This window comes from Artibeus jamaicensis, unplaced genomic scaffold (genome assembly GCF_021234435.1).
Source record: "Artibeus jamaicensis isolate MK-2021 breed Jamaican fruit bat unplaced genomic scaffold, CSHL_Jam_final contig_525, whole genome shotgun sequence".
Classification (NCBI taxonomy): Eukaryota; Metazoa; Chordata; class Mammalia; order Chiroptera; family Phyllostomidae; genus Artibeus; species Artibeus jamaicensis.
The window spans coordinates 6,984,370-7,053,951 of NW_026521874.1; the positions used below are offsets into that span (position 1 = coordinate 6,984,370).

General features: G+C 53.6%; 1 protein-coding gene and 1 long non-coding RNA gene across 4 annotated transcripts; one reads left to right on the forward strand and one right to left on the reverse strand.

Annotated features, from left to right (window-relative positions):
- Positions 1-21,230: 21,230 nt before the first annotated feature.
- On the reverse strand, positions 21,231-34,233 carry TBX3 (T-box transcription factor 3). 2 transcript variants are annotated; one of them, XM_037156164.2, is made up of 8 exons: positions 32,570-34,233; positions 30,718-30,985; positions 29,706-29,765; positions 29,291-29,437; positions 27,175-27,251; positions 25,943-26,100; positions 23,827-24,518; positions 21,231-22,034 (listed from the first exon to the last, which is right to left on the reverse strand). In XM_037156164.2, the coding sequence occupies exons 1-8, from the start codon at positions 32,956-32,958 to the stop codon at positions 21,573-21,575; spliced, it is 2,253 nt and encodes a 750-aa protein (XP_037012059.2). In that variant the 5' UTR covers positions 32,959-34,233; the 3' UTR covers positions 21,231-21,572. The 2 variants fall into 2 exon arrangements, with proteins under 2 accessions (XP_037012059.2, XP_037012060.2); XM_037156165.2 differs by lacking the exon at positions 29,706-29,765 and having other exon boundaries at positions 32,570-34,230.
- A 719-nt stretch (positions 34,234-34,952) lies between these two features.
- On the forward strand, positions 34,953-56,742 carry LOC119057422 (uncharacterized). 2 transcript variants are annotated; one of them, XR_005084080.2, is made up of 5 exons: positions 34,953-35,297; positions 39,585-39,753; positions 52,475-52,542; positions 53,549-54,646; positions 55,754-56,742. It is a non-coding gene; the product is annotated as an uncharacterized LOC119057422 (long non-coding RNA). The 2 variants fall into 2 exon arrangements; XR_008392418.1 differs by lacking the exons at positions 52,475-52,542; positions 53,549-54,646; positions 55,754-56,742 and adding an exon at positions 41,257-42,146 and having other exon boundaries at positions 34,955-35,297.
- The last annotated feature ends 12,840 nt before the right edge of the window (positions 56,743-69,582 follow it).

Here is a 69,582-nt window from a genome sequence, read left to right on the forward strand (position 1 = left end):
TCGTGCTGCTTCAGCGTGTCTCTCATTGCCGGTATGTAATTGTTCTCGCAAGAAAATGAATTTGATTGTACACGTGATATTTCTACATAAATAGACAAAAGCGGGGGAATGGAGCCTGAGAAACAAAGCTTTTTATGGGCCTATCACGGAGGTACGCAGCTGCCATCCAATTACCCACCTGAGCATACACAGACGTCATTTCCAAGCGAAGCCTGGTTCCATGGCTCTCATCGCTAAGAAAAAACAGCAAAAACTAGAGGAAGAGAGATAACACCCACTAGAGCAGTCATGCGGTGCGATGGTCACCCCTTCCCAAATTGTCGACGGCGAGGACTTCAGCACAGCCCATGACACAGACAGCATTCTGGGTTTCTTCCTCCCCACGGGTGGGGAGAGGCTGCACTGACTTTCTGACAGGTCCTCCTCCAGGCCCCCAGCCCTAAAGCCCTGTGGTCAGAGAGGTTTGGAATGAGAAGAGCGGCTCTTTTTATTGACCCTGGTGCCCTGTTGCTTATCAAGGCCAGTCTGGCCATTGGGGACACCTTTCCTCAGACCACCCCAAGGGTGGGGACGGGGAGGTGGGGGTGGGGTAGGTGGGGTGGGGGGAGACGTGCCAAATTAAAATGAATGAATGCTTAAATGTCAACTGTAACTTTTTGTCAGCTTCCCAAAGCTACATAAGATTGCATGTATTATTTAACGTGGGTGAATTTTAAGATGTGGGGTGAAGGACCCCCAAAAAGCTAAAAAGGTCCCTATCCAAAGTTAAGGTCATTGTTGAAACTGGTTGGCTAGGCTGGGGAGTTCCTTCTATTTGACCATATTCCAACTTTTTCAAAACATACACTTTTTAAAAGGCCCCTGCCATTCCCCTAAATTCCATTTCTCCAACCAAGTCATCCCTCCCCAACAGCTTTCAGTGGGTGGAGTTTAAAGGGCACATTTCATCGATCTAAGGTGATCCCTCGGATCCCTCCGCCTTGAGGCGATTTGAGATCTCAGGAAACAAGCAGCATGAATAAACAAATGTTTGTTTTCCCCTCTTTGAAAATTCCTGAAGGCATGAGGCAGCCAATGGAGAAATTAGGAAATCCTCTGCAGGGCTGGGCCCCAGGGTCTGGCTGCAAGGGTCTCTCTCCTAGCTCTGTTTTTCTGAGGCCCTAGTACACCCATCCCCGGGCAGTTAAAAAGCCATCCTTCTCCCGTTTACAAAGAGAGGTGGTTGCATTTGAGAGGTGGTTGCATTTCAGTGTCCGGGAAGCGTCTTCCTCCCTGGGCTGGGCGTCCGACCTCAGTGGCGTCTAGGGCAGACCTCACAAAGACAAGAGATCATTAGCCCTAATTAAGCCCTCCCCAGCAGGCTGACTGGGACCCCCTGAGGAGTCTCCAACTCTCCCCTGCTGAGCAGGCAAAGGGGAAAAGAAGAGAAAGGTCCCTCTGGGCACTCTCCTCCTGGGAGAAATTGTACAGGTCAGGTGGGTGAAAAGTAGCTCAAGCCTTAAAAAATTTGTTTATCGCCGCCCACCATCCACTTCTCAGAACTCATCTCGGAGGAATGCATCTGCAAGCTGAAACTGCTAAGGTGAACATTGCAAGGATTTAAGGAGAAAAAAATTGCAAATTAAGTGGCAAATTAAATCTCTCTTCTTCTGCATGTCATGGAGGCATAGTGGGGAAACAGCACACAGGGCTCTGCCAGACTTTGCAAGTATGAAATCGATGAAGGGGGGGCGGGTGTGGTGGGCGTGGGTTTGAAAAAATGTTCTTCATAGTGTAAAGAAGTGGATTCAATGACAAAACCATAGCATTTTTATTAAAAAGAAAATATGCCAGGCTCATACAAAGGTCTTTTTGGCAGGTGATTTTATTAAATCTTTCATCTTTAGATTTTTTTAAAAAGGCAATGACGAGTCTTAATCACGGGTTAATGACCAAAGCGGCGGAGGTATTGGGAGCGGGGCAGATGGGGTTCTGAGGCCGCCTCCGGCTCCTCCCCTCGGGGTCTGAGACTGGGCCTCACGTGACCTCGTCACGTGGTCGTCAGAACCTTTTGGTGTCTCTGAGATGCCCTGGAAGAAGAGTTTCATTGGGACTCACATTAAATACACAAACAAATACACTAATCGTATGTATTTAACCCAATACACTAGTGAAAACTGATAAGCAAAAAAAAGGTTTTAGGTAAATGTATGATTTTGTGTAGGGCCACAGGCGGCCCGGAGGCCGAGGGTTGGGTGCCCCTGTTGGAGGCGAGGCTGCGGCGTTGTCCCCACCCCGTCCTCTCACGTCAGCCTGGTTTCTTTCTTCATCGCAGTTATCACCACCTGTATTTATCAAGTGCGTTTTTTCCCTGGATTTGGCCCTCCCCGCCCCCTCCAGAATCTGAGCAGTGGCTTTGACCATGTTATTCATGGCTGCCAGGCCCGAGCCCCCATGCATAACGTGTAAAAAGAGCAGTTTATTAAATACTGTAGAATGAACAAATCAGTGGACGGATATGCCAATGACTGAGTGTATGAGTGAGCGAATGAGGCAGTGAATGAGCACGTGAGTGACTGATTAGTGAATAAATGAGCGACTATATAAATGAGCGACTAATGATCACGTGGGTGAGTGAATGAATGAGTGAATGAATGAATGAATGAGTGAGTGAGCAAAGGAAATTTGACTTGAGTGGGAAGAACCGGGTCTGTGTGTGACTCCGCTGTGTGGGACTCTCCCAAACGTGGTCACCAAATACCGGGACCCTCAGAACGCGGAGAGCCACATGGGCTGGGCCTGCCCCAGCCCAGCCGCCGCTACCCTTTCGGCTGACCCTGCTCAGGGTTCCAGGAAGGTCAGTGTCGGTGGGTCTCTGTTCCCAGGGGAGCGCCTCCCCGACATTTATTTTTTTCAGGAGGGTTGTACACACAATTCCCTTTTGCCGTCACAGCACCCCTGGGGACCAGTGTCACGGTCCCTGTTTGAACTGGTGAGGAAACAGAGACTCGGAGGTGAGGGTTTTGTCCGGTTCACAGGACCGGCGAGCAGAGCACTTTGAGTCCAGGCGGAGAGAAGGAGCCGCTTGCCCGCAGCCTCTGTCTCATCTGGTTTTCGCGACAGGCTTTTTACGTTCCAGCCACACTTAGGAGGGCGAAGGGAACCCAGAGGGACAAGGAGGAGCCAAGAAAGAAAATCCTGAAGAGAGCGAGCCACAGGAACAGGCGTCGGTGATGGCGGTCTGTTCAGTCCTTGATACAGATTTGCTCCAAAGAAGGGAACGGACGGCCCTGGCCAGGTGGCTGTGTTACTTGGAGCAGCGTCCCAGTGCACTGACATTGCAAGTTCGATTCCTGGTCAGGGTACATACAGGAACCAACCAGTGAAGGCATAAATAGGTGGAACACAAAGGAAAAAAAAGAATGGATGGATGGATGAATGAATGAATGAATGAAAGAATGAATGAATGAATCAGACACAGGGAAGTGGTTAGAAGCAGACATTTAGGTCTTAGGCTCGGATTCAAACTTCATCTCTCCCACTCCCCTATTGTGTGACCCTAGACAAAGGGCTTTAATTCATTTGGGCCTCAGTTTCTCCATCTGCAGAATGGGAATAAAAGGGCTGCTGTGATCATGAGATACTGCAATGCCCACCAGTGCTCAGCATGATACTGGCACAATGGGGTGTCCAAAGCCTTGGGGTCTGTCTGCTGTGGGGCTCCAGGGCCTACCCTAGCTGCCCGCGGTCAGCAAAAGTGAGTCATTTGTCACATCTGTTATCCCACTTACCTCGGAGGCTCTGTCTAAAAGACAGTGTTCTGTAGAAAGCTTTGAAATCTGGGAAGTCTGGACTCAAATCTCGTTTGCTGGGACTAGCTGCGTGGCCACAGTGTGTCATATACGTGACAGAAAGTAGGGACGTTTACATGGGGAAATTTCTGAAGGGCTCAGCATGTAGTCTGCCCCTCGGAGAATGGAAAGTTCTGGTAGATTCTCATACAACTAAGAGCAGCTTCAGAGTTTTCCCAGAACCTGGGTTGGGAACATGGCAGAATTGCCTGAGGAGGAGGGTCCTCACAGGAAATCAACTGACAACGGACAGAACTGCAGGTTTCCAGGAAGGTCTTTCCAGAACCTTTTTTTAACAGGCATGAAGAACAATCATATCAGACTGGTAGCCTGTGGCACTCGAAGGCAGGTATTGTGTCCTTCTCCCGTTTAGGTCCCTGGGGCCCCACACTCCTGACCCTGAAACCGGACTTAACCAGTGGTCTAACCATTGCCTCCCTTAGTTGAGGACTGAGGATTGAGCTCCTGGGGTTGCTTCAAGGTTAGTGGGGCCAGCCAGGGTCATCTTACAGGCAAACCGAAGACAGAAAGCTGATTCTCCGCATTCCTCACGAGAAGGAAAACAAAGGGTGACCACACATGTTTGCTAAATGCCAGATGCCTTTCTAGTCGCTTTAGATGTGATAAGGATTTACGTGTAAGAACACTGAGCTCAGAGAGGTTAAGTGACCAGCCCAAGGACACACAGCTAGAAAGCAAAGAGGCTGACCGAGTCTGTGCACGCATGCTAAGCCAGTGTTTCTCAAACAGTCCACAGGGGAACCCCAGAAGGAACCTCTGCAGACCATCTTTCCCAAATGGCTCCACCCCGTGAAATGTTAACATCCCAGATTATCGTGACATTGACATTAAATATCTGTGTCTTTTCAAAGTTGTATTTATTGATTTTTTTTTTTAGAGAAAGTGAGGGGAAAGGAGACCAAGAGAAACATCGATCTGTTGTTCCCCTTAGTGATACATTCATTGGTTGCTTCTTGCAGGCACCCTGACTGGAGATCGAACCTTCAGCTTTGTCTTATCAGGATGACGCTTTAACCAACTGAGCTACTCAACCAGGGCTTGTTCTTTTTTCTTTTCTTTTCTTTCTTTTTTTTTTATATATTGGGGTAACATGAGTCGATCAATTATATAGGTCTACAATTCTATAATCCATTATCTGTATATTGTATTTATTCTGTGTCCACCACCACTTGGGTGATTTTATAAGTGTACTGTACGTGTGTCTGTGCTGGATACATAAACAGGTTAAGGTTTTTGCCCCCCACCGAGAACTCCTCCTCCAAACTGTCTCCCTCAGCAAGGGCCCTGCCTTCACTGCTGGTGTTCAGTCGGCTTAAAGGGGAGTGGAGTGAGGATACTGGGGTTCCGTGCCCCTGTAAAGATACCACATCTTGACCAGCACACTGAACCATTTCTGTTCAGAAAATGGCATTTGTCCCGGACACCAGCCATGTGTCCTTTCTGAGTCTGCTCCTTAGTTGAAACACCACGTGTCTTGAGATTTCAGTGGGATGGTGGGGGACCTTCCCAAAACAAAAAGAGGACATTTACCGGGAAGAGTGAACCATGGAGAAGCATCTGCCCACCCTGCACCGTAACCCCTCCCCCCATGGAGTGTGGGAGCGTTCGCCCACCTCCCGCTTGCTGTTCATTGATCCCTGGAGATGGGCTCTGTCTGAAGTGGTCTTCGAGGGCCTCCGGGGGTGGGTCGGCACAGGGGCCCGCTGGAGCCCCCCCAGCGAGGACAACGGCCCTGCATTCTTACCCCGTTTCCGCCAGGCCTCTCTTCTGCCTCTCAGACAACAGACTGCAAACAAGGCCCCCATTGCAGGCTCTGCCATTGTGATGCCAGCTTCTGGGGCCTCCCCCCCGCCCCAGCAGGATCTGCCCCCGCCCCTGCTCCTGGCACTTCCTCCCGCTCCTATTGACTGCAGGCACTTCCAGAAAGGACGGATTGTTCTCCAGCCGCCAGGCGGCCCAGAGCAGGGTCCCAGCCTGGGACAGAGAGGGTGTGGAGTCAAGGAAGCACCCACCACCCCGAAGATGGAAAACTCATTAAACCTCCTGCCAAAGACGCCCCGTGTGCAGGCGCCAACGCCGGCATCCAACAACAAAGGGGACCCTGGCATTCCTGCCGAGGGTGGGGACCTCCGAGCTCCTGTCTGCGCTCGTAAAGTGAACTCTGCCCCAGAGAGGAAATGGGACGGGGTGGTTTTGAAGTCCAGAGGAAAGAGCAGATGAGGTTATGGGGTTCCTATAAATGTGTGCCTTCCTTTCTTCCCCTCAGAAGTCTCATGGCCTTGGGCCAATTAGACACAGTAGCTCCAGTGGTTGGGCACAAAACATAAAGAAGCTTCTAGAAGAAGCTAAGCCAAGTGGGCAAGACACTCGCCCTTGAGTCTTCCTATGATACTGTTGCCCAGGGCCTTGGGAGTGCCCCCGATCCGATGTTCCCATTTCGCAGTGATGACGATTGAGCATCCAAGGAAGGGAAGGGACTTGCGTGATGCTCCCTCTGGGCACTCGACACACGGTACACTGTGGAGTCCTAACGGACAACACCTGTCCCTGCCAACAGGTCTCGTCTGCCGGAAGCTCTCCACACACTCACGCTTCCCGTGGAGAGCCCATGGGTCCTCTGGGGACACGCCGTGGGTGACGCAGGGGTGCAGAGTAGCCGGACGACTCCGGAACTTTCATCTACTTCTTACCTGTGTGGGTCTGGACAATCATTCCTACCCTTCCCATTGTCCGCCTCCCCACCTAGAATAGAGAACTGCTCAGCGTCGCTCACGGGCCTTGGGGAAGAAGGGATTGATCTTCTATGACAAGCACGCCCAGCCCTTAGCATGTTAGTTCTCTAGGGCTGTCAGAACGAAGGAGCACAGACCCAATGGCTTCAACAATAGAAGTGTGTTGTCTCATAGCTTTGAAAGTCCAAGGTCAGGGAGGTGGCAGGGTTGGTTTCTTCTGAGGCCTCTTTGCTTGGCTAGTAACCGTTCATCTTCTCCCAGCGCCTTCCCACAGCCGTTCCTCTGGGTGTGTCTGTGTCCCGATCCCCTCTTCTTCTAAGGACACCAGTCACCGTGGAACAAGGCCCACCCGAATGGCCTCATTCCAACTTAATCACCTCTTTAGAAGTCCTGTCTCCAGATGCAGTCACACGTAAGGTCCTTGGGTCGCGAGCTTCAACATAGGAATTGTAGGGGGACACAAGTTAGCCGAAAACATCCAGAAATAACCACAGTTGAATGATTCCTGAGATCCTGTCATACCGTGCTGTCTTCCGGAGGTGTGATAATGCTTCTGGAATGTTATCAGAAAAGGGCAAATCCCATCCTCAAAATGTGGTTCTTCTAGAACAAGAAATGACGGGCTACAGCCCGTGAGCCAAAAGCAGCCCATCGCCTGGTTTCTGTTCATCTATTTTTTGTGTGTTGTGGCCTATGAGCTCAGAGTGGTCCTTACCTTTTTTTTCCTTAATGGTTGGAAAAAATCAAAAGAAGAATAATATCTCATGACATGTAAAAATTATATGAAATTTTTAAAAATTTTATTTATTTATCTTTATAAGGGAAGGGAAGGAGAGAAGGAGAGAAATATCAATGTATGGTTGCTTCTGGTGCATCTCCTGCCGGGAACTGACCTGCAACCCAGGCATGTGCCCTGACCGGGAATGGAACTGATCTTTTGGTTCGCAGGCCCGTGCTCAATCCACTGAGCTACACCAGCCAGGTAAAATCACAATTTAAATTAGAGAGTCATTCATTTGAAAATTGAGATCCTGCCTTGGCTGGTGTGGCTCAGTGGATTGAATGCCAGCCTGCAAATGAAAGGGTCGCCAGTTTGATTCCCAGTCAGGGCACATGCCTGGGTTGTAGGCCAGGTCCCCAGCAGGGGGCGTATGAGAAGCAATTGAATGATATTTCTCTCAGACATCCATGTTTCTCTCCCTCTCTTTCTCCTTCCCTTCACCTCTCTCTAAAAGTAAACAAATAAAATCTTTAAAAAATTAAAGTAAAAAAAATAATCTGAGAAGGGATCCTTTAGCTTTCCCAGGGGGTTTATGGCTCAAAAAAGGTTAAGAACTCCCGGAGCGGGGTGGGGGGGGGTGTAATATTCCTTCCCTTAAACAGGAGCCGAGTGTACATGAACTCCATGAGTAGCAGAGCAAGGCATGCGGTACACTTGATAAATACAGATTGAATGAATGAATGAACCTCACCCCATCTTCCTGTAGCTATGGTAACGCCATCTATTAGGCTGCAGCCCATTTCTCCCGCTTGTTTTGGGCACATGTCTGATTTCTCGGGCCCCTTTCACAGGCCTGTACCTCTCCAGGATGCCTGGATGGGAGGGGTGACTCCTCCGTTTGTCCTGGGACTCTGCGGGCCAGCCGAGGACTTAGCCATAAACATGCACCTGCTCATCCCCAGGTCAACCCCAATTTGCCACTCATGCCCCAGCCCCAGTGACTCTTCCCTGGGGAACCCTTCCTACATCATCCTGAAATGTCCAAGTTACTCTCGGATTCCTGAGGGACACATTTGTCGCTGGCAGGTTTGTGAATCAGTGTCCAAGGCCGTCTTTTACCTGAAATTTCATTCTCTTCTGTCAGGGAAGTTCTCACAATCGGTGTGTGTATAGTCATGTGTGTGTATGTTCTTGCTTAGGGACTGTCTTTTCCTATAGAATGTAAATTCCATGAGAACAGAGATGTATCTGTTTTGGGTATCTCTGCACTCCTAACATATAGGATAATGCCTGACGCAGAGGAGAGGTTCAGGAGGTAGTTGTTAGGTGGACGGGTGGATGGCTGGGTGGATGAGTAGATGGAGGGATAGACAGACATCAGCCAATGATACAGAAAATGCAGAAGTGGAGATGCCCAGTTGTTGGTGGGGGCGGGGGGATGGAAAATGCACTCAGACCATCCTGCCTTTCAGGTGTGACTCAGATGTCTAGGTGGAGGTCCCCACTAGGGAGATCCATGGACCTGGAGCTCGCAAGATTTTCCCCAGGGAAGCAGCAAGTCTGAAATGGCCAACATGTTGATGATGAGGGAGGAAGCGAGTAGAACATGTTTATTGAAAAAAGAGGAAAACAAAAGATAGAAACCAAGAGACTGCATCCTATAAAGGATGGAGAGAGAGGAGGAACCGGCAAGTGCGAGGAGTCGGAAGATGGCCAGAGACGTAGGGGGAGGGCCAGAGGGCCACAGGGTCATGGGAACTGAGGAGAGAACGGGGCTCCAAGGAGGCCTGGTCCCCAGGGTCAGTGGAAGCCAGGAGACTCAGAGAAGATAAGGCCACGACCTTGGCCCAGGGTCGGACATGACAGCCGCGGACTTAGTGACAGGAGATTTGGTTGGAGCCCTCCACAGTCCCTTTCCTGGGATATGCTCAGTTTGACTGCGTCTTGGAGGAGTGACTTTTAAATTCTTGGTGAGAAGGGCAGACTCTCCACTGACTTTGGGGCTTTGGTGAAAACCACAGGCCACCACCCCCACCCCCCCAAAAGTACTTATCTGCACACCATCAGCAAATTCTACACATGGTCTCTGGGCAGCAGGAACCCACTGAAGCTGGATCCCAGGGAGGAAACCTGATCACCCAAACTTTAGGGCCAGGGGTTCATGCTCTTTCTAAAGCCTCTTTCGACTCACATGGAGAATATATTTGTTTTCTTTTTTCACTCCTAAACATGACTTACCAATGAGATTGCGAGTACCCTGTAGGGCCGGTCGATAGCTCCAAATGATTTCATTGTCTTTTAGAATTACATGGAAAGTTTAAAAAAAGAAAGAAAGAAAGGCTGGCCCTGGTTGGTGTAGCTCAGTGGATTGAGCGCCGGCCTGCGAACCTGAAGGTCGCAGGTTTGATTCCCAGTCAGGGCACATGCCTGGGTTGCTGGTCAGGTCATGTCCCCAGTAGGGGGCGCACGAGAGGCAACCACACATTGATGTTTCTCTCCCTCTTTCGCCCTCCCTTCCCTTGTCTAAAATAAATAAATAAAATCTTTAAAGTAAAAATAATAATAAATTAAAATTTTCAAAAATATTGAGGCCAGGACCCGTCTCCCACACTGATTCAACCGCTTTGGGGTGAAGCCCAGGTATGGCGAGAGTTTAAAAGCGCCCCAGGTGAAGCCAACGTGCAGTTTGGGTAGAGCACACCTATTTGACGTTTCCGGTCACGGGAAGGATTTTGACTTCTACTGCACGTTTTTACACTCCCTCTTGCTTGCTTCGCTGAGCTGGTTCTGTTTTTGCTGCACAGTGGATTCTCTGGCCCTGAAACGGCTTCAGGTCCTGGCATGAAACCTTGACCCTCCGGGGCCTCTATTTCCTTATCTCGGACCAGGACTAAAGCCTGCCCACCCCCCTGCTGCCCCGACTGGCGTGCGCAGGCGCAATAAATAAATAAGAACAGAGGCAAGAAGCTTATGTACTCGGGGCTCCTGGTTCTACTCGATGTCATTGGACACCCGTTGGCTTTCCCCCAGAGCCTGCTCCTTTTGAACCAGGCTACCGCAGTCTATAAAACTTTAATGCATGGATTTCCCATTGTTCGGGGGCCGGTGGGGCACCGGCCTTCCTGTTTGGCCCTGGTGCGTACCAACCAGGAAAGAAACTGGCTGGGAGGTCCAGGGCGAGTGGCCTTGTTTCTGGAAACGCCTGTGACGGCGTTGGTTTTAACAGATGGGGTCGCAGGCCCCGCGGATGACAATTATAGCAGGCGCGCGTCAGACTCGCGGGTGCCAGGGCCCGGGCTCTGTGCGGGGTCTCCGCACGCTCCCGACAACCCTGCAGAGTGCGGGTCGCCATCAGCCCAGTTTCCAAAGGAGGGAAGGGAAGGTTCCAGCAGCTGAACTCTCTCCAGATTCACAGGTTTTCCCAAGCAAACTGGAAGCATGGCTGTGCGGGGGAGGGGAGCAGAGGGAACACGGGTCTCTGACTGCAAAACTCACTCTTTCTGAGGGATTAGAGAAGACTTATTTTCCAGGTGTTTTTTTTTTAATTCTCCTTGATCTGCTTACTTTTCTTTTTGCACGCCTGCACGTGTGCAGGTACCTACAGGGGTGGGGAAAAGTAGGCTTACAGTTGTGAGCACACGGCACAGTGCATTCTCGTTTTAGTGTGTGAATGAGGGCATTATTTCTCTGTATTACAACTGTAAACCTACTTTTGCCCGCCCCTGCACACACACACACACACACACACACACACACACACTATTGAGACTTTGATGTTTCGCATGTTGGGACTAAGACCTGCGAGGGGTCGAGTGTGCCTCCCGGATGGGGTTTTGATGGCAACACAAAGGTTATTGACCTCAAACACAAAGTGGCCTGGCCCTCCCGAGTCTGCCCGGCTGCCTCTCTCCCTGGGGTTTTTGTTCGGGCCCTTTCTCCTTCACTCTGGGCCTTGTTCAGCCCGGACAAAACAAACAGGGGTTGTCAGGGGGAGAACGGCCTCTCCCGGCACATTGAGGAGGAGGAGTGGGAACAATTACTCCCAATAACTCAGACACGGATGTTAAAACACTCACAGCACAACCCGGACGTTTACCCAAATTATCTGGGTAATTGCCTCCACTTTCAGCTCCGACGGGGTTCCGTAAATCCTGGGGCCTCCAAAGGATAAATAAGGCGACTCTCACTTAGGCGTGGGACCAAGCCGAAAGAAAGGCAAGGCTTTGTTATGGAAAGGGCACAGACCGGGAGCCCCCGAGAGAGCTGTGTGATTAGGTCTTGCCCTGGATGCTGAACCCCGGGGGCCGATTGCTTCCCTTCTGCAAGCCTCTGTTTGCCCCCCTCGCCCTCGGAGTGAAGGTGTGCTCTGAGCTAGGAAAACAGAAAGAGAGAGAGAGAGAGAGAGAGATAGAGAGAGAGAGAGAGAGAGAGAGAAATTGCTGCTGCCTCCTTTGTGTGTGGAATTGCTACAAGCATTGGAGAGGAAGAAACATGACCTTCTGTCTCCCCCATTCAGCCCAAAGAAAAGCAAATCACGAAAAAAGTCATTCAGGGCCAGGCTCGGCCTTTGTCCTGCAGCTTCAGGCTTTGGCTCCTCCGCATTCAGAGTGGAACCGAGCACAAAGCTGGTTTCACCTTGGGTCTGCATCGGCCACCACCACGCACCCTGTTTTGACTCCGGCGATCTGTTCTTTTTGAACTTGGGTGGAGTCATTTTAACCTGGAACTACCTACATCTTACGTACCCTTTTCCTCCAGACTCCTGTGTTTCTGCCCTGGGGAGCTGGACTTCTGTGAATAAATGACCCACTAAGCTGGATGCTTTCATGTGCTGTAGCTCATTTCTATTCCAAAGCAACTTTTAAAATGATTATTTTGAGCCTCCTTTAACCCAGTAAGAGCCCAACCTTCAAGGGACTGGGCCCCTGGTCTGTCTTTTCTTTTCCCACCCCAACCCAATGAAGCAGGAACCAGACCCCAGATTTTCTTGGGATTGGTAACACAATTTTCCTTTTTTTTTAATGGGCCTAGTCACCATCCCTTCCTTTAGACATGGGGTCGGCAAACTTTTTCTGCAAAAGGCAATATAATAAATATTTACAATTGTGCAGGTCCCTCAGTTTTCATCAAAACAAGTCACTCTGACATTAGAGATTAAGATGCCCTACATAATGTGCCAGTGAATAGGTGTGACTGGATTCCAATAGGAACACTCCAATATGAATATCAAGTCATTTTCACATGTCATTTGATTTTCCCCCCCATTATTTAAAAATGCGAAGAAACTTCCTAGCTTACAGGCCACATAAAAACAGGTGGCAGGCTGGACAGGGCTCTTTCTTCTGACGCCTGCGTCTTCCATCCCTGACTTTCAGGGGACGGCCTTGAAGCCTGCTTCACTGGAATGCAAATCTCGGGAGAACAAGACCCATCTCAGCCCTGGCTGGTGTGGCTCAGTGGATTGAGCACGGGCCTGTGAAGCAAAGGGTCACCGGTTTGATTCCCAGTCAGGGCACATGCCCGGGTTGCAGGCCAGGTCCCCAGTAGGGGGCGTGTGAGAGGCAGCCACACATTGATGTTTCTCTCCCTCTCTTTCTCCTTCCCTTCCCCTCTCTCTAAAATAAATAAGTAAATAAATAATAATTTTTGAAAACACTTAAGTTTTAAAAAGACATATCTCAGAGATGATTATTTTCGCTGAATGAATGAGTGAATGAACGAATGATGGGTGGACGGATGGGTGGATGCATGGATGCGCGCACCAGTGAACCAGTCTTGAGACTCCCCAAGTCTTGGGAAAGCCCCCATGCACTTCCCCAGAGAACCAGCAGATGGCGGCAAAGGAACGCCAAGCAAACGCTGGGGAGCCGGGTGCTGTTAAACTGCTTTTTTATTCACGTCCCCTCCCGGAGCTCTGCAAAACAGGTAGCTTGATTTTTTTTTTTTTTTTAAACCAGGAGGAGCCAAGAGTTAATTTTAATCAACTGTAGTTCCCTCTTTCTGTTTGAGCTGTCTCACATGACTAGGTTTCTGCTCCAACTCAGAAACCAAGATATATCAAGAAATAAATAAGGCCTTTCATGTCAAATAAAACCAGCACAGAAATGGCCTGTGGATCAACAAACAGAGAAAAAGCACCATGTCCCGAGCTCCCTGAAGCAGACAGAGGCTGTCGCCACGCACAGGTCTCAGCACCCACACTTTGCTTGGACACCCCAAGCAAAGTGAGAGCCAGCCTTGGGGGAAAGTTCAGAATAGAGGCTGGTGGGGGGGGGTCGTCCCTGATTTGGGGAGGGGCGTCCCTGATTTGGGGAGGGGGAACTGTGAAGAGGAGTTAGCCCCAGCTCCCATGGTCGTATTTGGAATCAGTCTTGCCCTGACACCAGGAAGAAATCCATCCCAAAGTCGCTGAGTCCGGCCAAGAGGGATTTATGGAGGCCGGACTGGGGTGGTGAGGGGCTTCCCCTGGCATCCTGTTTTCTCGGAGAAAAGGAAGGAGGAACCGAGTCCCTCTCCCCAGAACATTCCACAGTGTCTGGGCTGTTCCTGTACGTGCTTCTGAGTTGCCATGTTTGCTTGAATAAAAAGTGAAAGAAACAAAAGAGGGAAGTCTGACAGAAATGCAGGCGACGTTTAAAATGCAAGCGCTATACCCTCCGCCTTCCCCGGCAGGGGGTCCCTGAGCCCCCTGGGGGGGGTTCAGGGGCTAGATCCATCCCCAGTACACATTTTGGGTAAGCGCCTACTTGCTTCTAGACTCTGCTGGGCGGTAAAGGTAAAGGGAATTAGCTGCGTTGAGTGGGGTCCCTGTTTGCCCCGTGCTCACTTTTGTCCAGTGGAAAAGGTTTAGTGGACACTCCCACCCCCAACTCTCCCCCTCCACCATGGACAGGTCTTCCTCCCGAAATTCAGACTCCCGACTCCACCAGGTGAGCCTTCAGCGACAACCAAAGCCCTTCCGAAGAACGACGATGAAATCCACCCACATCAGCAAGTCACCCTGACGTATGGAGAGGTGGCTCTGAGTGGGGACCCCAGTGAGGGACTCCTCTGCTCTGCGGCTCCTCTCACCCCAGATCTCGAGTCGGGAGGAGAGCAGTAAAAAGTAATTGTTTTGTGAAAAGTGGTTTCCTTTTATTGCCTGTGATTGTCCGGTGGGGTGGCTCCAACAACAGGAAATTAACACGGAATTCACTGGGGGTGATAATGACTGTTCCTAACCATTTGGTTAATAAGTTAATATCATTAATTAGTCGACTAATTAGACAGTGCCTGGGGCCTTTAGGGTCTGGAGGCTTAGATTCAAAATACATAAGGGATGGTGTTCTTTGAGCAGGTGAGGGAGATGGGGACCGAAGGAGCTAGTCCCTAAAGCTAAATTCGACCTGACTGAGATAAGAATCTCCAGGGACCCATTTCTCTGTGTCTCCAGAGCACTGAGTGGGTCTTACTTTGGTTGGGTTCACACAGGGCTGAGAATCTGAGGACAATTGTAGGTTCCCCCCACCCCAATCTACATATATGTACAGTAACAAACTTTTGTGTACGATTTCTGAGCGCCGGGGGGAAAGGCTGGGTGTGGATGGGGTGATGAGGGCACTACTGAGCGGGCACACTCGCAGCACACGCTCACACTTGGGCTCAGGGGGTCAGGGGGGTGGGGGAGACTAAAGTTAGGAGACTGCGGACCCTCCCCTGAGCTTACTACAGAAGTGAGGGGTGCCTGGTGCCGGCATTAAAAAAAAAGTTAGGTCCAAGATGCCGGCAGTGGGGACTGGGGTAGACCGCCATGGGCAGAAAGGGCAGGAAGGAGGAAGGAAGTTCACGCACGGGTGTCAGTTCCGTGCCCGGGGTGTCCTTGACGCCGTGGGGACCTGGGAGGGCAGGGGCCTGCCTTCTGGGCCCGCCGCGCTGCGGGAGGAGTGCCTCTGCGGGGGGTGGGCTGGCGTGGAGCTGGGGAAGCCGTCCTCTCCTCCAGGGACAATTCCCCACCCGAAACCAGAGCTCGGGTCATTAGCTGGAAACCCAAGTGGCATGGGGATCGCATTTCAAAGCTCAGATAGACTGGCTGACCGGAACCCGTGGACTAGGGGGTTGGGGTGGGAGCCCAACGTCTGGGACAGTCCTAGTGCCCCCTCACTAAGCTCCCACCATCCCCCCCATTCCAGGGACTGCACCCCAGCTGTGCAATCCAAGACACACAGGCCGCCTGACTTCTTCCCAGCGCGGGACAGACGCACCAAGCGTCCTGGGAGCAGCGAAGACGCTCCCTTCTCCCCACCCGAGCAATGTCTGTTTCACCCCTGCCCGGCCTGCAGCCTGACCTGGGCCTCGGGTCCCTGGGTACTCAGGGCCTACAATTGCATAGGCCAGGGGACCTGGGCCGCTGTGTCACAAACCAGGCACCTCATTCTGTACGGGGGCGGGGTGGGGGCTGCACCCTCCGCATCCCTTCTTCAGCGGATCAGCAGAACCTGTCTTCCCAGTACCTGAACTCTGGGCTCCCATCTGGGGCCAAAGAGCTGAAGGAAAGATGTAGGTGTGCTTAGGTTTCTGGAAGCTGGACAGGATGGAACCGGGAAAGAGACCCCACCTGCAGACCCCTCCTGGACTGTGGAGCACAGCAAATGCTAAGGACACAGGGAGCCTCCGAGGCCGGCGGAGAGAGGCCAGAGACACCCGCCGCCCGAGTGGTGCTGTGGGACCTGGGGGAGACGAAAACCCTGGAGTGGGTGCGGGCGCCCTGCTGCCCTGGAGCCCGCAGGCCGCTGTTGAAATGCCCAGCCCTTCAGGACACGGATACAGAGGAGCACTCGGGATCTGCTCCGGTCCAACCCCCCCCCCGCCCCCCGCCGCTGCAGGCATTTCGAAATGGGGTTTTGTCCCCAATCCGCCGCTCGTCTCATCTGCCTGGGACACACAAGCCCCGACGGGTCCTTTGCGGCACTGGGGAGAGAGGGCCCTGGAGTGGAACGCATTTTCACATCCCACGACAGACGCTGGAAGAAATTCCACTGTTTTCGTAGGAAGCCCGAGTGGGACACACACCGGAAGCCGGAGCACGCCCACAGGTTTCTCCACCTCTGAACTCAAGCGCTGCAGGGCCGCATATCTGCACCTGGGGTAGGGACAGTGAGGACAGTGGGCTCTGCGGCCCATGGCGGTTGGAACCCAGGCTCCGGTTTCTTGGGTAAGTGACCTGACTGTTCTGTGCCTCAGTTTCCTCCTTGACAGCACACGCCCCTTACGGGGTTCGTGGCGAGGATGAAAGGAGACCTCTTATGTGAGGTGCTTACCCCGGCGCCGGGCACGTGCCCACGGCCCTTCCATGCCAGCTGTTTTTATTATTGTTGTTATGTGGACTCGGAACGCCAACATCTGCAACATATATACTGCCTTGATTATACGCATCTTGATTATAAAACAACCAATGCATCTACATCCGGAACTGTCTTGGACATGAACTTCTAAATGCAAATCGGAAGAGACGTCTGCATATGAACCGGCACAAGTGCACGCCGCACACTCGTCTGCGCCTAACACCTGTATGACCTGGCCCTTGAACGCAGCCCCCCGAAGACCCTGCCCACAGGGCGCAGCTCGCCGCCTGGCATCTACACCCCGACAACAGCCACTCTCCTGGCTGGTTGCCGTGAGGTCAAATTTGGGAACCAGTGAGGCAGAAAGCGCGCGGATGCGAATCGTCTCATGCCACTCGGCAGCCCGAAGGCGGCTGCCTGTCTGCCGGCTGAGGGGAAAGGTCACAACGAGGGTTTTTCTTCTTGGATGGGATTTTTTTTTTTCTAACGGCCTACGCGCCGGGAACTCTCCCCACAAAGAACGGGTGGGTTTCAGGGCCGAAGCAGAGGGAGACTCTGCTCACGCTCACACTCGCGGGTGCCCGAGTGCACACACCCGGCTCCTTCGGGGTCGCCTGCACCCGGGAGGCGGCACGCAGGGTCGTGACCCCTGCCTCTGCCGGAGCACGCCCTTCGGCCTCTGCAATTAGCGCCGGGAGGTCAGCAGGAACCCGGACGCCTGCACCCGCAGCTCCAAGCGCAGCAAAAGGCGACCCCCTCCCTCCCCCCCACCCCGCGCCGCCAGTCTCAGACGCCTGGGCGCAACCAGGCTTGGAGCCGACCTTCCCAAGGGGCGGGGGCCGGAGGGCTCTGGCCGGCACCCGTATTTGTCACCTTAAATCTACAAATCACCAAGTCGCTCGGCCCTGCAGGCTGCGGTAGCTGACCCTCGCCCGTGCCCTTACGGATTGCCGCTCCCGCGAGCGGTGGTTTTTGACCCTGTAGATGCGGCCAGTGGAAAAACCGAAAGGAAAAAAAAATCCAGAGTTACAAAGTAAGATAAAGAGAGAGGGAACTTCGAGGCAAAGGCGTTGCACCCAAGGTAGAATGAGTTGTGTATGTTGGAGAAAGAAATCCTTTCTCTCTCCATCTACCCGGCAGGAACTCAGGTCGGCCCTTGACCCGCAGGGTCGGGGAGCGGCTGGAGACGTGCACACCGAGAAGCGAGGTACTTGGGGAGAAAATTAGGAGAAAGGGTCCCCTCACTGAATTTCCTTGCGCTCTTTGGAAACCCAGAGGCGGGAAGCGCTGTTTTTCTCATCTGAGGTCCCAACTGGAGTGAAAGGCGATATTCAGGAAAGAGACGGCTGCAGCTTCTTCCGACGGGGGTGGGGGCTGCGGGAAGAGGGAGAGCCGCGGAGCGCTGGCCGGGAGTGGCGAGAACGGGAAGGGGCAGAGGTGACCCGTCCGGGCTCCGGGACCCAGGAGGCGCTGGGGTGCGGAGCAAGCGGCGGCCACCGGGGCGCATTCGTGGGTCAGACAGGTAGGTGGCACTCGAAGCCCGGAAAAAAGGCGAAGGCGCCGGCTCCGAGTGGCCTCCGCGGCCGCCGCCGCCGCCACCACCATAAAGCCCGCGGCGAGATTGCGACCGGCGCCAGGTGAGTAATAGGCAACGAAATGCAGGGAGATTGCGAGCCATTCACCCCCGTCCATCAGCGCCACAAGAGTTACTCATTAACATCACTATATACAAATAAGATACAAAGGAGATTAAAAAAAAAAAAAACCCGGCCAGCTGTGGAGAAGCTGGACACACGCCTGAGCACTGTCCGAGAATTTTGGGGGTGGGGTGGGGAGGAGGTGAGCGGATCTGCAAATCTAGCGGGGGAAAGAAAAGCATGTCTTCCTTCTTTGAGGCCCAGGCTGTTTGCTCCCCACTCGGGAGAGCGCCTTTGGGCGCACCCGGTTGTGGAGCACATTCCCGGGGCCAACACCCGAGGTGCGCCCTGGAAATCAGCTGGCCCGCGGGGTCGCTAGCTTCCCACAAGTCCCCAGGCCCCGCACCGCCCAGTGCCCCTGTTGTTTTCCTTCCCAGCCCCGGAGACCGAACAGGAGGGTCTGTGAGGCAGCCCACGTGCCCGGCTGGAGAGGGAAGGGGCTCGGGGCCCCCCTCTCCAAAAGGTCCTGACCTCATCCTCTTCCAAGTACGGGATGAAGGAGGGGAGGGGATCCTCCTGGCCGGCCAGTCAAGAGGCTGGAAGGTGACAGGGACTTGGGGCCGGGCTGGCGGGCTCCAGGGAGGGGGGAGGAGGGTAGCAGCCGGACAGGCTCCGGCTGGGTCTTCACGTCACGGCCCTCAGGGCAAGGAAAGCCTGGAGAACCTTCTCGTACACCGCCCCCCCACCCCACCCCATCACACACACACAACTCCGAAATGAAGCTGCGGGTGCAGGACACCAAAAGACAGTCACGGCCTCCCATTTTTGATTGAATGTTTCAAAGATAAATTGAACTTCAAAAGGCAACTCCTCAAACAGCCTGGAGGCTGGTTAGAGGGGAGAACCGGAGGAGGGTGTGGGCCTGCTGGGTGACTTTCCCCTTGGAGGGGTTCAGATATGCGCCCTGGTATTACCTTTCCCATGCGGGGTGGGTGCGGGGCGGGAGGGGGCACTGGCCTCCTCCCTCGGCTGCTAGAGCCAAGTCTGCGCGGAGCGAGCGGAGCTTTGCATGCGCGACTTCGGGATGGGGCCTCGTTGGGGCGCCTTGGGTCGGCCTGGTTCAACCCGAGCCTCCAGGGACCGCGAAGGGGACGTTCAGCCTCTTACCACCTGGGATCTGGGCCCGGCCAGGCCAGGGCTGGCCGCGAGAAGACTCTGCTAGGTTTTGTTTTGTTTTGTTTTCTCCACACTGGTGCAGGGATATTTTTTGACTTGGATTTCCCAGATGGAGGTGAAACGAGAGAGGGACGCCGAAAGGAAAACGTCCGCAGCCCTCCAACGTATTTGTGGTCGGGTGCGTGTGGAAAGCACTGACTTAGGAGCATTCTTTTTCCATTAACACTGAAGTATCTGCAATTGCTATCCTATTCAGTTCTAATCAGCCCCCTTCCGTCTCTCGTCTTGCCCCCTAATTTAAAGGCAGAGTAATTTCAGATTGAAGCCGCGCTCCCTGCGCCGAGTAAGGGACTTTTGTTTTTAGCTTTGTAACTTGAGTGACATCTCATTTTGGTTCAGTGGGGGCGGTCTTAATTACTTAAAGGGGAAGGGAAGGGAGGAGAGGAAGTCAGGAGAGACTCCAAACGTTGCCTAAAAAAAAGCACTTCACTCAAGGCCCAAAGACATTTCAATAAAAATTTATTGAAATTTCAATGATGTTTCAAAGAGAGAGGGGGGAAAAATACAGAAAACCAAAGAACTCAACAATTATAACACAAAATATACCTTCATGAGTTTTTGTCTTTAAACCATCTCTCAGCACCTGACTTTTGAACTGTGAATATCTCGCTACAGGCACCAGCTCAAAACACCATCAATATTGAAGACAGTAGTCAATTCCACTTTGCTTTGAAGATATCAGAGACTAGCAAATACAAATACAAAAGGAAAATTAGAAAGTCAACCCGCAGCCTCTGCTGCCCCCACCCCTCTGTGCAACAAGCCATCTCAGAACCACTCACAGGGGGGGCTCCGCTTTAAGGAATTTAAGGTGGAGCGGGGAAGTGATACCACCTCTCCAATTTGGGGTAAAATAGGCAATAACACTTTTCCTCACTCTTGGACATTCAAAAAAAAAGTTTTTTTCCGGACAACTCTTTTGCAAGTGTGTGGGTGTTGGTGCAGAAAGTGTGTCTCCTAGTTTTAAAAGCGATCCTGTGACCTTGAACTCCAACTGACTACAGGGAAAATGGGAACACAGAGTCTGACAGCCACACTCCTATTTACACAGAGCTATGTACAATGTCAATAAATTAGAGTTTAATTTTCCGAGCATTCATATTCCACCTATGTACAGGAGTTATCAAATAATTACATAAATACTTTGCTAATAGTCTTGCTTCTTCTTTATTATTTTTTTAAACCTTGTTATTGCATATACAGGAAAGAGAGAGAACTGCCGGAGAGGGACATGAATCCTGCTACAGAGCTTAGATAAAATAAACTCATTTTTGTGTGTGTCTTCCCCCACCCCCTTCCCTTTAAATCCTCCCCCTTGGGGTTGCCAATGAGAATTGGGGAAAAAGGTGTGGGGTTATGTTCTTTTCTCTCTAAAAGCAAGCATTCAAACTGAAAAACCACAAATACATCACTTGTGGAACATGCAAGAAGAGACCTATAGTGGCTCTTAAAACATCACAAGAATATTAAAAAGACACAGATTTCCTTAAAAGAGACTAAACAAAGCTGGCAGCGACTCCCCCCCCAAAAAACAATGCTGCTCAGTAATTTATTTTAGAACTGATACGCAAGTCACTATAAAGTTTTTAATCTTCACAAACAGAATCATGTTAGTGTATTCATTTGCCCCCGGTATTTTTTTTAATTTTTATTTGTTTTTGTTTCCACTTGACACGGTGAAAGAAAAATATATATAAATCTGCACTGGGAGAGAAGCCTTTCAACACACGCCCCTCCCGGTGGGCCTGGCTATCTTTTTTTTTTTTCCTTCCCAGGCTCCCAGACCAACCTCGCCTGGGGGATGCTGTGGACAGACTCGTTTCAACTCCCGCCCCCAACGACTCAACGCAACTTAGGTTTCTGAGCCCCCAGAATCCGAGCCAGACCCCGGGTAAATAACCACGCCAAGAAGACAGGGCTTGTTTCTAGCACGTTCCCTCCAGGGGGTCAGCACCCCTCCCCAGACAGGACTGCCCGAAGCAGGGCTAACCAAACTGCACGCCCGTCGTTTATTTTATACCCAACAAAGTGCACTGCAGACGTGACTGGAATGAAGAGACTTCTCTGGGGAGGGTCTACGGGGACGCGCTGCGGGACCTGTCGGGCTTGGCTTCCAAGCCACTGACCAACCGCTGGATGCTCTGCAGTTCGCTGGTGGCCGCCTCTTTCTCGGGGCATAGTTTGGGCGACAAGGACACGGAGCTGGAGGAGAGGGTGGAGGAGCGGCTGTTGAGTTCCGAGCCGGAGTCCACGGCCACCGAGGCCGGGCTGGCGGCCAGGGCCGCGGCTTTGGCGTCCAGGGGCCCCGCGGCCGCCGCCATGGAGGGCAGGGCGGCGCTGAGCAGGCTGCTGCTGTCCGGGACCGGGACCGGGATGGAGTAGGGGCTGTAGCGCAGGCGTGGGCGCATGGTGTTCAGGTTGAGGAACGGGTGGCGGTGCACCGAGCTGGACGCCGCGGCGGAGGAGGCGGCGGCGGCGGCGGCCATGTAGGTGTAGGGGTAAGGGAACAGGCTTCCGAAAGGCGACATGGCCAGGCCCTGAGGGCGGGAGAGAAACGCACGCGGGGAGTCAGCCGAGGTGCGGCTGCCTGGTGACCGGGCAGGGGCCGCGCGGGGCGCAGGGGCCGACCTGGTCTATCCCCTCCAACCACCACCCCGACCACCTCGGAACTTGAGGAAGCCACTCTCCTCTCTGGGCGGGGGTGGGGGGGGCGGCGGGTGGCCGGTGGAGTTGGGGGGGGGTAAGGGAGGACTCTCAGACTTATTTCTCTAGATCCAAAACTTAGCTGTATCACCCTAAGCCGGGGCACTTCACTCCCTGTACCTCGGCTTTCTGATATGCAAAGAGAACAACAGGGAAATATTAAATAATTCATACACTATTGGGAACTCTGTGGACATTAAATGAGCTAATGCCTTCAATATGCTACGTGGGGCGCCTGGCCAAGCGGGCTGTCAGAGACCCTCCCGTCAGGGGCAGCCCCTGCACCTGTTCGAGGGGGCACAGTCAGTACGCCCTGCAGTGGTAGCTGCGTGGGCGCCAGAGGGCACGAATTATGAGACGTAATTATTTCTCATTCTCCAACCCCTCTCGAACCCTTCCACTCCAGCCCTAGAAGTTGCACAAAGATCTCAAGCAGAAGGACATTGTGGTGGGTGGGGTTGCAATAAAGAGAGACAAGTCTCAGAGCCTGACACGCTGGTGTTACAGGCGGAGAAACCGGGGGGGGGGGGGGGGGGGGTGCACTGCATAGGAAGTCAGCCAGCACGTGGCAGAAGCAGAAAGTAAAACCCGGGGACCCAGACCACTTCTCTGTCCCCTGCCCCGAGGTGCCATTTGGCCTTGTGTGCCCACGCAGCCCCTTGCCCACATGTCACCGGCCCACCTATGACTCCGTTCCAGGGGGAGCTAAAGGAGGGGATGGCAGGAACTGAGAAAGGCCAGACACCAACCCTTTTCTCAAGCCCCCAACTCCCCCCTGCCCCCCAGGAAGGCCAGTCCTGCCTCTTGGCTCCGGGAAGGGAGACGAATGTGTTCAGACAAAACAAGGCAAGGGCGTGTGGGAGTCCCCACAGATCCTGTCACTGGTTCAGTGTTTCCCAAGCACTGGAGACTTCTCCCAGGCCACCCCCAGCTGTCTGAACCACACAGACGCTGCCAGGCTGTCCCTCAAGCCTGACATTCCCCACGTGTGCCCAGACCATTAACCCTTTGGGAGACAGGCTAGCCGGCTTGGGGTGGGGGCAGGGGAGAGCTTCCAATTGGGAGAAAAGGCCTCAGCTGCCCTGCAAAGGGTCGGTGGCCCTCCCCTGGCAGGCCTCAGCCTCCCTCTTGTTTAATTCCTGAGGGAGGCCTGGCTGTGAGACCTTTAAGAGACATGTTAGCTCTGAAGCTAAAATCACAGACCCTAGAAAGGACTCTGGAGGGAGCTCCACCCACCTACTAGCTGTGTGACCTTGGATAAGTTACTCAACCTCTCTGGGCCTCGTCTACAGAGCGGAGGTGATACTAGTACCCTGAAGTCAGGATAGACCAGATACCCTGAAGAGTGTTTGGCACAACAGAAGTGCTATGCACAACTGTCATTATTACTACCTACCTATCCACTCTACTATAAACATCCCTTAACGTAAAAAATATTCTAAGATTTGGGATGGGGGGGTGTAAGGTTTTGATGAATCTAGAAGATAAACCCCACGCATAGGAATTACCATTATTCTTTGAAGTTACTGGGGGGGCGGGGGCTGGGTGTCTCCTATCAAAGGGAAGGAAAAGGAGAGGGCCTACCGCAGGGGCTGGAGAGGAGGCAGGAGGAAGGACAATACATACCTGAGAGGCCAGGACGTGCTGCTGGAGGTGGAAGGGCAGAGTGGCCGCAGACGCCCCCGACAGTCCCTGTGCCGCGGCGGCGGAGGCCATGGCTGTGGAGGCCATGGCCGTGGACTCCAGGCCCGAGACGCCAGTGGAGGCCCCGGACACCGTGGCAAGCAGGGGCCCCATGCCGGCTGCCATGCTGGAGAAGGCGCCCCCCATGGCGAACTGGCTGGGGTGCAGGAAGAGCGGGTGCCCATTGAAGAACTGCTGGCCAGCCAGGCCCGGGGCGAAGCCGAGGCCGGGCAGGGGGCCTTGGCCCAGGTGCGCGGTGGCCGCGTCCGTCTGCACCGTGAGCGGCGCGAAGGCTTCCTTGGCCGGCAGAGAGCGCGCCTCCTCGGCCTTGGATGTGGCCGCGCCCTCTCGACCTGGGCTCCGGCGCTCCTCCGCGCCCAGGCCGCGGGTGCTGGACGAGATGGTGGCCGGGCTGTGGCGCGAGTCAGGCGACGCCTTGTCCAGCCGCCCGCTGTCCCGGGGCCGGCCGCCGGGCTCCGCCGCGAAGAGGTGCGCCTTGACCGCGGGGCTGCCCTTGTCGCGGCTTGGCTCCTCCGACGTGGTGGTGGAGATCTTGGCCGCGTCGCAAGCCTCTGGCCCGTGTTCCTCTTTGCTCTCGGCCTCGGCGTCGCTCTCACCCTCGCTGGGACACAGGTCTGCCAAAAGAAAGGAACAAAGGCGAGGTGGAAGGGCTCCAACCCGGGCCAGCAGAAGCCAATTCCCTAGCAGGAATCTTGGCAGGGCCGAGTATTAGCTGGGTACCACCCGGCAAGCCCTTTAACCTCTCTTGTGCCTCAGTTTTCTCATCTGCAAAACGGGAGCAATGATACTTCATAACTTCAGTGGAAAAATTAAATCAGTTAACACTGAATTGAAAAGGATTTAGATAGATTGACCGGAACCCATCCCCCATGGCCACCTCGCCCCAAATCGGTAATCGATTTTACCCCCCCCTTTTTTTTTACAAGCACGGATTGAGCTCCTGCTGTGTCAGGCTATCTTTACTCACCTTTCGATGGCCAATCTACTGTTTAAAAAGGAAAACTAGCTCACACTAAAACTCACGGTGGGAACACCACCTCATTGCCACCTGGGCCTTCCTTCCGTGATGGCGACCTGCGCCTCCCGCAAGTCAGAAGGACCGTTTGAAGGGCACCCTGACAGCCGCACTGGATGGCAGTGACGGCGGTGAAGGCCCTGCCCAGAAGGCACACACTCAGGTGGGCCTGTGTCGCCCTGCCCTGTCCCCGCAGACGGAGACGGGTGCTGGGCAGCCCCCCTCTGCCCCCCAGACCGTCAGATTCTTTTTCCTCCCACCACACCCTCTGTGTGGGTGTCCTACCAGGAAAAAAGAAAAAGGGATCTTATTTTATGTATAAAGCTTCAATGGGTCAAAGAAGACATAAAGGACTTCCATTTTATTAAATGTAAAAAACAGGTTTCTTCCCCTTGCGGGAATGTGTGTGTCTTTCCAAATACATAGTGGGTTTTTTTGCTCTTTAAACACAGGAAACTGACTGGGGATGTGAACCACCTCCTCCTCTCCCAGCCCCCCTGCCCCCCTCCCGGATTGGGATCTCCCTTCTCACAGGCTGTGGCTCTACCACTGGATGTTTCCTTGGTCACCTTCCCTGTCTCCTTACTGTAAGTGGCAGAGAACCCCTGGCCTCCCACAGTGGCTGCCCCCAAAGCCCAACAATTTTACTCTTGAGTTCAAAGATGGCAAAAAGCCAGTAGTGGTTGGGAGACAGTTGGGCAGAGAGGGAGAGAGAGAGAGAGAGGGAGGGAGAGAGAGAGAGAAAGAAGTGCTTCAGGCAAGTTTTCTAAGCTGCCCTGCCAAGAAGACACTGCCTTTCCTGCCAGACTAAGGTTTGAGGGAAGGGGTTCTACGCCCTTCTTATACTAGCTCAGGACGGGGGACACACCTGACCACCCATTGGGAACAGTGGCTCCTCCTTACGGACTTCTAGAAGGGTCTGCAGCTTCTGAAGGGCAAGCTTCCTGGTGCCCACCCCACCCCCAACTCCTTGAGGCCTCCAAGCCCTGGAGTCCCGAAGGCAAGGTACCCAGGCTTACTTACCTTTGAGGTTGGATGTCCCAACGGTGGAGACAGCTGGGGAGGAGGACTGAGCAAAGCAGCTGAAGGCTGCCTGTTCGCTGGAGGACTCATCCGAGGTGCCATTGTCCTTCTTGTGTCTGTCCTCGAACACCCTCATGGACTGCAGGGTGAGCTGTTTTCTGCAGCAGAAGCCCACCCCCAGAGTCAGAGAATAGAACCTACATCCCCCCTGGCCCCCCCGCAACCCTGTGTGTCTCCCACGGTTCCAGGAGCACACACACCCCTCTCCCGCCTGCGCCCGCAGACTACACAATTGCGAAACATTCTAACTGGGCTGAAGACTGGCACCAGGGTGCTGGAAAGGAGAAAGCTTCGGTTGCATTTATTCAAGATCGGGGTTTCATTCGGGAAAGGGCAGGGGCTTGGGCTGTGAAGTTTTGTTGCAAAGCAGAAAACAAGAGGGGAGGTTGGAGCTGGCCAGAGGCTGTAGGACAGCCAGCCTGACTGAGGGAGGGGCACCGGGGGCCCAACGTGGGCCACAAAACAGCCCACTGCAAACCACCCCTGATTGCCGAAATGGGGAGGAAGCGGTTATTTCATGGTGCACTTCTCTGTGATCGGTTCACCAACACATTCATTGGAGGGGGAAAAATCTATTTAGATGTTAGCGATTATTTTTTTCATGCCTGCCCCCCTCTGGGAATAGGTGAAAAGTCTGGGTTGATTTGCTGGATTTCAGAAATTCTTTGAAAGCGGTGGGGGGAGGGATATGTTCCTTCCTATACTATCCAGCTGTCTGCTTGGTGCAAAATGACCCATGTGCCCAGGGAGGAGGGGCCACAGAGTTCTCCAGGGGCCTCAGCTCCGTCTGGTGGTATTTGCAAGACGAGACTGCAAAAATTCCAAAGCATTTTGTGAATGGCTTACTTCCTTCCTGGGACCTGCCTAGGAGGTAACTTCAATTAATGCGGAATTAATAAGCACCTGTATGTAATTGATTATCCCCGATGCTTTTCTTCCCGAGAGAACCATGGTGTGGCCTAGTGACTTTCCTCTAAGGGGACACAGAGGTGGACGCATAAAAGAAACACTGCCCCTGAAATCAGCAAGCACGTGGCAGAGGAGAGTCAACGAGCCCCCCTCTCCTCCCCTCCTCAATATAAGTGCCTGCATCCCACCTCCCAGTGGAGACCTGGGGCCTGGCAAAGTGGTTTTTCTTAAATTAATCAGAGAAATAACCATCTCAAGCTCACCTTTTTTCTCTCCTGCCATTTCCAGTGTCCCGGAATCCTTTCGCAAAAGGGTTGTTGTCTATTTTTAACTGAGTTATCTAGAAGGAGGACACACAAGCAAGAAAGACAGACACATTGGCATCCTTCTCTAGAATGTTCTGGGAGTGTCTCCCCCCACTTAGCAGTTGACTAGAAATCTGACTACCAACAGGAGACGTCACGGGGACGTGCCAGGGCACAAAGAAAGGGGGAGGAGGTGACAGCAGAAGTTTGGGGCCCCTCAGGGGGGCCCTGAGGTAAAAACCCAAGGAGACTGGGCCCCGGCCTTCACCTCCCATCGAAGCCAAACCAGGATTCCCGATGAAATGACCCCGCCTGGGACATGCCTCGTTCTTTTCTCTGGGCAGCCGGCAGCTCGGGCTTACATATGGAAAAGTCAGGACTGTCAAAAGGGACAACCTGGGGGCCTTAAAAGTATGCTTTCGGTTTGCATTTTTTTAATACTGTGCAATTAATCATGAAATACATTGTGGTACATTTCACTTCCCCTGACCCCAAACACAACACATAAACGAACACACAAACACACGCCAACCTTTCTCTGCGAATCTGATCATTTATGGGGTTTTTGACATCCCTGTGCTGGAGTGGGTTTCATTTATTTACTTATTATTAATTAATTAATTTATTTGTTTGGCTGGGTGAGGTGGGTGCTCGAGGATTTGTAGTCTTGACCAATTACAGCCGTGGAAGGACCGCATGACCATCGAAAACATTTGCATGTTTCTGCCACCACCATTAGGTAAAGGAGGCCTATGGCCGCACAGTCCAATCAAAAATCCTACAATGTATTATTTCAGCAACAACTTAAAAGATTCATGGGGTTCCAGGGTGAGAGGGAGCATGTGTTCCACAGGCTGAGGGGAACTGCTGTACTAGTACATCATCTTTCAAATCCCCTCCCTTTGGGGGCGGGTGGGAAATAATATCACAGAGGTCCCTACGAGGAAGAAAAGGCCCCCCCCCCAGCCGGATTCTTGTTCTTGGAATAAACCCCAGTGCGCTAGACTTGCAGGGAACGGGGGTCACAATGCCTTGTCTCCAGGCCTAGGAAACATACCTGAGACACCCCCATGCCCCAGCCACAGAGGACCCACCTATAGGGACAGTGAATTCAACACGAAGAGTGTTGTCCTGTCACTGGCAGTCACTGAGGTCTGGGGTTCCGAAGTTAAAGCACAGGGGTCCTCCGTTGCCAGCCCCTACCCCATCACTGCCTGCTAATGCTCATAGCCAAGCTGGTGACTTGGTGAATCAGCAGCAACCGTCACTGTGTGTCTCTGGGCTACGTGTCCATGACCTTCAGGCCACCATAACTTTACATACCAGGTGCTGCCTGCTGTTCCATTTGGGGACACTCCTAATCCCCCGCCTCAGGCCCAAGGGAGAGGGGGGAAAAAAAAAACAACTTCAAATGAAGTGGTGACTTCAGTCACCTCCTCTCAGAAGCCTCAGACAACTCAATTAGCATGACCCTGTGATCAGAGTAGGTTTTTCCAACCACACACACACACACCATAAAAAACACAACAGCATAAAAGGTAATAAAAACCAGACCAGCTAGCTACTCGCGATTCTGGCGAAGGGAGAGAAGCTGATCCCCACCGGGATTCTCCTCCCAGGATCTCCCGTGGCTTTTGCCTTAAATTGTTAGCTGGTTCCTCTTGGAACCTGATTTCTGGATCCTTCTTGCTAAAGGGGAAGAGAGTAAACCTTGACAGGACCGGGAGAAAGCCCCGAGGTCAGGGTGGGGGCAGGGCGGGCCGCCTCTGAGATAGTGGTTATTACAGGAGCTTTTCTCCCTGGCAAAGTTACTTTGCTGCTTTTTCGCTCAGCATTGAAATCCCAGCTGGCCAAGTTCTTTTTCTTTCTTTCTCTCTCTCTTTTTCCTTCTGCCTCTGCAATGTGCCAGCACCTCTTTTCCCCAAAGCTCGGCTGACGGTCAAATCACAGAAGAAAACTCAAGACCACCCCCCCAACACCAATCCCAGTTCTCTTGTGACTTTCTCACCCTCGTGTAAAGCAGCTTAAAGGACAAGAGACATTAAGGAAGGGGGAGGGGAACGTCTTTGATCACCTTATCATTCTGGTAGGCTGTCACGGCGATGAATTCAGTTTCAGGGAACAAGTATGTCCGAAATGTACTATATGGAAGTTTCAGGATGTCATTGGCTCTCACGATATGAAATCGGGGCTGGTATTTGTGCATGGAGTTCAGTATAGTCTGCAGAGGCAGGGGGAGGAGAGACACACAGGAAAAAGGGACTGAGCGGGAGGAACAGGATCTTGTGAGCCCTGCAAGGCTGACAGCTACCTCACCACGGGAGGGTACCGCGCCTGCACCAAGCCCACCTCCAGACAGCACCTCTCTGGGTACTTCGTCATTCCACCAACGGTATCGTCCGCAGAATCCAACATGGCTCGACCATTTCCAAAGGGTGCCCCCCGCCCTCACCAGCTCAGGTTCCTTGGAACCTTGAACCCTAGCCTACCTGAGTACCAAAACTATAATTCCCCTGCCACGCTGCGTGATCGCTTGGGAAGGCCAAAGTCTTAAAAGATAGAAAAAAACATGCATTTTAATTTACAAAATGATCCAGTCCTTAAAGCGTCCACTAATTGACGAGCCCAATCCACTTAAAGCCCCGAAAGGCTGAACTCTAGAGAGGAATATTTATGCCTTAATCAAATCAAGGACTTCAAATGCAATTCCTGCCCGTTGAAGAAATCTCTGCGCCCTTCGCCTCTTCCTGGGCCTAATCTTTCTGCTTATTCCTCGCTTATCACTGTTTATTTTATTGAAATGTTGGGGAGGGTAGGGGTTGGGGGCAAAAGGTCCTTTGCTAGACTTTTACAAGCAATCTAAGTCTCCCGAAAGTTTCTAAATATGCTTCCCCCTGAGTATATATACACATATCTATGCATTCCCAACACACACCATTTTTACACCGCAGATCTGTCTTGTTTCTAGTGAAGCCGACTTTCGCCTGAGCCTGATTTTTTGCGTAAAAGAAAAAAAAAACCAAACATGTTTCCCAAAATGGAATCACACCCTTTAATCAAATGTAGTGGAGGCTTTAAACCTTAACACTCTCCCGAGAAATACCACGGCTGATTTCAAGAGAGAAGACTATCGTAAAACCTGGATGAACACATCATTTGAAAATTGAGTTTGGAGCCTTCACGATGGGTTTTGAACTTCACTGTCAGGTCGGGCATTTTCCAAGACCCAGAACGGGCCCAGAACAGGAGCCCGGTCGGTACCTTTCTTTTAGAAAGGCCAGGCCTCCCGTTCTCGGAAGAGAACCTCCCCCCCCCCCCCCACTCCATGACTCTGACTCCCTTTTCCCTGTGGCTGATCACACAAATTCCTTAAGTTGGCCACCGGAAAAGAAGAGAGAAGCTTGAGCAGAAAACTCACGATTTTACAAGGCATGCAGAGAGCAGGGCCCTAACTAGAGTGAAGACAGAGAATATTTGACTGAAAGGAGCGGTGGAACTTACAAATCCATGCTTGTCCGAAATGTTGTTGGTGAGTTTCAGTTTGTGGAAAGTGACAACCTTGGACATCCACTGCTCCCCGGTGGCCGGGCTGTCGGGGTGAATATACATTCTCTTTGGCATTTCAGGGTCAGCCTTACCCGCCACCATCCACCGAGAATTGTGAAATTTATATCGACAGTCATCGGCAGCTATAATGTCCATCAACAAAATATATTTGGCTTTTTTATCCAGCCCGGAACATCTCACTTTAAATGGGGGAAACATTCGCCTGCAATAAGAGAGAAGGGAAAAGAAATAAAAAAATAACAAGTCACCTAGAATCTTGGGTTTGATATTCTGTTTGGCCTAAAAAAACTTAAATCGAATGTAAAATGTATGGATGAACATATTGGGTTCAGAGGACAGAGGCTGGGCGCAAAATTGTTTTCTCCCACGCACAAGTATTAAATAGACTACATTTCTTTTCAAATGCCCCAAGATTCAAAACAAGGGAATTCTAGCCCTGCATTTCTCTACAGCATCTCCTAATGTCTTTACATATTTTTCTGTCTGTTGTGACTTTGTAGATTGCCCTCTTCCTAGGGAAACTCTTGCTCATGTCTTTTCCTGGGGGTGTGTAGCTCTAAACGGCTTTGGGGTAGGATTTTTAAAGTGCGGTCAGTTAAAGCTAGAATTTTTTTTCCACCACCCGTCGATGAGAAAATGTTTAACTCATCAAGGAAATGAACGTCGAGTTTATTCTGAAGCAATCCCGCTGCTGGCGAAAAATGAAACTGGGCTTCGGTGCGCTCTCAAAACGCACTTGGTAGTGAGGAGTGCACTCCCAGGCCGGAGCACCCGTGTGCCGGGAGCCGCTTACCACAGTCCCCGGTCCCTAACTGCGAGACCGGGCCACCAGATCTGGTTGTTCCCAGCACTGCTGGCTTGCTATGCTCTCGACCTCAAGGAAGCACTGTGCTGTGTTTCCTGGGTCTGAGGAATTTTATGCCCAACTTTGGCCTCATGCAGCTTGAAAAGACACAAAGCTGAAGGCATCAAGAGCGGAGTTTTAGTTTTATTCTTTCAACTTTATGCCTTGAAAGACTTCGATGCCATTAACAAACAAACAAACAAACAAAAGAATCCATGATTTTATGTGACAGGCAGATTTTGGCCAGGCCAAGGACCTCTCTGGTTGATAGTATTTACACATAAAACAGAAGCATGTGTCTAGGTCTCCCCACGGGTTTCTTGGGTCTGCAAACATAATCTTAATTCTCCCCAGATCGCACCCTGAACTCTCCCTTGGATTAGGGACACGGGAAGCGGTCTGGACAAACAAACCCAGCTGCCCTTCGGATTCTCCCCTGACCCTGGCAGCCCAGGGCCCAGGCCCCCTGCAGAACCCCAGGCTAGCCTGGAGGACAGAAAGGGCCAGGGGAGCTGATGCCAGGCCTCCTGTTATCACACAAAAGAAAGGGACTTTAAGTTTTTGCCCCTGAGCACGAAATGAAACAGACAAAAACACAACAGCAACCAAACCGTAAGCCTGTCTTCCACAGGTCTGAGCAGCGAAACTCCCTGCATGGGGGGTGGTGTCCTTTCTCGCTGCAAAGAGGGCTGAACTGCTGAGAAAATTCCATCTATCCAGGCTGCAGACTTCGCCAGGAAAACCCCCGCCTGCAGACACCCAGGTAAGCTGAAATTTCCTCCCATGGGGGCAGCAGGCCCGGGAGCCTCCGCACAGTTCCAGGGGAACGAAAGTTTTCTTGGAAGCCAAAATGTCCTGACAGACAGACTGTCTGGGAGGAGAGAGAGAAAGGGAGGGAAAACCCTCCCAGAGTTTGGGGAATGGGGCCCTCTGCTCGCTTACCTTCCGGATTTGGTAATGACCATCTCGGTGCCCCGCTTGTGGAACTGATCCCAAAGTTCTTTGGCCTCGAGGTGCACCTTCGGGTCATCCTCCACCTCTTCTTCGGGCTCCATGGTCTTCAGAGGCCTCAGATGTGCCTGGGGCCCCAGAGACGAGAAAGGGATACCGGTTTCGGCCGCCCCCACCAATTGATCCATGATCGGCTTGGCCAGGGCGCCCGGCAGCGAGAGCGCCGCCGCGCCGTTGGGAGGCAGAGTCAGCGCGGGGAAGAAAGGCGGCTGGTGACCCAGAACCGCGCTCATGGCGAAGTCCGGCGCCCGGTGAGGTAGGAACGGGTGGTAGGCCATGCTCGTCCCAGGAATGACCGGATCTCTCATGGAGAGGTTCATCCACTCCAGGCGGGGCGCTGGGCTCCAGCCGGGGACAAGTCCGCAGCTGCTGTTTTGTTTTGTTTTTGTCTTTTAACAGCAGCGCATAGTTTAAAAAAAAAAAGCAAAAAGAGGGGAAAAAAGAAAGAAAAAAATCACAACGACAGCACCTCAAAGGGAGAGGGAGTGAGTGTCTTTTGGGGGGAACGCCGCTTTTAAAGAGGACAATTGGGAGACATAGCCGCTGGGGTGACTGTCCTTGTGCCTTGCGTTTTTAAAAAGCCGCTCCTGCAAGTCGGTTTCAGAGGCGACGGGAGCGAGCAGGCTTTCGACTCGCGCCCGAGCCCTGCCGCTCTGCTCGAAATGGACACTCCGGCCCTGGGTCCCAGGGACCGCGCCCCAGCCCCTAGTTCTTTGTTGCAACTGCAAACGGTTCTCTTAGGAGACTTTTTACCTTTTCTTCTCCTTCTTCTTCCCCCGCCCCCCTATCTCTCTTCCTCTCCCTCTTTCTCGCAGGAGGCGCCTGCCGTTGCGCTGGACTCGGCTGGAACCGCCGGCGAGAGGGCAGAAAAAGTCTCTCTCCTTTAAAAAAAAAAAAAAAAATCTCTGATTTAAGCCCTCTTCGGGCAGCGCTATCACAACTTGCACTGCACGCTGGCTTCCGTTCGCCGCCGCCTCCTGCCTCCGCTCCGAGCCTCCGGAGGGTGTCTGGGTTCCAGTCCGAGTCCGGCCGTGCTCTTCTCTCGCGCCTGTCGTCTTCCGTGTCCTAAAACGTGAGCAAATTCGCTTCCTAAATCTGCGTCCAGACGCGCAGGGCAGGGAGGATGGAGGGGGGGAAATGGGAAAGGAGGGAGAGAGAGAAAGAGAGAGACGGAGCAGGAGAGGGAGCGCGCGGAGAGGGAGGGAGCGAGCCAGCCAGCCGGAGCTGCTCGCCACCCTCCTCCGCCTCTAGAATTCCCCGGGCGTCTGCTCGGCGGCTCTAGAAGGTCGGGCTCTGCTCTGGGCTGCGGGGAGCCGGGGGCCTCTTGATTGGCTCTTTGACGCTTTCGGACCAATTGTGTTGCTGCATAGGCGTGGTTTTCACAGGTCGAGTGCTGGGGGGAATAGAGCCGAGTTATAAAAAGAAGGTGTCGGAAACTGTAACGTCGCAGCGCCGCATCGGTACTACTGCCTGTCCTGTGAATATGTCAACATGATCAGAGGGAGGGCGGGCGCCACCGAGGAGCGCGCGCACTGAGTCGCCTCTAGGTGGCTTATCGAGAGATCGCCACAGCCCTAGAGCTCGCTCGCTTGCTCTTGCTCAGCCCAAGTCTGAAATGCCTCAGTCATCCAACCCGAGATCGAGGGAGGAGGCAGGGCCAGGCAGGAAGGGGAGGGAGGAGGGAGCGAGCGATCTGGGCTAGGAAGGCGGAGAGAGCGCCGGGCGCCGGGCAGGGGCGCTCGCCTCTCGCGCGCTCGGCTCGCCTAGCCTCTCCGCCGCCGCGGCCTTTTCTCTCTCTCGTTCGCCCTCTTAGTAACCAGCCCCCGGCGAGCCAGGCGGACGTGAGAGCCTCCTGCGAGCTGCCGTTCCGCCGCTGAGCGCAACAAAAGCCGCCTGCAGCCGCGGGGAGGCGAGCGCCCAGACTCCGGGCTTGCGCGCTCTTCAGCCCCACGTGGAGCCAAACCCCGCCCGGACGCCGCTCCAGGGCTCCCGAGCTCCGGTGTCTCTCCTTACTGGTCTCCCCTGCCTGTGGGCTCGCGGACTCCCGAGCACACGGATGCGGCCAGATCTCAGCACACACGTGCGGGGCTCCTTCTTCGCCTTGGCCCACCGGAGCCCGGGCGCGGAGTCCCAAACACCCCCAGCACATCAGTACGCAAACACGCGCCAGCACACTGGGACCACGCCACCCGCGGGAAAAGCACGTACGCGCAAACACGTACACAGCCTGCGCCGCCGGCCCTGTCTGCGCTCACTCGGGGAGGTGGACTGGGGATTTGGTGAAATGCATTAAGCAGCCCTTTTAGATCTGGTCTTCGGCCTGGATTCGGGCTCCTCGTGTTCCACCTGAAAGCGTTTATGAGTGTGGAGGGGAGACTGGAGATCTGGGCAAAGTGAACGCGGCGCCGGACTAGGTTCTGGGCCGGTCTCCGCCAAGCCGCGGCCCTCCCCTGCGAGGCCCGCTCAGAGCGGGGCTGGGAGTCAGGAGCTGGGAGGGGGAGGTGCGCCAGCCTCGTATCTTCTGCAGGCATCGCACTTATCTTGGAGCCTCAGTTCTTCCTCTAACCGGGACTTATCTCGCCAGTAGTCAGGGGTGAATTTGTAAAACAAACCGTGAAACGCCCCCACCCTAGAGGGGCAGAGGCTGGTTCCAGTTCAGGTACGGTGGGGGCGTGAAGGGGAGGAAGGCAACCCGATCTTACAGATCAAACCTGTCGCGGAATTGGTAACTGTGACCGAAGGGCCTTGCCTGGGTCAGAGGATTCCCTAAACCACATTTCTCGCTTCTGGGGGGTGGAGGGGGGGGGGCAGGAGTCGGGCCATTGCTGCTTGGAGAGAATTCTTGGGGACACTGTTCTTTTAAAGAAAGGGTTGATTTCAGGGCCTAGGGATTAAGACCTGTGCGGGTCTCTGAGCGGGCGTGCCCTATCTTCTTTCCCACTTTGCCTTGTGTACCCCCCTACGCCCCCAGCTCCCGACTCCGAAGCAGGAGCAAATGGAGGGGGGAATGCAGTTTCTTTGTGGGCCAACCGCACCGAGATAGGGGCGGAACTTTTGAGGCGACAAGCTTTTCCAGCCTCGCATTTTTGACGCACATGGTTAAGAGCGCTTGGCGCCAGCCCCGAGAATCCCCTTAAGTCACAAAGAGAATGCAGTGGTTCTGCGAACTCAGTCTGGCTCGCCACTTCGCCCCCTTTATTTTCCTTTAGGTCTGTCTTTCTCTCTGGCGTCCTCGCGGTCTCTCTCTGCCGACTGTTAGGAAGATTAAGGGGAAAGAAGAGAGGCGGCAGGGCCTAGGGTGTGAGCTCCAAACTCCCCCTCCCGCGTCCCTTGCGGCCAGGCCTTCCCCCTCTTAGCGCTGACCACTGAGGTCACTGCAGGGTTTCGGAAGTCTCCGGAGGCAAAAACCCACCCTCTCCATATTGCTCGCCGCCAGAGCCTGGGGCAGCTTCGCGGCGCTTTCTGGAGCGGCCCCAAATCCCCGCGATCGGTTTTTGCCTGCACCCGCAGGCCAGCCTCCGCCCTGCCACTCGGAGGAGAAAAAAGAATAATAATTCTGCAGCCACGGTGGGACTGTCCTCACGCACTGGGTGCCTCGAGTCCAGAAGCGCAGGAGGGAGACATTTCACGTGGCCCCCCGAGACATTCTGGCCTCCTTTCTGTTTCGGACGTGCGAGGGGAGCTTGCGGGTTTCATTTGTAAATATCCCGACTTGCCTTTGGCCCCACGGTGGACCGAGTTTTCTCTGCCTTTCATAATGCCCCTCCCTCAGTGGCCTGTTTTTGCCCGCCGCTCTCACTTAACCCCGGGGTCGCCCCAGTTGCCGCCCCTGACCCCTACACCCCCAGTTTAGAGCGCAAGGAAGGGGAGGAGAAGACGAGAGTTTGCGGGGTTCCGAAGCGAAAATGTCGACATCTCGCTAATGGTCTGCAAACTTCCGCCAATTATGACTGACCTCCCAGACTCGGCCCCAGGAGGCTCGTATTATGCAGGGAGGCCTCGGTAACTTGGGATCAAAAGCGCGAAGGTGCGAACTCCTCTTTGTCTCTGCGGGGCCGCCGCGCCCCCCTCCCGGTGGGTGATAAACCCGCTCTGGCGCCGGCCGTGCGCTGGGTGATTAATTTGCAAACAAACAAAAGCGGCCCGGTGGCCGCCGGATTCGAGTTAAACTTTGGCTAACGTATTCCAAGGACCTGTGCCAGGCCTGGCCGCCAGGGGAACCCAGCGGCTGGCGCCCCCCAGCCCCCCTAGGCTCCAGATGCGGGCCGTGCACGGTCCTTTTTTTTTTTTTTTTTTCCTCTCTGCAGACCCCCTCGATTCTCTCTCTCTTTCTCCTTCTCCTCCCCTTCGACTCATTGTCAACAAAAGTCACACGGGAACACAGAATGAGCCAGCGCTTCAACAGAGCCCGAGAAACGCTACTTTAAGGACAGAAAAAGAGGCACAAAGTTTGGATTCAGAAGGACCCACGGAACTCCTGGCGTCCTCGAATATCCCTCCACCTTTTGCAAAAAGATTTCTCACTTCCCCCCTCGTAGGCCTGAGTTTTAGTACTAAAATAGCCTTCACATATCTGTTAGTGGCCGCAGCCTGCGATGCACGCCATTCTGCAGTCGTGGTGACTGCAGAAGTTAAAATGGGGGGGAAGAGGCAGAGAGGCCTCGGCCTACATTTCATCTGTACGCGCGCGAAGTCGAATGAGCCACCCTCCGCCCAGGCCTCGCATGCGGCGGAGATACCAGTTTTGCCCACAAAACGCAGGGGAAGCGTGGGCCGGATCTCACTTCTCCCTACATCGCCGACTGGAGAGGGGACAGGCCGACCCCTTTGTGACCGAAGAGTGTTTATCTGAAGTTTACCGAAAAGCGGGGGAGGAGAGGGAAAGGGTGGTGGGTAGGCGGGGTCGTTTACTTTGGCAACTTTGCTGTAAATATTCCCTTTAGCATGTGTGAGGTCTGGCTAGGGACTATTCCACGCTTATTCCCTCTTAAACTTTCACCCCGGTTCGCCGGGCGGAGCTTTCTGCAGTCCGAGGTGTCGCTAAATTGGAAACTCTGTTGACACAAGGACATCCGTGTTTCTCCAGGCCTCTGAGGCCTAATTAAGAAGTTTTCTATGGAGGCGGGGGGTCGGTCAATACATAAACTTTTACTGAGAAGGGGGCTTTCTGCCCAGTGTCTCTGCCCAATGCGCCCTGGACCCTGCTCTTTGGTGAGTGAGAAAATTTGAAACGGACTAACACTCCCATTCTCCTTCCTCAGTGACCCCGACGGGGGACCGGGGATGGGGCACGTGGTCTTCTTATCAAGGATCGCAGGGAAGCGGCTCCCTGGGGGGAGCCTAGCTTAGGGGTCAGGGTCCCTTCCTAGATCGCAGCCCCTTCCCACACGGGGACCCCCTGTGCTGCCCAAACCCCGACTCTCCCTCACACAGTTCTGAACCAGAAAGAGGACTTCTTGGCGGGCCTGGAAAGCTCGATTTTCCTCGAGGTGGGGTTCAGCATTCACACCCCCTCCCCGCCAGCTCCTTTGAAGAACTTCGTTTTTTTTAAGAAAAGTCATGCGGTTGAGGGGTCCGTTTCCTCACCTTTCCTCCCCCCAGAAGCTGGCGACAAGTCTCTTGGGTGCAGGAGACAGGATGCCCACCTCTCCCACCCCCTTCCCCATCTCTGTTAATCTCCCTGCAAGATTCTATGACTGTAGACCTGTGATCTTTTGTCCTCTGTTCCCTTAAACTTCCTCTTCTCCCCCCACCCCCGCCCCCATCTATCTTGTTCTTGGTTTCTATTTCTCCCTCTTGTCTGCCTCTGTTCCTCGGCCTTTAACTTCCCTGGTCCTTTCTGTTTTTCACGCCCTCTCCTTTCTAGTCCCCCCCCCTCGGTTTCCTCTGGCTTCCCCGGCCCCTCTGAATCTCTCCTGCCCTCCTGTATTTCTGGGTGGGCTCTGCGTTTCCCCCTCCTGCTCCCCCTCATCTTCTTCAGTAACCAGGCCAGGCTGGAGATACCTCCCTAACCGGCGTGTGAACAGACACATTCCCCTGACCCCTTGGCTAGTGCTGATAAGGTGCCTCACAGACAGAAAAGGGCAGGGCCCCTTTGTCTAGGTTGGAAGTGTCACCTTCTCCTTTTGGTAGCCCCAAAGTCACCCTTTTCCCCAGAGCTGGTTCACACCCCTATCCCAATGCTCTGATCTCTCTCTCTCTCTCCTTCCCTCTCCCCTCTTTTCAAGGCAAGAGTCCAGAGTGAGGAGGGGTCATGTTGGGGCTTTGCTCCTACCCTCTGTCTTGCCCCAGAAGCACTGGGCTTTCCTGTAGGACACATTTCCCTGTCCTCTGTCAGCCCTCTAAATTATTGATCGGGCAGTTCAGTGCAAGAGCCTGCAATGTGTGAGCGAGAGCAGATTGTCAAAGTTGTCCAGCTCGGGGAAGCAGTATTTTTAGTGCAGAGGCTCACTTTGGCGCCAGCTGGTTTCTGCTCTTTCTAGAGCATCATTCTTTATACACTTAATCCATGCTTATCGTACCTCCTTTTAATGTAAATAGGGTTTTGGCAGAGGCAAAATGAAAAGACTTCACCCCCTGCATTATTCTTATTAGCACCTACCTCCCATCAAAGCAGATCGCTCTGCAAAATGGCAAATTTGTACAGGGCTAGTGATTTAGATAAGTTGGAAGGGAAGCAAGGGTGGATGGAGGAAGTGTGTGTGTGTGTGTGTGTGTGTGTGTGTGTGCAGAGGGTGCAGAGGGTGCCTTTTACACATCTGTGAAGGTTTTTCCCCTTTCTCTCATTCAGGAAAAGGAACTAATTGTGGTTTCCTAATTTCAAACCAGCCTACATCTTCAATGCTCTCTCTCTCTCTGTGTTTACCCAGTTACTAAAAAAAAAAAGAAAAGAAAAGAAAGAAAGAAAGTGAAAAACAACATAATGGAAGACATAATTTCTGCTTAGTCCAGCAGAAATGAATTCATGAGGAAGAGGCCGGGAATTTTCCCTCTCATCTTATCTGACCCAGCATCAGGGAGACGCCAGCCTGAGCTGACCTGGGCCTCAGGTTCTCCTGACCACCCAGTACCTGTCTTTATTCAACATCCTCTTTCCAGATTTTCCGTGGAGACAGGTAAGGGTGTAAACGGCCCCTCTGCGATTTGTGCCAGGAATCTGGCTCATGGGTTGGGGGTCTGGGGAGGCAGAACACTTTAGAAAAGGATGAAGGAAAAATGTAAGTGTATGTACTGTTCAGTCCCCAATGGCAGACCGAGGGGGTCGTCCAACGGCCCATCTTACGCCTGAGGGTTTCCGCTTTTGCTTTTTCCATTATCGCTGGTGTTGTCGTTAGGTGCCAGGGGGCAGGGGGGTCTCACCCTGCGAGAGCAGCCAGGACCCTCTGAGGGAGTAGGGGACTCTGTCACGGAGAGGGCATGACAAATTAAATGGCCGCTACTGTCAGGAAGGTCGACAGGGCAAAGGCACAGCGGCTCCTCCAAATCTGCCGAACTAACTGTCCCCTCGTAGCGGCAGACACGTTCCCTCCATTTGAGCACAGTATCCATTACTGGTTCCCGTACTGGGTTTCAGCTGGAGCCGGGGAGAGCCGGGAGGGGAGGTGGGAGGCGGGCGCGGGGCCATGGGCCCAGAAGTGCTGTTGCCTCGTCCCCCGTCTTGTCTCCGTGTCCTTCCTGCAGCCTCCCTTTGCTTCTAGCCGGCCGTCCAGTCTGCCTGCCTTCCCAAAGGAGGGGTTTGCCGGGCTCCCAGATCCAGCAGAGGGAGGGCGGAGGAAAGCGGACAACCCCCTTACCCGTTCACACCCCATGAAGCCCCCCAGAGAGAGAGAGTTGTTTCTCAGGGGGGACAGTTGCTTGGGAGCATAGACTTTCTGGGATTGGAGGGATGTATAAACCTTTAAAGTTCCAGGTTGTACAGTTATTTTGAAAACGGATACAATCCCTGCTTCCTGGCGTGGAGAAGATAACCTTTCTGGGGCCTAGGACCCGCAGGGCGGTGGGGGGCGATTTCACCTGCTTCTCTGGGGTGCCAGGCACGTGGGGGGTGGGCAGGGAAGCCCGCTAAAGGCCGGGATTTGGGGGTCCTGAATTCAGAATCCTGACTCCAAACCTGGCCTCTCACTGGGCAGCTGTCCCATGCCCAGGCAAACTCTGGCCAAACTCACGACTCACAGTTTGGAGCCAAGAACCGACTCTTTCTCCCCTCTGTCTTCTGTGATCACTGACCCCGCACCAGGGCCATTCAGATACCTGGGGGAGGGAGGGAGGGGTCACTGCGCTTCGGTCAGCCTTAATTACTGGACAGTCCCCGGTAGCCTCCGCCTCCATGCCAGTGAAAGACTGGAGGCCTCGGCAGTGGGGCTGCAAAGCTCGCTCCCATCCCAGTCACCCCTGCCCAGGTAACACCAGCACAAACCCTTCACCAGTCCGGCGGAATAGCCAGGGAAGTGGGGGGTGGGGTGGGGGGACTGTGCTGTCTTTGGACCTGAGCTGGAGGTTGGGGTACAAGTTGTGGCCTGAGAGATCCCAGAAGTCTTTACAAAGTCGCCGGCCTTCAGGTTGAATACACGAGGGCTGTAAAAGTTTCCTTAAGTTTGCAATTTTTATTTATCTTTTAGAGGAAGAAGAGAGAGGGAGGCAGAGGCCTGAGCGCGCGCACACTCAGAAAGCGAAAATGTTTGGAATGGAGAGCGCTTTTCCTAAGAGTTGCTTCTGCTGGCGCCCAGGCCTCCGTGCATTTCATTTCCGAGCCAAATACTAAAAATCCTCGGGCGGGCCGGCGGAGAGGAGCGGCCTTCCCGATGTAGCAACCTGCTTTTGCCTTTTCCTCGCGGTGCCCTTTCCTTCTTTCTCTGGAAAAGGAAAACTTGGGGCCCTAGGAAGGAGTGGGAGACAGCGACAGCCCGGGGCGCCCCAGGAGGTGCTCGGGCGTCGGTCTGGGCCCCCGGGCGGGGGACTTCGCCTCCCACCGTCCCCCTCACCCCGGTTCCAAATACGGAAGCTGGACGCGCCTCTGAGCGGCTCCAGGCCTCGCCCCGCGCGGAACCCGAGAAGACGCTCGCTACCTCGGATTACGCTGCAGCCCGGGGCCCGGGCCGGGGCTCCGATGCGGCACCCAACGCCGCAGCGGCCCGCGGAGGAGCAACGGGGTCTCGGACAGGCTGGCCTGCCCCGGCCCTCGGTCGCGGCAAGGTCCCTCCGGGCCCGGGAACCCGCGCGCGGCGGGCACGGGCTCCCTGCGCGAGTTACCTGCCTCCCTTCGGCAGCTACCGGGGCGGGGCGAGGCGGGCTCCCGGATGGGAAAGACGAAAAGGCGGCCGGCCGGCTCCCTGAGAGAACGAAAACTAAGGGTACGGGGAGTTCGGAGCCTCTCCCCGCCCAGAGTCCGCTCGTCTTCTGCGGAGGTGATGGCCACCTCCCCCTCCACTCCGGTGGCAAAGGGTAATAACTCCGGGATGGAGAGTAAAGATCTTAATTAAGTAGGGCGGGCGGGGGGCTACGAAAAATAAAAGAGAAATGTAAACACTCTCTGCCTCTTCAAGTGACTGAAAAACAATCGGGAGGACGTAGCCTCCTGGGAGAAAAACAAGACTCCGAGGGAGCCGAGCTGAGCCCGGAGAGAATTTTTCTCGTGCAGAAGAGAGGGTGGGGTGGAGGGCGCGTTCATCCTCTCCCACCGCTGGGGTGTGTTTTTACATGTTTTCTTAGCAGCCAGTTCTATAAACAGGTTAGCCCTACGCTGCCAGCCGAGGAAATCTGAGGCTGCCCCTGGCTCCGAGTGTAGACGCCTCTCTTTCTCACTCGCCCCGGGACAAGCCCAGTGCGCCAGGGGGGCGAGGAGCGGGGTGGGGGCGCCCCCTCCCGCTTCTGGCTTGGAGGGTGCCTTTGCTTTGGAAATCTCTCCTCTTGTCTTCAGATGGTAAAATATGAGTCCTCCAAATGTCTGAGTCTGGTCCTCTGGTACCTCAAGCAAGGTTTGGGTAGTAGGGGGTGGGGGCAGAAGGGGCTGCTATAATTACCTCTGCGCGGAGTGGGGGTGGGGCGTGGATTCTCTCTTTTCAGCCCGGCCCTGCTGGGGTGCTGGGCGCATTATTAAACCCAGACGCTCCGTCCCGGAGTTGGGACCATGCGGAAAAGATTTACAATTAAGCCAATTGGGGCCGAATCCAGCCATCCAAAGTTTGCAGGTGTAAATAATGCCTGGCTCCCCCCCCCCTTTTACAAGAGACTGCATTTCAACCTCCCTTCCTCCCCCCACCACTTTTGAGAGGCACGGGGGGAAGGACGGTTACGAGTTACGAGGTTTTTTTTTCCTGTTAGATAAAGTATGATGTTGCATTCACTTACATGTCCGCGTATTAATGCCGTGAATACCGGGGCAGCCCCGTCTACTACGTTCCTCTGTCTAGAACTTGAGAATTGCTGGACTCAGTGAGAGGCCTTTGGAGTGTAGGTTATGAATTTGGGAGGGGGCACCAAACAGATTCCTGTGTAACAGGGGTATCAGAGTTGGGCTATGAAGAGACTGTGTCATTGTAGGGATTGAGTGAGGGGCGAAGAAAATTTCCTTTGGCTGGAACGTGGGAAGACTCACCCAAGGTGAATGTCAAGGGGGGGGGCGGGAGTAAGGGGAGGTTAGAGGGGGGAGCCTGGCTTTCTGGCTCAATTCTCAAATTTCTGAGAGTAGAGCTACCCCACTTTTTCTGGAGCTTCCAATTAGATCTCCCTAGTGTTGGGGAGCTTGCCGAGCCAAGCCTGGGTCCAAGTTTAAGGCTATATTCCATGGCAGTATTGAAACGTAAGAGACCATGCGTGGGCATTTCTAGAATGTGCTGTGTGTCCCTATGGACACTGCAGGTAGCCCGAAATATGAAATGAAGTCTCCTTTAGAAACGCATTGCCCCCACACCTCAGGGACGCACTACCATTCGATCAGTGCAGACAGAGTTAAATTGGTTTTGCAGCTACACGGCCATCTATTCCTCTTCTCCCTGAGCAATCAAGTCTGTTACAAATTACCAGGGAATTGGAGAATATGGCTCCCCCCCTCCTAGAAAAAAAAAAACCCTGTTTTTCGGTGTTTTTCGTCTTGCACTAGCCCGCTCAACAATATAGGTAATATGTGTGTATACAGTCGTCCTTCAAAAAAAAAAACAAAAAACAAAACCCAGCGCTAACACTCTGGGTGTGTAAAGAGTCGTGTCCGTCTTGCTCTGTGATGAGGATTCCGTGAGCACCACGTCGCCACTCTGGAGACCCGAGGGGGTCAACACCCACCGGGGCCGCAGCGGGGAGGGGATGTCTCGTCTGGGTTGCAAGCAGGGGCAGGGAGTCAAGGCGCCTGACTGCAGCGGGGATAAGGTCATAGGTATAGAATTAGGAATAAGGCAGGACTTAACACGCCCGCATGGAAGGGAGAGCAAGCGTCACCCAGCCCTAGATGAAACCCGGCGCCGCCGCAGGAAAGTTTCCAGGCAGTGGTGGTGCAAACACACGCTTTTTTTTTTTTCCTCCCTGTTTTTTTTCTCTTCTTTAAAAAATCTCCTACTCAGCGCTTGTATTGGGCATGCACAGAAGGGGGTGGGGAGAGATCCTTGGGTGAACCCAAATCAGCATCAAGCCGTGCGCGGGGAATTCGTGGGAAGGCTAGGAGGTGGAATTGCCCTCCTCCCGGGGAGTGGGCAGAGGAAGGGACCGTTTCCCAGGGAGAAATCCCTCACCTGGCTTCGGTAGAGGCTCGTCAGGAACTTCTGCGAAGGGTGCCCTTGGCGACTTGCCGCTGGATGGCGCTCAGGGGAGACGAGGCGGGCGGACCGTCTGCCTCCGCGTGCCGCGCAGGGCCTGAGCGAATCTCCCCTGACCACGGGGTGGGCACCTCACTTTGGAACTTCCTCAGTGGCGCCCGGAGGCCGAAGCTGTTCCGGGAAGCTGGGGCGGTAGTAGGTCTCCCACGGTCCGCCCAATCTGGAAGTTGGACCAGAGAGGTGGGGCAAGAACAGGGATGTGGGGGAAAGGTTTCTAGGGAGAGCTAGCGCCTGTGTGTCTTAGGTGCCACCTACAGTAGCTCCTTTCCAGCTGGAAGGTGTGTGTGCTGTGGGGGAGTGGTTCGGAAAGACAGCCAGACAGGCGTAGAGATGCGAAAAGCGTACGCAGCTTGTACAACAGAAGCTCAGGGTCGCGAACCCCCTTTTTTGCAAAGGCCAGTTTTTGGTGCTGGCCAGGCCCACGCGTGCTGGGTCCAATAGGAGTGTTTGTTTGGCCTTAGCAGGCTGAATTGTAGCTGGGATTGGGAATTTCAGGGTCGGGGTGCATTCTGATCTCACCAGCGTAGGGCGCCTTGGGGACTGGACCCTGCACATCCCCTGAGCCTTTATTTGGAAGGGTTTCTGTGAATGCGCTCGCGATCTCAGCCTGGCTGTTCCCCAGCCTAAGGGGAGCCCTGGGCGATGGTATGGAGACGAACAAATGTATCGAACACTTACTATGTACCAGGCATTGCGCTAAACTTTGCACTCTCGTCAAACGTTACTTAAAACGCTAGGAAACGGGGAATCAACCATAACTAAAGAAGCTGATGGGCGACATGGCCTGGGTAGGAGTGTTTAATGCGATGTCTCTGTTTAGTACGGGCCTGGGGAGGTGGCACCTGTGTCTCCAGCTGGGACGCAGCTTTGGGCACTGGTAGGCGCCTCTTTCACCGCAGGAATGAAAGTGCACGAAGAAAGGGAGAGAGAGACACGGCGAAAGGGAACTGGATTTTCCACGCCTTGGAAAACAAATGGCCACTTCCAAAGTGCATTTTAAAACAACAACCAGCATCAAACTTACTAGCTGCACCCTCAGACTCTATGTCAAAGGAGACAGGGGGAAGATGGTAACGGGGGAGAGAAGTTCGGTGTCCTGGACAGAAATGCCCACTAGGTCAGTCCGCAAGCGTCCAGTGAGGGCCTCTTCTGTCCTGCTGGTCTGCCAGGGGCTGGAGACCCGGGAGGGGGCCAGACGTGGGTCCAGGGCGTGAGGCTGACTGTCCTTCATCACAGCTTTTAAAAAAGACGGTATAGTCCCCGTTTTAAAGATTAGGAAAATAGAGGCTGGGGAAGCAAAGTGACAGAAGGCTGGCTTTTCAGGTCTCAGGGCTGGAGGGCAGACCTCAGTTTGCCCACAAGAGAGAGGCAGGGTTGGTGGTTTTCACTCCCTGGAAGAGGCAGGTCTGGGAGCCCAGGAAATCCCCAGGGACCTCTGACCCGGCCTGCGAGGTAAAGGAGGCACACGGACGAGTTTTCCGAATCCACATTTGGCGCTGTGGTGAGGCATCTGGGTAGAGGCTCCCCCATCCGTGTCTCCCACTCAGCCCATACACCATGCCCAGGACTGGACGCTCTGCCCCACTCCTGCCGGCCAGGCAGTCTCCCCCGGGGCTGCGCTGCTAAAAGGTGAGGGCAAAGGGGCCTCCCGCCAGGGTTTTAAGTCTCCATACAAATCCCTTCCCTCATTGCTACCCCAATGCTCAGCACAGCCTGCCGCTTGAAGTGTGTTTCTCCAATGTTTGTTGATTGAATAAATTAACTCTTGTTTAGCTTTTTGTTTGTTTTAAAAATTGAGCGGAACTAAACAAGGAGTCCCTGATCGAATGGTGGCCAGTGGGATGGCCAGCTCGTTTCCCCGAAGCGCTGCGTGGGAATGGGGCCGCCTTGGGTCACCTGCGCACAGCCACTTCCCACCAGCTCGACAAAGACGGCCGGGATTTCCTTCGGCCTGTATTTGTGTCCCAGACTTCGTTCGGTTGATCGATGAAGGAGTCAAGCTGACCCACCGCGAGGTCAGTCCAATCGATGCACACTCCTCTGGAAAATCGCCTTCGTTGTTCCCCTCAGAGGCTTCAGGATTTAAGGTTCTTCAAAGCTCCCCAAAGGCTTCAGGATTTAAGGTTCTTCACTGCTCCTCATTACTGAGCCGGAGGGAGGGTGGGGGACAGGTGGGCGAAGAAGCCTCCCGTCCCACCCGGCACAGCCGTCGGGAACCCAGGCCCCGAGAGCGCGCTCGAAGCGCCCGAGACGTCACTACAGAGTTCCTTCCGCCGCGTCTCTCCCCCCTGGAATCAAACGCGCGATCAGTGCGCGGCAGGCCCTCCTTTCGGAAATGGGTTGGTTATCAAATGCTATTCGTCGCAGAGAACATTTCTGAACCGCTCACGAGGATGACTGTTCTCAAGGGCCTTCCCACCCGTCGGCTCATCAGACGGAGCCTGGCGCCTTCCCTGAGATCCCCACGTGCCGTGGGTCCCACAGCTGGTCTCTGGGGGAGCCGGGATTCCACCTGGGGACTGGCTAGGTCAGTGTCTGGCTTTTAACGACAAGGCAGTAAGTGTCCCGCGCACACAAGGCACACAGTAGCGTCTGTGTCCTCCACGGGGGAGAGATTCCACCCAGCCCTCGCGCAGACACTCTGGAAACCGCCTTGCTCCTTGGCCCCTTCCTTCTGAAAGCAAACTCAGTTGGCGGCGACTGGCGGAGTTCAAGTCGGATCAAACCTTAAACTCTGGAAATCCATAGATTTCAAGACTTTTTGTTGTTGTTGGTACGAAGGAAGGAGAGGGGTGTGTGTGTGTGTGTGTGTGTGTGTGTGTGTGTGTGTGTGTAGAATCAATAAGGTCCAGACAGCCCTTCACAAAGGGGCTCCAGGAGGCGCCTCGGCCTCATAGCCCTCACCCCACCGCCCGCGGCGAATTAATTGGGCCCTGAAAGAAGGGGCGACTTAGCTTCCCGTTAATTAGTCAAGAAATGAATCAAGCCCCAGCGGCCTGGCAAAGCCCCTGGGGCTCGGGTTTTGTGAAGACAAATTGGCCGGTGGGGCACTCCCCTGGGGCCGGGTGGGTCGCGGCGGGGAGCACCGCTTGGGCGCCCAAGGCCGCCCTGCGCTGGCGCCTGGAGCGGACTCGCGTGGACTCGCGCGCTCTGGCAGGCTCTAGCCTCCGTTGTCTCCTCTTTTTCTCCTTTTCTTTCCTCTCACTTCTCTTTTCCTTTGTCGGCCTTGGCCGTCGCCCCCTCTCCAGTTCTCTCCTGCTCCCTGAACTTTACTCGGATTTCCAACTTTCCTGAACTTTGGTCCTGTTCCCGCTGCGTCGTCATCGTCTGTCTCCAAGTCTCCGCCAGGCATCTCCCTCTACGCCCCCAGCCTCAGCTTGCCAGGATCTGGGACGGGGGAGTTTGGGGACGGCAGCGCTGAGGTTGGCGAGAACCTCTGACTTCGGGCCAGGAGGTGGGGATGGGGAGCGGGCTCTGACTTCGGAGCCCTGGGGCCCGCTGCGTGTTCCCAGGGAGCGGGACTCTTCACCCTTCCCTCACCTGGGATCCCTGCTCCCGGGTCGGTTAGGAAAACCCTCTGAGACAACTCAAGGCTTTGAAAGCGTTTGGCAACCAGTGTCCTGTCTCTCCACGGGATTGGGATTTAGAATGAAGGCCGACCTGCAGCACAGGCGCAATTATTGGGCGCCTGCTGTGTGCCCACCTTACATTCCTCCTCCCGCATCTTCTTCCCTCGGTACTTGTGCCCCGGACAGGGAAGATCCTGGCGTTTCCCTCCGAAACGGCTCTTTTGCAGGGGAGGGAAGGCAGGCATCATTCCAAACCCAGTTCTTGCAAAGCCTTTTTGTGCCACAGGCCAGTGTTCCTCCCTGAGATACAGGGATGGAACTCAAGGCTCAGAGAAGTGGACTGATTCTCCTGGAGTCACACAGCTAAGGGAGGAGGAGGTGATTCCACCCTCTAACCAGGCATTAGTGCCCATTCATTGGCCTCCTCAGGGCGTCACTCCTCCTTCTGGCCTGGCCTGGCACCAAACCTTTAAGGCCCGGAGGAGGGTCATAGGGGTCACCTCGCCTCCCCCCACTGGGTGCTAAGGCCCGACCTTTCTCAGACTTCCTTGTATTCCACTCCTGCCAGTCTTTTTTTTTTTTTTTTTCTATCTTTCTAGCTCTGTCTCTGTTTTGGCCTCCCTCCCACCCGTCTTTGTCTTCAACCTACCCCATGAAAGCCCCACGGCTCAGAAGTTGAGGTCAGAACTTCCCCCTCGTTCTTCCAATGAGCTAGGTGGCCCGCATCTTGCTGCTGGGAGCGGAGTAGGGCCCGTCTGCCACGGACCACCAGGATCCGAGCTGCAGGAGCAATTCCATGCCCTGCCTGCCCTGCTGCCCGCCCAGCTCCTCCCCAAGCCGAATCCACGAGGTCCTGGTGGGCGCTCCAGCAGAGGGCTGGGGGAAGGCAGACGTTCCAAACAGCAGCCCGGGACCGCGCTTCTATTTTCTTCCTTTGCCCGCTTGACCGACTTTGGCTTCGCTCAAGGGCCTGAGGTGTCTGCGCCGCGCTTGGCTTCGCTTCCCGCCTCTCGCAGGAGGCCCTGGACTGTGGTTTCCGCCGCCACATCCCTGCCTGGCGCCCGCGAGAGCTTGGCAAGCTTCCCGCACATGCTGGGAGCCAAGTGCTCTGAGCTTCAGCCTCAGTTTCCTCCCTCCTTTCAGATCCCGAAAGTGACGGACGAAACGGCGTAGGGAAGAGGAAGGCGGAATGGATCGGTTAGTGGCAGAACCACAACACCTGGGTGCGGTGGGGGTCAAGACTAGACCCCTGGCCGCCTTCTGCGCGCCCCCTCTCCGCGGACTTCTTCCCACCACCAAGCGCAGGGATAACGCTGGCGCTGTGTCTCTTCCCGCTCCAGGAATGGAGCCCACCAACCTCCATGACCCCAGCCTTCCCTGATGGCGCCCCACAGCTCCTGGAGCTGAGTTGCGGCGTGGGTGCGCTCAGCTGCGTGTAGATCAAGACAAGCCAGGTCCCAGCCATCGGGTGCAGGCTTGGGGGAGACAGGGCTGGTTCCTTGTGCGCTGCCTGTTTCATTGCGATCGCTGCTGGCCTCGGTGTGGTTGCGGACTCCCACGGGGCGCGTTCCAGCAAAGCGTTGTCACATCTACTGAGCTTAAAGAGATGCCCTGGAACTTCAGATGAGTCCATGGTTTCCATTAAGCCTCAGTTGTCTCCTCTGAAAAATGGGGATGACAGGTGCCACGGAGGACCATGGCTAGGAGTAAATGAAAACAAAACAAAACAAAACTGTATGCATCACTCAGCCCAACTCCTGGCACCTGGTGTTGGGCACCCAAAACTCACTGGGCCTCAGGCTCTCTCTATCCATCTATCTTATCCACTCTCTCCAAGTGTATACTGTGTATACTGAGAGTATACCTAAGAAAGCACGTATTCTTAGAAGACTACCTTGCACAGGCTTGGCCCTCTTTCTATTGGTGTTACTCCCGTGACCTTGCCCAGTTCTGTTCCAGCTCTGTCCGAAGCTCATTACTTGTCCTCTTCCCAAGCTTAAATGGCAATAAGATCCTTCCTTCAGCTTCTCACTCAGGGCTTGATGCCTCTGTGGCCCCTTTCCCGAATCCCAGAATTTCAAAGTTGCGAGGGAGAGGGTGCTTCTTCTTGCCCTTGCGCTGCAGTTAAGATGTCAGCTCAGAGACCAGCGCCCCAGCTTTCCACTCCAGGTGGTCCCCTTGTCCTGGCCAGTGGGGTGGTGTGGGGCTGGTCGGAGGGTAGAGTTAGGGACCCTGCATGGATTCCTGGGGCCAGACCAGCTCCTGGGGGGTGGGGAGTTTCTTAGACCTGCAGAGGGAAGAGAACTTGTGGAAATGAGGGAACAATTTGGGGCACCCGGGGTGTCCCTGGCCAGAGCCCCTGCATCGATGAGCTCTGTGAACACGGAGTCTGCGTGCGACTGGGAGGCTGCGTGTGATCAGGGCCGGAATTGGCTTCACGCTCCCAGGTGGGGTGCAGGGAGGCCTCCTGCTTCTCAGAACAGCTGTGTAGCACCGATGTCCCCACTCCCAGGGCCGGACTGCAGCTTCCCCACTCCTAGTCAGCAGCAGGAGGCCAGGGCACCCTTCCTCAGTTCGCTGGGCGCCACTCCTTCCCAGCCCGGAGAGGCTGGTGGGGGAGGGGAGAGAGCCAGGTGCGGTGAGGGCGGGGTGGGTGAGAGACAAAAGATGGAGGGATGGAAACAGACAATGACAGGAAGTGGGGGAGACAGTCAGAGAGGGCACACTTGGGGAGAAGGGAGGAAGGAGAAAACGACGAGAGAGGGACAGAGACCCTCATACTGTCGAAGAGGTTGGGAGAGGCATGGTAGAGAGGGCAGATGAAGGGCAGTGACAGACGGACAGTGACTGAAAGAAAAAAAGAAAAAGACATAGAGACCAGGAGAGGCAGCCCAGGTGCAGTTCGGGGTGAGAGGGCAAAAAAAAAAAAAAAAAAAAAAGCAGAGAGTCAGGGTCAAGTGCAAGGAGACACAGAGGGAGACAGAGAAAAGAGACAACAGATGAAAAAGTGGGGAACAGGAAGGGATGTGGGAAAAGAATGCCCCAAAAGGGACAGAAGAAAGACAGCGGGCCAGGGGAGAGCCCGGTGAGGCCGGGGCAGCGCACCCAGCGCACCCAGCGCACCCAGCGCATCCAGCGCGCCCAGCGCGCCCAGCGCGTCAGCAGCCCTGACGCCCTACTTACCCGGCGCGGAGGATTACCCGGCACGGTGCGCCCGCCTCCATGAAACCCGGGCTGAGCTGCTCCGGTGGACCAATTCCGCAGCGGCCCCAGCCCTTGGGGAATATGGTTTTCAAACCATAGAAAACATCAGATACCGGCGACTTAGGAGATAAATTATCATTCATTAGGGGTGTCCAGGGGTCCCCCAACAAGGCCTTAGGGGTGAGGATGGGGGAGGGTGCAGCTGAAAGCTTGCAAATTAGTGCGGAAGAAGACACTGCGTTCTCTCTGCGCCGCTGGCTTGGCACAGGAAAGCCCCTCTCCTCCCCTGTGACAGCCATTCTGACCCACAGGGGAGGTCTGGTTGGTAGGGTCTAGGTGGCCAAGAAGAGGAGCCATTCCTCAGACTCCTCCAGATTCCCAGAGTGCACTGGGCTGGAGGGCAAGGCGCTGAGCAATTTCCTAGCTGCTCCCTCTGGAGAGTGATGGGGTCCGGGTTCTGGGGAGCAGTGCCCAGCACTCTGGGCACAGCACCTCTTTGTTCCATGGGGCGGGGGAGAAGGCTGGGGAGGAGTGAGGAGGAGGGTTAGATAGGAGCCTAGTTTAGGTGAAGTTTCCCCTCCTACAGCGTCACTCCAACTAGTTCAAATAAATCACAGCTCATCTTCCCTCCACTTCTGCCTTCTCCCTTACTGCCTTCCGATCTGAGGACAAACGTATTTTAAAAGGACATTGATTAAAAAGATGGTATTTATTGTTTTAGAGAGAGGGGAAGGAGAAGGAGAGGGAGAGAAACATTGCCCAGGTTGGACCCTAGCCCGCAACCCAGGCCTAAGCCTTGACTGGGAATCAAACCAGGAACCTTCTGGTTCACAGGCTGCCACTCAGCCCACTGAGAGCCACTCCAGCCAGGGCTAAAAGGACACTTTTTAACAGTAGCAAAAAAAAGAATTTATTTCCTTCCTTCTCTCCTCTCTCTCTCTCTTTCCTTCCTTCATTTTTTTCTTTCTTTCTGTTGTCGTTGCAAAGGCCTGTGTTTGCTTTGCTTTATTTAACAAACAGCTGAGACAGTTTGCTTTAAAAGAGCAGTAAAAAAAAAAAAAAAAAAAGTGCCCACAGGGCAGGCCCAGCACTAACTGTGAGCATGCACTTCGGACGTGTGTGTGTGTGTGTGTGTGTGTGTGTGTGTGTTTAGGCCTCCTGAGAGGGTTTGCAGTGATAAATGGGACCTGCTTCAGGTGCAGAAAGCTGGGAGGGGTAGGAGGAGGAATGCCCAGACAGATTTTCACCTGTCCCTACAGCTGCCATCGACAACACTTAGAGCCTCCAGAAATGACCCTTGGTGCCGACTTGTCTGGAAGCCATCAGGGTAAGTTTTGAAGCAGGAATCTTCAAGTGGACCAGAGGGCAAGCTTGGCTTCCCCTCCCCTCGCTGCCTCCCCCCCTTCCCTGTGGCTGTCCTCAAGTGCTGACCAGTGGAGCAGTCTGGCTGCCTGGCTACCTCCCACCCGCACCCCCCTGCCCGCCCTGCCTACTGACCCCTCCCTCTCCATTTCCTCTGTAAGACAAATATCATCATTGATTTTTAGCTCCCTTTGGTGCTGCTGCCTAATGAGGGCTGAGTAGGGTGGTGGGGGGTTTGTAGCCAGTTCACCAGGCTACCCTCCCGCCACACCCCCGCCCCCACCCCCACCCCCACCCCCAGGAGCTGGTCCGGCCCCAGGAGTCCATGCGGGATTCCTGACGCTACCCTCCAGCCAGTTCCTGCCCCCTGCCGCCAGCCCCACCCCACCCCACTGGCCAGACAGTGGAGCGGCTGATAATATCCAGATGCCTCTGGAATCTTGCTTCCAGTCCTCCTAGCACTCGGCCTGGCCCACAGCAGTGGGGGCAGTGGGCACCAGCAGCCTGCCCTGAGGCTCGTTACCACCTCTCAGAGGCCGATGAAAGGGCCCACTCAGCTGGGCCCTTCAGGACCGGGGACCTTGGAGCCAGGACACTCGGAAAGCATGTTCGACACCCATGCTGGGGACTTGGAGTTCCCCGCTTTCTGCCCCTGGCCCCACAGAGGTCTAGGAGGCTGAGAGGGGGCAGATGACAGGCCACCAGCTGCCAGAGAAGCCACAGGGAAAAGCCCAGCACTTCGCCTGAGAATGAGCAGGAACAGGGCGCCTGCCTGGGCCTCCATGCTTGTGCTGGGGTAGGTGGGGGGAGGCTGTGATACATTCACGTTTTCTGTACACTAGTATCACCTTCACGGTGGTTTCCTTAACGCGTATGTTAACACGCAGCTCGCTTTTTCCAAACACCTCGTTTGTTGAAAAAGGACCTCTTTAGTTCGGTAGCATAAACCGAACGTTTGTCTCTCTTCCCAGAAATCGAAGCAAAGAGTAAAATGAGAAGCAAGGGAAACAAAGCCGTGTTCCAAGGCTCTGAGCCCGAGGTCCACTCTCTCTTCGCTTATGGTGACATCTGCCAGGGTGACCAGGGTGTTCAAGACGGGTCAGCCCTAAGCTGAGACTGGACGCCATCGGAAGGACTGAAAAAGAATGGAAGTGGACATTGTTTTTTCGCTCTGGGATCCTGTGCGTGGAGAGGGGTGTTCTGCTCCCACGCTCGCACCCCTCGGGGCATTTGGGGGACCCAACTTGCTCTCCTAGAGCCTTTTAACAGGACAGTACCATTAAGGCTCCTGCGGGCAGATTTTGAGGTTCGGGGCTCCGCTGCTCCCCTCGCCTCGGAATCATGGCTGAGCTTTTGCTCTGTTCACGCATTCATTCATTCATTCATTCATTCACCGTGAAGGGCTTCCCCCGAATTTGGGGCCGTGGCCCCCGTCGGTTACTGCCTCAGAATAAGACTTTTAAAAGACACAAGATTACTAGTTAAAAGCAGTACGGAAAAAAATAACAGTATCATCAACACATGCTCCTTATGAATGTGATAAAGGACACAGTGGCCTTACTATTGTACTTCCGAAGGCAGGGTGGGCGGAACAACATCGTGGGCAACTCAGTCACACACCCGTCTTCAATAGGAGAAGGTCACATTACTTGTGATTCTGCTGGGGACTAAGTGACAGCCACTGCCAACCCTGCGGGTGTATTACCTATATTCAAAATGGAACGGAAGACTCATTTCACTGCAACGAAAGTGTGATTTTTCCCCCCATGCAAGTTCACAGGTCACAACATCCCTCCAGGGACTCCCGCACCCCTGTTGGTGTCCCTGGGGGGACCCCAGCGTAGGAAGCCGAAGTATAGAGACAATGAATTGGTCTCTTGGTCTCAGTAGGGACAGAGAAAAGTTTTCATCAGGAACAGGCATCGTTTGGAAGGCTGACTCAATCTGCTGACAGGGCAAGCCAGGGCAGAAGAAGTTACTATCAAGAACGTGTTAAGGAATATTTCTCAGCGGGTCCAAGACCACCCCGCCCCGGAGGTCTGGCTTAATGCGGTCTGAGCTCAGAGAGGGTAAGTTTCTCCTGAAAGCACCTTCATCTCCACACACCCACACTCCACCTCTGGGGTGACATTCTGGGCTGCTGTGGCCTCTCTGGCCCCTCAGTTTTTGCACCGACATAAAGGGTCCCTGCCTCCTTCCCTCCCCCCAACACCAGATGCCTTTGCTGCCTTTTTTTTTTTGCCCCAGAGGATCTGTGGGCAGATCCCACTTCAGCCCTGAGTAACCCTCTCCTAAAGATGAAGTCAGGAGGGTTGCATTTTCTGCCTTTAAACAAAAACACAGTCTGTGCTCGAGGAAGGGCAGTTGCCAGTGGCCCTGGGACAGCCGCACTCACTGCCCTTAGATAAGGACCCACGGGGGCGGGCAGTCCGAGGAGGCTGCTGTAGGCACAGGCGGAAATGGGGAAGCTGGAAACTGTCCGAACACCCTCAGACAAATCAGGTGTAGCTTCAGTTTGAAGGAGGGAACCTCAGTGGATTCTGGGGTCTTAGCAACACAAGAACAGAAGTATTTATGGCCAGTTTACTCTGTGCATTATGCCAGGTCTAATATTTATTCATTCATTTACTCATTCATTCATTCATTCATTCAACAAGTGTTTACCAAGCCCCTACTATGTGTCTAAGGCTAAGCAGATTGTAGCCCTAAACACATCAAAATGATTGTCCCTAGGGTCCTTCCGCTCGTGGAAAGAACGATGAGAAACAAAACAAAGAGCTAAAATAAATATTGGATGGGGATGAGTCATATGGGAAAAAAATCAGGAAAGGGATTTGTGAATGGGGGCAGTCTGAGAGGTTCATTTTAAAGGGTGGTCAGAAAAAAAGCTTTACTGAGAAGGTGACATTTTAGCCAAGACCTGGGGGAGGTAGGGTTGAGCCCAGGGAAGGCTGAGCAGGTGCAGGAGACCAAGACTTCCTTGACCGTCTGCACTTTAAACTTGGCCACTGCCTGTCCCTTGTCTTCACCAGTCCAGCAGCACTCAAAGGTCCCATTTTATTGCTGGGGAAGGGGAGGCTCCAAGAGGTTAAGTGACTTGCCCAAGGTCACTCAAATAGCTTCAAGTAAAACTGGAATCTGAACCCACAACTCAAGGTCTCTTCCTTCGTCACCAGGCTTCCTCGGACACATCCGTGGGAAGAAGAAAGGAAGAAATGCGGAGGTAATGGCGGAATGACAGAGAAAGAGCAGAAAGTCAAATTCGCCCTCGGGCATCATTAACTCAGTCTTACAGCTAGGGAAACTGAGGCCCAGAGAGGAAAAGGCAAGGTCACAAAGAAAAAAAAAATCCTAACGGCTAGATGCCTTAGCTCATCATTGGCTCTTCCTCTTGGCCTGGCACCAAATGGCAAGTCCCTTTGGCTCTCTGGGCCTCAATTTGCTGTTCTACAAAATGGGCTAATCATATCAGCTTCTCGCAATTGCTGAACAGGAAAGACAAGCTCCCTTCTGAGAAAGAATTTACCCTAATGCCTGGCACCGAGCTGGTGCCAAGTAAGTAGATTTCCTCATTCTTCCTTGGCAGCGTTTCATCCAGAGTAGGGGTGAAGTGCCTGCTGAGTTTTGTGAGCTACGCTAGCACTCTCCAAAGTTTGCTGCTGTTGTTTTACTACAATGGTTCCAACAGAACAAACAAGAGACCCTGGTAGAATGCATTCCCATACACCCACCACCTGGCTCCGGGGATTCTGTCGTTGGCCAGTCTCGGTACATTTATACCCATGGTGGATTGTTTAAATGCAAATGCAGACGCCATAGCCTTGCATTTGGAAATACTTCAGCGCGTGACTCTGAAAAATAAGATGAATTTGAGGAAGACACACAACCCCAACACTGTTATCCTACGCTGCCCCCGCCCCTGCAAAAGCCATGATTGTGTAAATCTTATGAAATATCCAGTTAGGACTCAATGTTCCCTGATTGTCTCCCTTATTTTTATTATTTCATTACACTTGGTTTAATGAAACCAAGTCAGGACGCAGCCCAGGGGTCCACACTGTGTTTAATTCATCCCCCCCTTTTTTCTTTCTGAAAACACTTAGAACGGAAATAAGGGAATCATCCTGACTCTCACCATTTGCATTCCTGTGGTGCCATTTTTGACGTTTCTCTGTCCCCGCTGTTTCCCGTACACTGGCCATTAGAAGGACGTGCTTGATGAGATTCCCTGTCGATTCTTTTTTTTAAAGATTTTATTTAGTTAGTTTTAGAGAGAGGGGGAGGGGGGAGAAAGGGAGAGAAACAGCATTGTGTGGTTGCACGCGCCCCCCATCAGGGGCCTGACTGGGAATGGGACCTGCGACCCTTTTGCAGGTCAGTGCTCGAGCCACTGAGCTACACCCGCCAGGGCTCCCTGTTGATGCTTTTGGGGAACTCACTTGACAGACGGTGCTGGCGGGTCCCTGTCTCAGGAGGCACCTTCTGTTTCTTTCTTCTTTGTTGGTTGACCTGGTGAGCACTTCCTGGGCGGATTCATCATGTACATCCTCATCTGTTGCAAAATGGTGATTTTTTACCTTTCGCTTCCTCTTCATTTATTAGCTGAAATACTCCCAAATTTCTTCAGAGGACATCACATCGTTAAAAACCAAGACTTGTCCCTAACCAGGTAGCTCCGTGGGTTAGAGGGTCACCAGGACATGCCAAGGTTGCGGGTTCAATTCCAGGTCAGGGCACATACGAGAAGCAGCCAATGAATGCGTAAATGAAACAAGTCAATGTCTTTCTCCCTAAGATCAAGAATTTTTTTTTAAGTACATATTTAAAAAAAACAACTAAGGTTGGAGTAGGCATGGCCCAATGCCTCTGTATTTTCACATTTCTGCAGCGCACACCTCCTCTGCCAACCTGACGTATTTTACTGAACTACAAGGCCCCTTTCAAAGCAGAACCTTTACAAAGAAATGCGTAGGAAACGGCTTCCCTGCTCAGTGGTCAGGCTGCATACCAGTCCGGGGTGTGCACAACTCTATCAGAAGATAAGAATGAATGTCTTCAATCCAGAGACCAGAGGGGAGACTGTGAAAGCTCGAAAATGCCCGTCCGTGTCCTGGGCCCAAGGGAGGGGGTGGGGGTGGGGTCGTGGGGGTGGGGAACGTCTGCCCAAGGGAACTGGGGGGAATGAAAGGGAAAGGAAGATTCCGCCAAAGCCGCCTCCACCTGGGGGGTCCCAGGCTTCGAGGTTTACAAACCACATACCGCTTCAGGGAAAGGTGAGCTCTTTTATTTTTTTGTTTGGGTTTTTTTTTTTTTTTCATTTTTAATTTTAAAAGACTCACCCCTTCAGAGCAAACGGGAGGAGGTCACTCGCTGGGCAGAGACTTTAAACAAACCCCGTTGCCTGCAGGTCTGCTTGGGAAAGCAGGGGATTTACTCCTCACCCCTCCGCCCCGAGGGGTGTTAACAGCAGAATTAAGGCTGCGGAATCTGGGGGGGGGGGGTGCACGCTGCTGCAGGGGAGGTGTGTCAGAGCCTCTGCAAGGCATTAATCACTTGTTTCTAGTGGGGAAAGGAGAGAAAAACCAGCAGGAGGACAGCGTGGGTTGCTCAGTCTTGGGTTCCCTCCCTGGTGAACCCCGCCGCTGCTCCCCAGATTCCTCTGGCATCAATCAGCTTGCCTTTGTGCGGGTTCCAGAGCAAGGTGCGGTGGGGGCACCCCTCAAAAGGTGGGAGCACTGGGGGTCACTGCCTGCAGAGCAGAGCCCTGCAGCGTGGATTTTGCACCAGTGGAGAGGGTGGGGCTGCTTCCAGACCTGCTGACCTTCAAGTCCCAGCCGCCTTCCAGTGCTTAAGGTGTAACATGCTCCCCTTTTCGTACACATTCCGATGCCCCTGCTTCCCAAGCTCAGACCTGGGAGTCATGATCTGTAAATAAAGAAAAGACACTGTTGTTTTCATGTAAATATTTACTGGAGACAGTGGTTTCCGATGGGGGAAGTGAGCTTGGAAAGCAGACCTGCAGCTGAACCCACTTCTAACCGTAAACTCTTCGGAATTGTGTGACACATGGGTGCGTTCACTACCCAGGAATGAAGAAGCAAAGAAGCACACGTATCTGTGTGTGTGTGATAAAAAAATTAAATCTGCTCGTGGTATAAATCTGAAATCTAGGAAAAAGCTTCGTCACCATTCTCATAATCACTCCCCCTTCCATGCATATACTTTAAAAAAAAATACTGTTTCCGCCTGAGTAGGTTGTATGTGTACAGAGTATCCAATCTGAGAGGTACAAAATGACAAAGTGAGAGCCATTCTCTCTCCCACTTCCTCTCGTAAGTGACGATGGATGTCAACGTGAATCTGTATAGTCACGTGTCTGTATTTACACGCACTCGTGCATGTTACAGATGCATCCCTTTTTATTTTTCTATATTTTAAATGGTTTCTTTTTCACTGGTGTCGCATCATTCTTTTACGTTTGACATCTATCATTCATACCACCATGCATTCTTTTTTTCACATAAAACATTACTTTTTGTCGCGCGTTTATACACATGGAATACCTTTTAATAGCTCATATTTTGCCATGTAAGGGATCGTCCGTATCACAAACAGAGGAGACTCAATGAGACAAAGACGAGGGAGACGGAAGCACCCGGCAGCCAGGGGTAAGTGACAAACAGCAGCGATGTCACCAGGGAGTCGGCTGGGTCAGGTGTCACCCAGACACACACCATTTCCCTGCACGGTTATCAATAATAAATGCAGAACCCCATCAGCTGGACTTCAGGACTTTTGCCTACACTGCAAGCAGACCTTGCTAAATGGACAGAAACTTGCCAGGGTGAGTCTTGAAACCCTCGGCAATTTGGCCACGTGTTTAAGAGGGTTGGCCCCCAAAGGTTCCAGCTGAATCCTCAAGCTTTGCTCTGGACACTTGTGCCCGTGAAGGTGGACGGGTCCTAAAACGAGCCTTCTGCAGCCCCTCTGCGGTCAGTCCCTCCACCGCTTTGCTGTCTCAAATCCATCTGCAGTGGCTGTAAAAGGCTGTCAGCCCGGGCTAGCAGTAAATCTTCCCTCCCGTTCAAAAAGGCTGACAAGAGAGAAGCAGCTCGAGTCTGCACCCTAGGCTTGCAAACTTTCCGGCCCTGCTGGGCTGGGCTGGGCTGGGCTCGCCTTGCCCGACCCTGCGTGGTTTTTTTCTCTCCCCCACGGTGGCCTAATGCAGCTGTGAACCACAGAGGCTGATGCATGCTTTTATGGTGGCGGGGATGGGGGGGAGAAAAGGTCCGACTGTATTCCTTGTTCCCCCGGCTGATGCTGCTTAAAACACACGGCCCCTGGCTTTTTGCGCCTTTGTGAAAACATGGTGAGATTTTGCTGGCAAACAGGTTTTTCTGGCTGATTCTCCTGAAGATGGATATGTTCCTTCACTGAGGGAAGCCAGGGTCTCTCAGGAATGTTTGTAGGCCAAGGAGGTTCATTGGTATTTGGGGGAGCCCTGAGATTTGGGGATAGACCTGTTTCTGAACCTGCCTCTTCAGGGCCATCACTGGCCCGGCTGGCCAAGCAGTCCTAGAAAAACAGCGCATCCTCCGGACATACTGCCTAGAGTTTCATGGCCAAGTCCGGCAGGCAGAGAGGCCAGCGAGCTATGGGTCTGGAGTGCAAATACCTGGCTTTGGACTCTTCTATTCCTGACCCTGTGAATAAAACCAGCCCACCTCTCCAGCCCCCACCGTCTGTCTAACCAAGCAGGGCTGCAGCTTTCTGCTCCACCTCCTGGGGCCCCTGGCGGAAGTCCTCAGGGCAGGATGCTTGCAAGCTGTTATTGGTGGGGTGGAAATACACCTTGGGAGTGAAACGAGTTGACGTTTGTGAAGCACGCAGACATTTTCCCGCTCTCCAGGCTGGAAACGTGTGACTCCTTGGGAACCCAGTGGGGGTGGGAGGTGGAGGGAGCGGAGCGACAGAATTGTTGTTACGGTGACGTTGAGATAACCTGCGTTTCGGGTGTATGGAAAGATTAACCTCGGGGCTCCCCTTTCTCCAAGGAAGAACTCGGCATGTAAACATGGAAATATAAACATACACATGCACAAATGCACACAGCATTGACTGCTATTAGGCATGTAGATTTTTATTTTTAAAGCTATTAGGCATGTAGATTTTTTATTTTTAACGATTTTATTTATTTGTTTATTTATAGAGGGGGGAGGGAGGGAGAAAGAAAGGGAGAGGAACATCGATACAAGAAAGATATAGCAGAGAGAGAGACACACACTGATTAGTTATCTCTTGAAGGCCCCCACCTGGGCACCTCACCCCACAACCCAGGCATGCGCCTGGACCAGAACTCGAACCTGAGATCTTTTGGGTCACAGGCTACTGCTCAATCCACTGAGCCACACCAGCCAGGGCAGGCATGTGGATTTTGAAATCATTTTTTTTTTTTTTTGCCTTTGTCCAATCTGCTCTCCTGAAGCAATCACCCCAAGGGTGACTTTAAAGTCCAAATTGAATGATTATTTTCCCACCATGCTATGTACCTTCAGTAGCTTCCCACTGCTCTTAAGACCAAAAATTTCGGATGCATCTACAGGGTCTAGTCCTGCACATTTCTCTGGCTCGATCTGTCTCAAGGCTTCAGTCATTGTTCTCTGCTTCAGCTGAATGAAGAACCTTCCCGGAAGAGCTCTTCCCCCGTGGGCCTGGGTCCCCCCCAGAATGAACCCATGTGGAGCAGACTCCATGGACCCCACCCTGCAGCTGGCAGCTAAGCCTCAGGGACAAAGGCTGCTTGTTGATGCTACTGGGGCTTTGTGGTTGTTTGTTTCACAGCAGTAGCTGACTGATACAAGGCACCCTGATTTTCTTTTCATCATTCATTCCTGCCAGGATCCTTCTCTCAAGAAGCCCTTTCTGACCTCTATTAGGCACAAACTCTCTGTAAGACAACGTTTTGGCACTTACCAGAGTTGTACCTTTATGGGTTCTTTTAATTGTTATCTCTCTCTCGCCCTAAGGCCCTATGAAGTCAGGAGCCTTCTATGCCGTTGACCTGTGCCTTCCCAGTCCCTGGCGGAGGGTCTTTTCAGCCACAGAGTAGAGACTCAGGACATTTTGTTGAATGAATCAGTGAATGAAGGAAGGGGTTGAGCACCATTTCTCTAGGTCAAAACTATTATAAGTCTGAGCCGAACAGCTTACCTGCTCTAACACGACTAGTGTAGAAAGAGAATAAAGGCATGAGACAAAGGAGGGAAACTTCATGCACAGCAGCCCCAAAGGAGACTGCCTTCAGGCGGAGGCGACCTGGGGTAGAGAACAGAATGCGATTGGGTGGGCGGCATAAGGCAGGCCCTTTGCATGAGTCTCGCGATGCCAAGGAAGACTCCTTTGCACGAGTCTCGCGATGCCAAGGAAGACGCCTTTGCATGAGTCTCGCGATGCCAAGGAAGACGCCTTTGCATGAGTCTCGCGATGCCAAGGAAGGCAGGCCCTTTGCATGAGTCTCGCGATGCCAAGGAAGGCCGGCCCTTTGCATGAGTCTCGCGATGCCAAGGAAGGCCGGCCCTTTGCATGAGTCTCGCGATGCCAAGGAAGACTCCTAGAGTGGGCGATCCCTGGGCTGGGTCTGGATGCGAACAGGGCCAGGTATAGCCATGGAGACTTGGAGGAGGAAATGAACTCTGGGGACACAGGGGAGTGTGTCCCAGCGGTGGGGGGAATGTTTTGAAATGAGCCATACAGATGAGTCACATTCACCAGGTTGGGGGCAGGGTGCGGGGAGCGGGGATATTCAAGACAGAGGGCCAAGCACACAGGGACACGGATGGGGCATCAGAGTGTGCAGAGAGGATGGTAAACCGTGTCACGGGACGGCCCAGGGAGGGTGAGGCGTGAGCGCCTGGCTGGTTGGTAAATAAGGAGGATTCATATCAACCGAGCACTTTCTTTGCACCGTGTTGAACACGTGACCGGTATATAAGCCTAACCCTAGCTCCACCCACCGTTACCACCAAGGAAGTTGCTGCTGCTGCTGTCTCCTCGATTGACAGCTCGAATAACCTATCCCAGGTGATGAGGTGGGGAAGGGACATGGTCATGATTCGCGGTTGGCCAGCCTGGTTGCAGACCGTGTGTCTAGCCAGCAGGACAGTTTTGCCAACCGCCTACAGAATGCTGAGGTCAGCATGGGGACGCTGTGCCTGAGCGAAGGCAAATCAGGGGAAGGCTTGGCGCGGGGGGTGCGCCCTGGCCAGCTGTGGGGCCCCTGAGAGCTGGGTCCGGGCAGTGGCTAAGTCAAAACAGAAGAAAGAGGTTTGGGGAGGAGGGGTGATGAGCCGACCAAGGCAGAGGTCAATGTAATAAGCAGCCACATGGCTAGCGAGAAGTTCTCAGAAGTGGAAAAGGAGAGATTGGCAGCTTATGGGAAGCTGTGAGATGCTCAGGAAAAGATAAGGAGGATCTAAGTAAATACTCCATGCAGGGGTGGGGGCGGGAGTGGGCGACTGGGAAGCCCAGCGACTTTCCAGCCCAGACCTCGGTGCAGGAGCTAATGGGACCATACCTCCCCCGGGGGTTACGGAGTTTGGGTAGGGAGACGTCAGATGGAAAAGATAGCGGTATCACAAGGGAAGGCTAATGGAACCACACGGGAGACATTAAAAGGCAATAAATCTGGCAGCTGGATGGTATTTACCCAGGAATCCTGCAGAGGATGGTTAACCCTTAGTACCCTGCTCACCTGTGGCTAGGGCGGAGCCTGGAGGGTGTTCCACGTGGGCCGCCAGTAAGGGGTCTGGCTCTACGCTGAGAAGAATCAGGCCCTAGAGCTGTGTGTCCGGGGCTGCGAGCAGCTCAGGGGAGTCTTCAGAGCCAGAAGGGAGGCCCCGGTTGTGGGAAGCTGGGCCAGCAAAGGGACTTCATCACCTCCGTCACTGGGGAGCATTCTCTGCGAGAGCTATGCAGCCCGTGGGGAAGGGAGAACCACAGGATATAATTTATTTACCTACTCCCCAACGAAATCCTTCCCAGAAGGCTGTGGACGGTAATTCTCTGTAATTATATCTCATGAGAGGCTCTGCGGGCTGTTAGTCATGTTAACTCATTATCACTCACAGCACACCTGGGAGAAAAGGTACCCGTTGGGGGTGATGACCGATGTCACCAGCCAGATGGGGGAAACCGAGGCACTTCTGATGAGAAGAGCTGAGTCAGAACTGTGCTGCTTCCCCAAATTTCAAGGGCCGAAAGGGAGGAGAGGAAGAGATCGGGCACTGGGCACCAGGTTCAATCTCTTCTTCCTGCGCTTCCTGTGTGATCCGAGGTAAGTCACTCAACCTCTCTGGGCCTCGGTTTCCTGACCTACAAAGGAAGAGAGCTGGGTGCAGTGGACTCTGTATGATTCTTGACTCAAGAGCCTGCTTGGAAGTTGAACCTCCCACTGAGTCACATAGAAATACGAGATTTGTTGCGCGATGATAACGGTGGCCTTAGATGGGACTGTAGGTTGACCTTGGCTGTATTGTCCATAGGAGACATGGTTGTGAATACCTCAGGACCTTCAGAGGTGCATATGTCTAGGATTAGACTTTGTCCCTAACACTGAGGGGCAACCAATTTAGGACACCAGCCATGTGCCACACAGCAAATGACTCAGAGGACAGGAAGATGAATTGATTTCAAGAGTGGCTGCAAAAACTCCTCCCACATTCCTCTACTCTGCGTCTTTGCCCCCGCCTTCTAACAAGAGGTGGGTGGGGTCTGTTTCCCTCCCCTCAAACCTGGGCTGACCCCGTGACTCGCTTTGGCCAATAGAATCTGGTCGAGATTGTTGCTGTGTGCCCCTGAGTCTGGGTCTCAAGACACTCTACAGTTCTGTTCTCAGCTGCTGTGGTCCAGGTGCCACAGACAGAAGCCCCAGCTCCCTGCTGACTAGCGGGAACACGTGCGAGGGGGCCGGTCCCAGCCTTCAGCTGGCTGCCGGGCTCCGGGCACCTGGGGGAGGCTGTCCTGGGAAACCTCACCCTTGCGACCCTGCGGCAGCAGCCCAGTGACCAGAAATAATTCTCTGTGGTTCTTGTATCTGTATTCGAAGTGGTTGGTTTCAGAGCAATCAGCAACTGGTACAGTGAAAAGTGTAGGTGTTCTGGTTTCTTGGAATCTTGACTTTTCTCACTTTTTGATCTGAATGCTGATGCCTTCTGCTATTGATCCAGGTGATGGGAGACACGTGTAAGCTCTGTGTGTTCACCTCTAACAGTCTCAACTTGCCTGACGGAAAGAAATAGCCATGACAATTCTTCATGAGCCATGAAGCAGTCCTAATGTGCTGATATGATTGTTGTATGTTTTTCTCACCTCCTTACTTATTGGATTGAGGGCGGGAACTGAGAGGCGGGAAGCTAGAGAAGGGAGTGGGGAGAGACATGAGCACAAGGATTTACTGAGCACCTACTATGATCTAGGTACGATGTGATTTGCTTTCTATCCACTGTCCTGTCTACTCAATAGTCCTAGAAGGAGGACATTATGTTTTTAAAAGATTCTATTTACTCATTTTCAGACAGAGGGGAAGGGAGGGAGAAAGAGAGGGAGAGAAACATCAATGTGTGGTTGCCTCTCGCACACCCCATACTGGGGACCTGGCCCGCAACCCAGGCATGTGCTCTGCCTGGGAATTGAACCGGCGACCCTTTGGTTCACAGGCTGGCGCTCAATCCACTGAGCTACACCCGCCAGGGCCAGAAGGACATTACTCCCATTGTACAGACAAGCAAATGGAGGCTCAGGAAAGTTAAGTGGCCTCCTGGCCAGGCCACAGCAGGATTTGAACTGTTCCCCAGATTTTGTCCATTTTCACACAGTCCTGACTGAGCTCTCATGGAGAACTGGAGAGAGGTGGTACTGGAGCCCATGAAAGATCTTCTGACTTCTCCTTTACCTGTGCCTGAGACTGGCTTGGGGAGAGATGTGGGAAACTACACTATTTTCTTTCTAGCTCCATCTCTGACTTCAGATCAGGCAAGGTCAACTCATACCAGACCTTTTATCCCAGAAGAGTCTAACACAGGGGCTCTTTCCAGGGAGTGATTGGGGTTAAGGGACTCAGCAAAGGACACTAAAGCCCTCTGGAGCCGTTACCACCCTGAGGGCTGCGGGGGCCATAGGTAGGGCTGATGGAGGCTGGGAGGGCAGGAACCACGGGAACCGTGGAGACGGGCTGCCCGGGGGAGCAATGGTCAGGACATGTCACTTTCAGGGAGCAGCAGGGAACAGACACCCTGACATGGCCTCTCAATCTACCTTCCCTCCTGTCTGCCTCCAGTGTCCCCTATAAGCTGAGCCAAGCCTGAAGCCAGAGGGCTAGGGGCTGGGGATCTATCAGCCGGGGTCCCCCCTCCCCAACCCAGGCAGAGCATGGATCTGTGTGTGTGTGTGTGTGTTGGGGGGGGTGCGGGAGTTGGGGGAGGGGGATGAAGAACAAGCAGCCCAGACTTAGCCTGGTCCCCCGTCCTCACTGAGCTCCAGTGACCTTGAGACTGTTTTCTGCAAAGAAAGAGGACTCTTGGGTGCATTTCAGTAGGTGCACTGAGTGTTTCCTGGAACCCGGGTGCACTCACCAGGCCCCGAGCAGAACACTCTCTTCACCTGTCAGCGCCTAGATAGGCTCAAGTGTGTGGCTGTCGCACTTGGAGAGGAATGCGGAGCGTGTGTGCTTCCAGCCACTCAGAGCTCCTCTTCTATCAAGAGCCTGATTTTAAAGGTTGTGTTTATTCTCTTCATTTGTAGATTTTATTACTTACCGGCTGGGTGGCGTCGGCGATGCAAGGTCACCTCCCCGGGCCTCAGTCTTCTCATCTGTAACTTGGAGACTTCTAATGAGAGTGAAGTAAGAATGACCGCGGAGAGAACAGTGTCCGACGCCCATGAAGCGCACAGTGAGTGAGACGTCTTTTTCCTCTTCATCACCGCCTCTCCCTGCTTCTCCGTCCGCCATGGGGACCGGCCCCGCGGATCACCGGCAGCAACAGAAAGGCCCTGACATGGAGGTCTTTCCTCCAAGTTAGATAACCGCAAAACAGGAAACCGTGGAATTCCTAATTCATCGAATGTTTTCTGTGTGCGTGCCTCGGTGAATTCGGTTTCTGACTTGCCCAGAGCTCGGGGGGCTGGGGGGTGGCGGGGGAGGGAGGTGTTTGTCTGCCTTCTCTGTTGATCGAGAAAGGAAGGCTCAGAGATTAAGTCTGTCCAAGGCCACTCACCAAGAAAAGGCCAGGGCCAAGGCGGACGCCCAGGTCTTGGTGGGCTGGGGCAGACCCTTCCCTGACCACCTGCCCAGTGTGCGGCGGAGGAAGGCAAGGCCACTGGAAGATAGGGTGCCGTTCTGTGCCTTGGAACATGTTTGTGACAGGAAGGTCACTCACACGGAGCTGCGTTCTCTGCACTTCATGTGACTAATGAGGAGGCGAGAGCTACGGCAAAGAGCAGGGGAAGTTAGGAGCGGGTGCCCCGTGGGCTTGCACAACAGGTGTGGGGTTTCTCCCAGTCCCGGAGCCTGAAGTTTAAGATCAAGGTGCTGGCTGTGTCGGTTTCCTCTGAGCCTCTTTCCTTGGCTGGCAGGTGGCTACCTTCTCCTGGTCTCTTCACAGAGTCATCCCTCTGTGCACGCACTGGTGTGTCGCTATGTGTCCTACTCCGTGCCTCTGAGGACACCATTCAGACTGGATTGGGGCGCCCTGAAGACCTCATTTAACTTAATCACCTCTTTAAAGGACCTGCCTTCGAATACAACCCCATTCTAAGGGCTTCAGTGTAGCATGTTGGGAAGGGGTGGGGGACACAATTCAGCTCGTAACAAACATCTTTAGAATATATATTTTTTGAGTTCCAAAATTGTATGAGGTCGATGCTTAGGAAATTGCCAGTAACCAACTCTTTCTGATGAATAAAAATGGCGATTTCATTTGCCACCTGTCCTAGGTCCCTTGAGGCGGACATATGAGCAGTATCACCACGTAGCCCTGTGAACACCAGTGGCAGGTGTGCGAGAAAAGTAGCATTCGGGGAGAAAGAGTCCAGCTAGGGCCTCCGTCACGTCCAGGGCAGGGAGGCCTTTGCTATCAGTCGGACCACTTTTTTCTAGGCTGTGCAGCTTCCTTGTCCTTCACACACACACGTAGGTTGTGTGTGGCGTGTGTTCGACCTGCGTCTCTTCCCAGAGAGCAGTTCATTCTCCTGTTCCTTCCTTCCTCTTATCCCCCCCCCCCCGCCGATAATCTGCATTCCACAGAGGATTTGTTATGGGGAGAACAGGCAAGCTTACTGACCGTAGCTGTGGCTGTAAGGGTCCAAGCATCTTACATAGACAGATGACTTCGGTCTTAGAATAGCCCGATGAAAGGGGTTCGGCCACTACCCCCATTTCACAGATGGGTAAAATGAGGCATTGAGAGATGACATCAGTTCCCTAGAGTCATACGAGTGAGCAAGTGGCAAGGAGGGCCTTGAACCCTGGCAGACTGGTTCTAGCTGCTGTGCTCTTAACCTTGTGCAGGATGCTGAGTCCAGTTGGGGACATCAGACTGAGGACACAATGAGCTTTGTTCAGTTGGGACATGTCACTGGAGACAGTGGCAAGAATTTATTTTTTTGCAGCATTCATTCCAATCCTGTGTCTTAGTCCAGGATTTTCTCTAGTTCATATAGTCTTGGGCAAACAGCATGATCTATGGCCTCTTTTCTAGGCGACTGGGAGTGACAGCTGAGACCTGCTTAGTGACATGACAGGTGGGAACTTGAGAGCACGGACGGGCTTGGAGGTGGGTGGTGGTAATTACTGGTCTCGCGGCATGACGGAAGGGATAAGTGAGCCGCTCCTGGGGGGAGGTTGGCACAGGGCCAGGCACCGCCTTCGGAGGTGCCCAGTGGGGCGGTCATGTGGGCCTTGCCTGTCGTTTTGCAGTCTGTAAGTTCCTGGGACTAGAATAAGAATTCTCTGGTTCGGGGTGCCCGATGGAGCTAGTCACTGCAGGAGGAGAAGGGGAAGATGAAGGGAGATTTTCAAAACAGTAAGCCAGGCATCTTGGGAGGCACTTGGTAGTCAGCACCTTGCCAACAGCCCGAAGGAACCTGATACCCATTTCACAGATGAGCAGACTGAGGTTCACACATGAACTTGCTCAAGGTCACTCAGCTAGTAAGGAGTAGACTTGGGTTTCCGACCGTATCATTTGTATCTCTGTTACTTAAACCCTTTCTCTAGAGCCTCACTAATTTCCCTCTCTACTTTAGCATTTCTCTCGACATACAAACATGTTTTAATAGCTCCAGAAATGTTAAAAGTGGAGGCATAACCTAGGTACAGTAAAATTCAGCTGTGGCGGTGTAGAGTTCTGTAAGTTTGATACATGCACCCGGTCCTGTCCCCACCGCCACATTGGAGAGCTGCACATCTCCATCAGCACCCTCCCGCCAAATTCCCTGCTGTTCCTTTCTAGTCAGCACCTGTCTGCCCCTACCTGAGTCCCCTGCCACTCCAGCCCCAGAAAACTACTGATCAGTTTTCAGAATGTTGCATAATAGATGGAATCATACACTATGAAACCTTCGGAGCCCGGCTTCTTTCATAATGCATTCGAGTACCTCTAGTCTGAAATGAAACCAAATCATGTAAGAGCTATTTTCTTTTCCCTCACACTCTCTTCTTGCCAAGGCCCCATTTTTCTTTTCTTCTTTCAGAGCCATGTTCCTTTATAAAGTGTTCCGGACAGGCTGCTTTTACCTCCTCAGCCTGATTCACGCCTCCCCACTCCCGAACCTCGTATCTGCTCCTATCAGGCCTTTGAAAGGGAGAGCTAGTCACCAATGACATGCCCGGATCCCAGACCCTAATGGGCCGGCTATTTTCTCTGCCTGAAGAGCTCTTTCCCTAAACGGCTGCGGGACTCACACCAGCACATCCTTCAAGCCTGGGTTCACACACCCCGTTCTCACCAGG

What these genes read in the sequence shown, in the direction of transcription:
- TBX3 (XM_037156164.2), bottom strand. Translation starts at nt 32,958, where the DNA reads ATGAACCTCTCCATGAGAGATCCGGTCATTCCTGGGACGAGCATGGCC. An exon ending in TTTCGGACAAGCATGGATTT is followed by an intron (nt 29,766 to 30,717) that starts GTAAGTTCCACC and finishes CTATCTTTTAAG; the next exon opens with ACTTTGGCCTTCCCAAGCGA. An exon ending in TGGGACATCCAACCTCAAAG is followed by an intron (nt 24,519 to 25,942) that starts GTAAGTAAGCCT and finishes TTCTTTTGGCAG; the next exon opens with ACCTGTGTCCCAGCGAGGGT.